Source organism: Prunus mume, linkage group LG6, assembly GCF_029339155.1.
Source record: "Prunus mume cultivar Tortuosa linkage group LG6, ASM2933915v1, whole genome shotgun sequence".
In the NCBI taxonomy this organism is placed as follows: Eukaryota; Viridiplantae; Streptophyta; class Magnoliopsida; order Rosales; family Rosaceae; genus Prunus; species Prunus mume.
The window spans coordinates 1,631,651-1,703,739 of NC_142703.1; the positions used below are offsets into that span (position 1 = coordinate 1,631,651).

General features: G+C 37.0%; 5 protein-coding genes and 1 pseudogene across 5 annotated transcripts; 5 read left to right on the forward strand and 1 right to left on the reverse strand.

Moving 5' to 3' along the window:
* The first annotated feature begins 2,231 nt into the window (after window positions 1-2,231).
* Window positions 2,232-7,050, forward strand: LOC103343288 (putative laccase-9). Its single transcript, XM_008246951.2, has 7 exons — window positions 2,232-2,391; window positions 2,500-2,651; window positions 3,488-3,732; window positions 4,233-4,358; window positions 5,611-6,199; window positions 6,323-6,678; window positions 6,765-7,050. Exons 1-7 carry the CDS (start codon window positions 2,290-2,292, stop codon window positions 6,902-6,904), a joined length of 1,710 nt encoding a protein of 569 aa, XP_008245173.2. The 5' UTR covers window positions 2,232-2,289; the 3' UTR covers window positions 6,905-7,050.
* Window positions 7,051-11,482: 4,432 nt separating this feature from the next.
* On the forward strand, window positions 11,483-14,618 carry LOC103343290 (laccase-14-like). Its single transcript, XM_016797003.2, has 7 exons — window positions 11,483-11,593; window positions 11,791-11,942; window positions 12,029-12,273; window positions 12,722-12,847; window positions 12,970-13,564; window positions 13,707-14,068; window positions 14,437-14,618. The coding sequence occupies exons 1-7, from the start codon at window positions 11,483-11,485 to the stop codon at window positions 14,616-14,618; spliced, it is 1,773 nt and encodes a 590-aa protein (XP_016652489.2).
* A 5,112-nt stretch (window positions 14,619-19,730) lies between these two features.
* LOC148915780 (protein FAR-RED IMPAIRED RESPONSE 1-like) lies at window positions 19,731-20,879 on the forward strand. Its single transcript, XM_089054200.1, has 3 exons — window positions 19,731-19,879; window positions 19,970-20,308; window positions 20,744-20,879. The coding sequence occupies exons 1-3, from the start codon at window positions 19,731-19,733 to the stop codon at window positions 20,877-20,879; spliced, it is 624 nt and encodes a 207-aa protein (XP_088910326.1).
* A 15,718-nt stretch (window positions 20,880-36,597) lies between these two features.
* On the forward strand, window positions 36,598-45,395 carry LOC103336157 (laccase-15-like; annotated as a pseudogene).
* A 1,091-nt stretch (window positions 45,396-46,486) lies between these two features.
* Window positions 46,487-49,078, forward strand: LOC103336156 (laccase-15-like). The gene is made up of 6 exons (XM_008239186.2): window positions 46,487-46,582; window positions 46,817-46,968; window positions 47,078-47,322; window positions 47,465-47,593; window positions 47,678-48,631; window positions 48,912-49,078. Exons 1-6 carry the CDS (start codon window positions 46,487-46,489, stop codon window positions 49,040-49,042), a joined length of 1,707 nt encoding a protein of 568 aa, XP_008237408.2. The 3' UTR covers window positions 49,043-49,078.
* Window positions 49,079-65,593: 16,515 nt separating this feature from the next.
* Window positions 65,594-66,702, reverse strand: LOC148915781 (uncharacterized). Its single transcript, XM_089054201.1, has 2 exons — window positions 66,353-66,702; window positions 65,594-66,311 (listed from the first exon to the last, which is right to left on the reverse strand). Exons 1-2 carry the CDS (start codon window positions 66,700-66,702, stop codon window positions 65,594-65,596), a joined length of 1,068 nt encoding a protein of 355 aa, XP_088910327.1.
* Window positions 66,703-72,089: the final 5,387 nt, after the last annotated feature.

A 72,089-nucleotide genomic window follows, 5' to 3' on the forward strand; every position in this document is an offset into this window, starting at 1 on the left:
GATCTATGAATGAAGACCTAAAAAATAAATGGTTTGGATCATTGGAAAAAAAATTATAGGGTACTCTAAAGGGCATCCCTCAAATAAAATTATTTGAGAGATCTCTCAATAGAAGGGGACTGTATATATATATAGGGGCAGATTTGTGGCACTATGTTTTTTACACAAGTTTTGGCACAAATTTCACACCTTTAGATTAATCCACTATCAATGGATGAGATTAAATTTAAACTTATTCTTTCTTCTTTAAATTATTATAAACTGAAATTAATTTTAATTAAATTAACCATTCTATTTTCTCTCTTTTCATTTATATTTTCACATTCTCCTATAAGAAAATTGCAATTGTGAGATGAAAAATCATTTATTTCCCACTGTGTCTTTACGGGGAAAGTTTTTCCTTTCCCCATTCTCCTTATCCTCCTCTTTCATCTGCAACCCAAACTTGAAACCATCCACCAAAAAATAATCAAACTTGAAACATAAAGAAAGTAGGACAAATTTTTGATAAGGAAGAGTGTTTGTGAAGGGTTTTATGGTTCATATAATTTTTCTTAGAGAAATTATTAAGAGAAGCCCACTTTTACAAAACTAAAATGCTATGTGAATCTTTTTAATCTGTTCATCTTATATTATAGGTTTCCCATTAGAGATCACTGCGATTGGGAATGAGATTTTGGCGAATAGATACAACATAAAGAGGAAATCATAACAAAAACAAAACAAATTAAGATGATATTATTTTTTTTAAACCAGTCCAAACTGAAAATAATTGAATAAAATATTAGAGCCCCAACCAAAGGAATTGAAGGAAAAAGCTGAAGAAAAAGGGAACCGCAGACACCCATTCATCGCCAATACAAAGCATATGTCTTTAGACTTTATATTGCTCGTTCTCAAGCAATTGAGAACATAAACATGACAAAGCTTATAAACCCACCATCAGTGCTCCAAGACTTTCCATGTGATAGATCTGAGTTTTCTTTTTTGTTCTTGTTTTTTTGGTTGAATTAAGTTGGATTGTTTCTGAGAATAATGAGATTAATTATCGTTTATTGCGAATTTTATTGAGGAGAGAGAGTGATTTTTATTGGCACATTAAAGTTACCTAGAAAAGTGGGGAGTTTGACCAAAATATATATAGAAAAGTGGGGAGTTTAATATTTTATTATTCATTAATTTGTAAATTAAATAGTGAAATCACATGTAATCTTAATCATTGAAAGTGCTTGCATCCAAAGGTTACAAAATTGTGTCAAAACTTGTGTTAAAAACATAGTGCCACGGATCCACCCTTATATATATATATATATATATATATATGTATAATATAGGGAGCTTCAATTGAGAGATCCCTCAAACAAACTTATTTGAGGGATACCCTTATATTGTAAGGGCCGACTTCGTATTGTAATTTTTTGTAGGTACTCATACAAAGATCATCTCTACAAAAAAATCACTTGAATCCGATATTATTTGACAACTCAATTGAAGGGATCTCTTAAATAAGCTTATTTGACGTTGACAGTAAGCTTCGATTGAGGGATCCCTTAAATAAGCTTATTTGAGGGACATCCTTGTAGAGCCCACCATACATTGTATTTCATTAATCCAAATAATCTATTTTGTAGATATTATTCGAAGATTATCTTTGCAAAAAATACCTTGAATCCGATATCATTTGACTACTCAATTAAATTATTAAAATTTTAGTACTTTCTTAAAGCACCGTGTTCATTGATTTTATAGGACACAATTAGATGTATATATATATATAATTCAACGGAAAATCCATAAATAAAGAGTAAAACAGCACTTGTGCACCATTAGCAAAACTTATTGTTTACAAGATTCAAACAATATTATATATATATATAATATTATATATATATATATATAAAGTACAAAGATAGGAAACAAATATTATGACATTAATTTGTTGGTGGAATATTAGAGTTGGGCATACCGATTTCTTAGCCTTTGTAAGTACGTCATATCAGTAAGGTTCATAAGAAATATAATACTAGTATCAAAAATTCTGACCAACAAAGCAAAGTGCAGAAAACTAATACCGCATGTTTACTTCGGTGCCTTAGCGATATGTACTTAGTTTTTAAACTTTTTTTAGTTAGGTACGATAATTTGAAATGTTCAATCAAGTGGGAACTGGGAAACGTATCTACTAATCAAACCAACTTGCTATGAAGTCGTCTTCTATATATACAGCTCTCGAGCAGAGAACAAAACCACACAAGCTCTCGAGGGCAACCTGAAGAAGACTCAAGGAAAATGGGGTATAACAAAATGAGTTGGGTCTTTGCTTTTCTAGGGTTTATGTTCTTGGGTGGGCTTTCCAACGCCAATGGTGCTATTCATCATTATGATTTTGTTGTAAGTGCTTGCTACATTACACTAATACCATATCGTTGCTTTTCTTTATGGGTGTTTCACTAGAGTTGTGTAATAAAATGTTGGGGTTTGTTTTGTGATATTTTGCAGCTGAAAGAAACAAATTTTACAAGGCTTTGCAGCACAAAGAGCATCTTAACTGTGAATGGCAGTTTGCCGGGGCCGACGATCACTGTTCGGAAAGGAGACACTGCTTTTGTCAATGTCCACAACCAGGGATTATATGGTCTCACAATTCATTGGTAAATCCCATTGGCCTATAGCTGATCTGCGTGTGCTTTTTTTTTTTTTTCACATTGACCAAGAGTCCAAGACTCGTTGTCATGGATAGATAAGTTACGTGCGGTTTCAACATAAGCTTCGTAGAAACTTACCCAAAAAAAAATTATAAGCTTGGTGGAAAAAGTATGGATGGTTGATAGCTAGGTCCTAGTAGGTCCGTTTGGGTGGATTGAAAAGATCTTTCCGCTTACAATATCCTTCATTTTCCTATCTCATGATGGGGCTCTCCGAATTCGATTAGCTTACTTCTAGCAAGAGACTCATTACCATTAGCCAGTGATTGTTTTTCTATTACATAGAGAGAGAGAGAGAGAGAGAGAGAGAGAGAGATCATGTTTTCATGGAGTATTTCTTCTCCAAGGGTTTAAAAGGATAAAATATTAAATTTAGAATGCATGATGATAACAAAGTGAAGATGTGAACGCATCTGACCAAAAAAAACAGGTGATGAGAAGGTGAAAGTGTGAATAATTTCTGTCGAAAAAAACAAAGAGATGGGGAGGCGGGAAGTTGTGGGCATCCTCAATGGAACACTTTCCACCGGCTTTAGTTTTTTTTTTTCAATAAACACAAAAATAGAACCTTCCATTTTATTTTGGCGGCTTGAAACAGTACAACATGAAAAGAGAAAAAAAAAAAAAAACATCTTTGTCAATGGGTTTATCCGATAAAAAAGTGTTCTGATTGGTTTTAAGTTTGAATACCCACGATAGTGTGTGTAAAAAAAGACCTCTTCCCCATCCCTAACTATGAGAAAAAATACACATACTGACCCTTTTGTTTAATATATTTACAGGCATGGAGTGAAGCAACCAAGAAATCCATGGTCAGATGGACCTGAGAGCGTAACTCAGTGCCCTATTGCACCACGAACAAACTTTACATACGAAGTTATCTTCTCCAGTGAAGAAGGAACTTTATGGTGGCATGCTCACAGTGATTGGACACGTGCCACCGTCTATGGTGCCATCGTTATTCTACCAGCGCTCAACACGACTTATCCATTTGCAACACCAGATGCACAAGAAACACTTATTCTAGGTACTTTTATTATTCACATATAATTTATATATATTTTTATTCAAATTAATTACTATTAATTTCATGTCCTCTCTATCATCGCCTCTTTTAATACTATTAATGAATATAAAAAGACTAGACCTAATTTATATTCTAACCTTCACGTTATTTATATATTATCGGATAGAATGATGGTGCCTCTCTCTTATTAAAAGAAGAAAAAATTAAGATGACATAATCAGGATTTGGAATATAATTATGGGTCTACTGTTTAGCATGTGAACGTAGAATACAAGAATTTGTTGTATTTTCCTATGATGTTGCGCTTAACGTATAGAACATTCTAAATATATACTCTCAATTTCTTAATATTATATATTCACCGTTCATACGTGAAATAATTTATAATTAAGAACATCCAAAAGTCATTATTATTTGTATTTATTTTCTTGCGTTGTCATTGCCGGCAATCCGAATTCGAAAACGAAATTATATATATTTCATATGTGGGTTGCTTGCAGCCTCCTGGTTCAAGGGAGATGTGATGGAAATAATTGAAGAGGCCCTCGCATCAGGTGGCGATCCAAACAGTTCAGATGCCTTCCTAATCAATGGCCAGCCCGGAGATTTGTATGATTGTTCTAATGGTAATTATAATCAAAGATCCAAACTTAATCTACTTTAATACCGTTGTTAATTATTTATAAGTATTTTTTTTAAAGACATTTCCTATTTAGAAGGACGATAGTATACTAAACTTATACACACTACACTAATGCTAGGACTCGAACTCAGAACCTTGTCTGAAGGAATAAATAATATACAAATTTATAAATAAACTCAATCCTAGACATGTATTTATAAAAAAACCCAAACACTATTTAAACATAGAAACACACCCAAAATCAACAATTGTATATTTTTTGGGTGTGTTTATAAATGGATTTTGAGTGTGTTTATAAAGTGTTTTGGGTGTTGAGTTTTTTTATAATTTAAGCTCCCATTTTGGGTGTTTTAGTGAAACTCCCTAAATATTATATACACTACACTAGTATAGTATGGGTCCTCTGCATTATTTATGCATAAGTTAGAAAAGAAGCAAAGGGGTGTTTTTATAATAACTGGATTTGACATAATAACACTACGCTTTGATGAAGAAGACTTTTAGGTGTCTGCGGAATATAATAACATGCAAACGGATGATTTATAGCTTTTCTAAGTTAGCAAAACGTACGTAGTAATCAAAAAATATATAAAATTGAAAGAAAGGGATTGAAAATCACTATTCAAATTTCACTTATATAAATGAAAATTACTATTCAAATCATGTTAGTTTGTTGTATATTGGTATCCATGACCAAGCCATGCTCGGTATATGGGTTGTTTACAGGGAATTATTAGTCCATGTACAACAACAATTGTTTTACCAATTAAAGGGACGTATTATTATTTCACCAGAAAAATAAATTATTTCACACTACTATTTGTATCACATTAATTGAACATATTGTTGACTATCTCGTTAACAAAAGTGAGTCGCAAAGTGATCAATAAATGTTGTATAAATAACATTATTGTAATTGTAAATGTCTGTAGACATGGGGTTGAACAAGTTGGCTAGAGCGAATGTGCTCCCCATTCTGCACCCGAGTTTGAATTCCCATCCCCGTAGTTTACATTAAATTAAAGTATAATATTATTGCTTGTATAAAAACATAATGCATTTACCATTTTAAATGAGAAAATAAACGGAGCTTATGAAGTTTTCCATGTGCTGGAGGCCGTTAAGGGGCTAAGGAGACTTCAAACCTAGCTTTTGCTTGGCCCCTGGTAATAACTATTTTATTTTTACATAAATATTTGATATGTTCTAAAAGTTATTTATTTTTAATGTTGCAGAAACAACATATCGTTTGTTGGTTGATTATGGAAAGACCTATCTTCTCCGAGTCATCAATGCCGTGATGAACGAAGAACAATTCTTTGCCCTCGCCAACCACACCCTCACAGTGGTAGCTCAAGATGCTGCCTACATAAAACCTATAACCACCTCCTACATCATGATAACTCCAGGCCAAACCATGGACATTTTGGTCACTGCAAACCAGCCTCCCAGCCACTATTACATTGCTTCTAAGGCTTATGTTGACGGTTCCGTTCCATTCAACAACAGCACCACCACTGCCATTGTTCAATACAACGGCAACTACAGCGCCCCGTCCACCACTCCCTTCCCGACTCTTCCCGATTACGATAACCAAACGGCTGCTGACAACTTCACTAGCCAAATAAGGGCATTGGCAAGCAAAGAACACCCTATTAGTGTCCCATTAGAAATCCATTCAAAGATCGTTATCTCTATTGCCATAAATGAAAGAATTTGTCCCAACTCTAATTGTAGTGGCCCGCATAACAATGCGCTTTCTGCAAGTTTAAACAACATCAGTTTCGAGCTCCCATCTATTGACATATTGCAAGCATACTATCGGTACGTATCATATTTCTCTATCATTGCTTACATTTAGATTTCGCTCGATGAAGAGTTTAATTTTTTGCAAGAATGATATACAAAGTAGACAAAGTTAATATGACCTAATTGCCTACTTTACAGGGGAAATAACAACGGAGTTTATAGTACTAATTTCCCTAATATGCCACCTTATTATTTCAACTTCACCGGAGACGTCGGTAACAACACAATATACCCGAGCTTTGGGACGAGAGTGAGGATGATCAAATATGGTGAAGGAGTTGAGATAGTCTTCCAAGGGACCAACATCATTGCACCTGAGAACCATCCAATGCATCTCCATGGTTATGGCTTCTATGTGGTTGGAACTGGTTATGGGAACTTCAACAGTACGACGTCGCCTAAGACCTACAATTTGGTTGATCCACCAGAAGTAAACACTATTGGGGTTCCAAAGAATGGATGGGCTGCCATCAGATTTGTAGCTGACAATCCTGGTAAGTCTTAATAAGATGCACATCATGTCACTTGCTTGATTTAAAGGCAAATTAATTAAAGAAATTATTTTGATAATGATTTTCAGGAGTATGGTTTCTGCACTGTCATTTGGAAAGGCATTCCAGCTGGGGAATGGACACTGTGCTCATTGTGAGGAATGGAAACACTACTGAAAGCAAGATTCGCCCACCACCTGCTTATATGCCTCCTTGTTCCAAGTCTTAGATTTAGAAATTTACTTTCTTTTTCTTCCATCGATCTCAATTTATTTTAAATGTTTATATGATTTGTGAGAATGATTGTAACATCCAAGTACTTCTTATGTTAGATTATCTTTCTTGAGTGAATAATAAATTATTTTCGTTATGACAGATTTTTGTCAAGTTTACTCCAGCCCAAAGTTCAAGTTAGAAAAATTATTGTTTCATTCGACTCAAATTTCAAGTCCAATTCGCTTATAAAAAAAGTAAGTCCAATTTAAGAAACAATTCTCTAAACTAAGTCCATCCCAAATGAAAACAAGCATCTCAATGTACAGTTCAAATGAGCCCAAGCCCAGCTTAAAAATCTTGAAACGGAAGTACATATTAACGAGTATACATTTCCCGCAATTCCAGCCTAATTTAATAAATTTTACTGTCTACTTCCATTCTCTGGCAGAGCTGGAAAATTTTCGGAGGATGTGCAATTTTTAAAAACTAAAAGTTCAATATATATATATATATATATATATATATTATAGACAACTAAGTATCCTTATGATTAGTTGAAGGAGGATTTGAACTACCTTAGATTATTTGAAGGAGAATTTGAACTACCTGGATTATTTGAAGGAGGATTTAAACTCTTTCTCTTAAAGTACAGTTTTATAATTGTATAATTAAAACAAAATAAGGGTTTTATATCTATAACTATGACTAATTGACTATAGTTTATCAATAAAATAAACAAATCAATATCAAATTATCAATTAAATAAACAAATAAAAATTAATTCAACCTCGAATCAATTAAATAAACAGATAAAAATTAATTGCATCCCACATGACTTAAGAATAAAGATTTGGATCATAGGACTTTATGCTAAAATATGAATATGGTTTGAATACTTTGGGTTTTTTTTATTCTTCTCCATAAGGAGGTATATATAGGAGTTTACATATGAGGGTTTTACAAGGAATTAGATATAGTAAAGAATTAGGAAAATATCTCCTAATTGTACAATAATTTATCACTTATATAAAAAATAGGAAAGTAAATCCCTTAATTAATCAAGGAAGTAAATCTCCTTGATTAATTAGGAGACTCACGTCAACACTCCTCCTCAAGTTGATGCATATATGTCACGAATGCCCAACTTGATAAGTGAGTTATGAAATACTCTTCCACACTCACAGCATGTGCAATATCTGATCTTGGAGGACGTATGAAGAGTAGAACCTTTGTCGGTGAGGATAGAAGAAGGAGTCTGGGTTGATTGCATGCTTCTGTGAGTCTGCAATAAGATGGAGAATCTTATGGGTTCTTAACATCGCAGCGGAAGTAAGATGTGATATGAGAATGTGAGGAAGGTGATGTGAGAAATTTGATGTATGAATTGGATTTAAGAGGTATGTGTATAAGATTTGAGGGTATGTATTTAGGGATTTGGATAAGAGGATTTGAGGACTTTAGATTTGAGGGATTTGGATTTGGGGAAAAATATGAGGAATTTGATTTAGGGTTTTGGATTCGATTATGAGAATTTGAAGAAATTTGAGATAAGGGTTTAGAGACAAAACAACTTCTCTTCTCTTCACTCCCCTTCTCCCCTTGAAGAGAATGGGTCGTTAGAATAAAGAGATATGTAGTATCTTCATGGGAATACATAAAGGTAATGGGGATACGTCAATAAACATATCATTTTCACTCACTCTCCACCCCTTGAAGAGAAGGGGAGGAGAGCACTTAAATTTCAAGAAGAACGCAAAGCACAGGTCCCAAGAGATACTGGCTCTGATACCATGCTAAAATATGAATATGGTTTGAATACTTTGGGTTTTTTTTATTCTTCTCCATATAAGAAGGTATATATAGGAGTTTACATATGAGAGTTTTACAAGGAATTAGATATAGTAAAGAATTAGGAAAGTATCTCTTAATTGTATAATGATTTATTACTTATATAAAAAATAGGAAAGTAAATCCCTTAATTAATCAAGGAAGTAAATCTCCTTGATTAATTAGGAGACTCACGTCAACACTTTAGACACATATAGCATATTAAAGAATAAATGTGAAGGACCAAGATGGCCCAAAATTAGGCCACCAAGAGTAAGGTGCGGCACATATATATGTGGAAGTAAGTCCACATGAGTCACATATACATGGGTTTATAAAATAAAAGCTATGGCACTATTTCATTTTAGGGTTTCAAGTTGGAAAATTGGAAGAGAGAAAACATAAAGCTCTCTCTCCCAATCACTTTGGCCGCCACTTGGAAGAGTGAGAGAGCTAACACGCTTTTCTCTCCCAAGTTCTTATTCTCTCATCTCATCCATCCTTGGTGAAGAGCTTTGGGGAGGTGCACACTATTGTACCTATTGTAGAAGCCATAGTGGAGAATCAAGAAGAGAGAGACCAAACACACTACTTAAATACCTTATTAGGATTCATGATTCGCTCCAAAATGTTCTCTTTAAAAGTTATGTAAAAGGTGCAATTTTTTGTAAAATTTGGGACTAATAGGATTTGTATGATTTTCTAGAATTTAATTTTTCTTCTGCTTCTTTGTATTTGAAAAATGCATATTAAATAACTCATTATCCTATTTTAAATATATTTGGGAAATACACACACTTAGTCTCTCAAAAAAATAGACTTCAAATTGATCAACTTGGTCTCAAGTTTCTCAACAATTCTCTTGCTTTCACTTCTTGATTTCCAGTCGGCAACTCTTGAGAAATCTTGTGTTTATTTTTCTGCCTTCTTCTTTGGGCTGGTATGATTTCCAGTTGATTTTCGAATCCCAACTGTGATTGCTTAAGTTTCGTTGCATTATTTTTAGTTCAATCAATCGGATTGGAGTTTCTTTTAGTTCAACCTCACTTGTTTTACTTGTATTTTTGTCTAATCGGACTTACTTCACTCCTTTTAACTTGTAACGTGTATTGAGATCCCTTTTCATACTCAATAATAGAAGTTCTTTCATTCCTATCACACTTTCAACATTTTGTTTCTTTGAGTTTTTTTAATCACATAAGTGGAATATGGAAGTCCTTAACAAGTCGGACATAGAAAAGAATCAATATAAGCCAGTTCTGCACTCAGTTTCTGTCTAATCACCCTCCTTTTATTGGGGTTTTTGTTTTCGGCCAAATTCTATTGGGCTTTTTAGTACCATATGTGTATATGTAAATTTTATTTTTGGGTTTGTGAAGATTTGTTCAAGTGCAAAAAGCAAAAGACAAATTGGGCTCAATTTCTTTTGTCAACGTACGGTCCTAGTATTTGATGGCAAGAAGATCCGCCGAAAGCAACCACTCCTCCGCCCACTCAAAATTTTATTTTATTTATTTTTTAATTTTTTATAGGTTGTTTTTGGGTTGCCTGCTTTTCAACTTTTATTTATATACTTTGTTGGCATTTTCTTTTTTATCAACTCAGTGCAAATCTCTCACAACCACCATTCTGGCGGTCAAAAGAGGCGGGTTAAAAGGAAGATACCAAAATTGCAATATAAGGAAAGTGAAAATGAAAAGAAAAAGATAAGGGTTATGATATGCAGAAATACCAAAAGCTATCTTCGTAAACATTCCCTAAAATAATAATAAAAATTCAGAATTTAATATATTGAGAAAAAAAAAATTTCCTAAATCAATACATGAATAAAAAAAAAATATAACAACGAATAACCCGTGTAGTCTGTGGCGGACCTAGAAATTTTTTAGCAGATGTGCAATATTGACTAAGTATGAAAAATGATTTTTTGGAATAATCATTTTCTCAAGATAATTTTTGACGGCTTTTATTCCTTACACATCAAATAAGAAAACTTAATTTTATGGGATTTTAATATAAAGTATATATTGACTTAATAAGCCATCATTTTTAGCCTAAATCGTATTTTGCACTAAAACCGAATTTTTATATTTTGATTTGGTGGGAATTTGATTTTCTAGTATTTTTATTTGAATCCAAATGGGGGGTACTTCCTTATTTACATTGTAAACTTAAGTAAATGGAGTAATATAAAAATAAATAAAAGTAAAAGGACAGAGACATTTACTTAAATGTTGAAAATGGAAATAAGGTAATTTGTACACCAGTTGAGCAAAGGGGCAATTTGAAGCACCCACAATAGTTTTTCCGGTAAGGAGGTGCAGCTACACCTCCTTGCGCCTTGCTACGTCCGCCAGTGCGTGTAGTTGTTCGGAGTAAATGTTTCTCTAGGAAATGTTCTAAGTTCGAGTCGTAGCATCCGTGTACTGTATATGAATTTAGTATGCTATCACCATCCTCAATAGGAAAGGTCCTAATAATAATAATAATAATGTAACAATATTGTTGGTTTACTACAATGCTCTTCTTATAATACTGAGTCAATATTATGAAGTATTCGGCATAGTCGGGACCACAAATTGTTATAAAAAAAAAAATTAACAAATTAAAAATCCACCTAAAGTTTCCATGTGAGTAAGTTGCCTTGTGTCCAAGGAAGTCACTGTAGCCATATTTTAGAGTATAAGAACCCCCACCCGACGATCCAAGGTATTAAGACGCAAGCACTGACACATTTTGGGAGAGCAGAGAGAGTACTCTCAAAATGAAGTGCTTCAAAACAATGAGCTTCTTAGCATTTATGTCTATTTTTCTCTTACAGACTGAAGTGCTTCTATGCTTGGTCCAAGGAAATGTGCATTACCATGAATTCATTGTAAGTAGCACTCATTGCTTGGGTTTCACCTTCTTTTGTGATTTTAATTTCGACTTGCTTTGTGTAACGCATAGAATCCTGGCTCAGCTCCGTTTATTGCAAAATGTCAGCATTTAAAATCTCATGCATGATATAGTTGTTGAGTGAAAAAAAAAAATGTTCATAGATTTACTTTTGTGGTTATATCTTGATTGCAGCTTAAAGACACCAATTTCACAAAGTTATGTAGCACGAAGAGTGCATTGACTGTGAATGAGAGTTTTCCGGGGCCGATCATCCGAGCTCAGAAGGGGGATACGGTGTACGTGAATGTTTATAATGAAGGAAGATATGGTGTCACTCTACATTGGTAAGAAGTACGGAATTATAATACTTTTATGACAGAGAGGGAAAAATGTAAATTTTGTTTTAAATTTATGCATGCTATTTTTATAGGCATGGAATAAAGCAACCAAGAAACCCGTGGTTCGATGGACCTGAGTATGTTACACAATGCCCTATTCAGCCAGGAACAAACTTCACCTACCAAATTTTGCTTTCTTCAGAAGAAGGTACATTGTTTTGGCATGCCCACAGCGATTGGAGTAGGGCCACAGTGCATGGAGCCTTTGTCATCTTGCCAGCAAATGGTACCAGTTATCCATTTCCAAAGCCAGATGGAGAACAAGTTATTTTATTTGGTATGCAAAATGTTTTATTAGCTGCAACTCTTCCATGCAATTTTAAGCTCATAATATTATCTTGTTTAATTTGAACCTTATTACAAAAAGATTTGGTTTAGCAAATTAATAGTAATAATTTATCAAAATATTTGGTGGGTCCCAATTTTCATACTAAATTTTGGACCCTCAACAGAAAGTCAATCTTCCATGGGCTACTAGAATAAGGACACTGGCTAAATGCAAAATACATGACTGGTTGGTCTTTCAAAGTTTTGCTTTCCATAAAAAATAACACACCCAATCAAGTCGAATTTACTTTTCTTTTAAGCTTTGTGTGCATCTAGTTTGTTCTTGTAGGATAGCAAAGTGGTTACTTTATGTGCATCTTCCCATAACATTTTTTTATTAAAAAAAAACACTTGTGCGTCTTGCATAGCTTTTTACCCCTCCTATTGTTCTCCTGCAGCATCATGGTATAAAGAGGATGTAATGACATTGTTGGATGAGACTCTCAAATCTGGTGGACTAACAACATCGTCAGATTCTTATACCATCAACGGCGAACCTGGAGACTTTTATTTATGCTCCAACGGTAAAAATTTATTAAACGATAAATAGACAATTTGTAATCATTATCATGCTCCTGTTTTTCCTTGTCTTGCCATGCAAATTGAGGATTTTATTATAAAACACATGACTTCATGTGCATTGCAGAAACAACATATCGAATGTTCGTTGATTATGGGAAGACCTATCTTCTCCGAATAGTGAATTCAGTACAAAATGTAGACATGTTCTTTGCCATTGCCGATCACAATCTCACAGTTGTAGGAGCGGATGGTGCCTATGTCAAACCTATTTTTACCTCCTACATAATGATCACCCCAGGACAAACAATGGATGTTTTACTCACAGCAAAGCAATCCCTTGGCCAGTACTATATGCTTGCAAGCCCTTACTATGATGGAGAGGCTGATGACTTTGACAAAAGCATGGCCAGTGCCATATTCCAATACAACGGCAACTACACTCCTCCATCATCACCCATCTATCCAACCTACATTCCTGGTTACTACGACATCGATTCTGCGAGAAAATTTGTCACACAATTCAGAAGTTTGGCATCTGCAGAGCATCCGGTTGACGTTCCTCTAAATGTCACCACCCGAATGTTTATAACCATTTCTATTGGCATGCTGCACTGTCCAAACAACTCATGTGCTGGGCCTGAAGGAAACAGGATTGCTTCTGGCTTGAACAACATCAGCTTTGCCAACCCTGCTGTTGATGTGTTGCAAGCATACTACAGGTATTACATTCGCCAATTAGTTTCATGTTGGATGCTCTAACTTTATCATGGTATCCGAGTAGGAGATTTGAAGTCTGAGGGAACTCTGCTATAATTTAAGACAATAGTTGCTTGATCCTGCATAATTTGTTTTTCTTGATAGGAACATAAGAGGATATTACGAAGCAAGTTTTCCAGACGAACCACCTAATCTATTCAACTTCACCGCAGAGGACTTGACAACAGACAATTACACCATAACCAGTCGGGCTACGAGGGTGAAGATGTTGGATTATAATGCCACAGTGGAGATAACATTCCAAGGGACTAATATCATGGATTCAGGAGAGAATCATCCAGTCCATTTGCATGGATTCAGATTTTATGTCATCGGATCTGGTTTAGGAAATTTCAACAACGTGACCGATCCATTAACTTACAACTTGGTTGATCCACCTGAAGTTAATACCTTCCCAGTCCCTAAGGACGGTTGGGCCACCATCAGATTCATAGCCAACAATCCAGGTTCGTATGCTCATTAATTTGATCTTATGTATATATGATTAACATTATAATGGAACTTTTTCTACATCCCAAAAATGCTAAACGTAACATATACAGAGAAATTATTGTATGGTACTGCAATGCGATCATCTACTTGTTCACCTCTTATAATATAGGTAGACTACGGGGTTAAAATTTCCATTTTTATGATATAGTATCAATAAATATCCGTATATACTATAACACATACACAAGTTATACTAGTCTCTGAAATTAATGCAGACAGGCACCATAATGCATTACCGATATATTATTAATATTAATTATAAGAATTAATGTTAATCTGACTAATATAATCTTACTTTAATTACTATGAACAATTTTGGCAGGGGTTTGGTTCATGCACTGTCATTTTGATCGACATATGAGTTGGGGAATGGATACTGTTTTCATAGTTAAGAATGGAGGGACCGATGAAACAAGTATTCGTCCTCCACCAGATTACTTGCCGGCGTGTAGCAAAAATTCACTGTTTGGTGCCGATCCGTCGATGTTACAGATGGGAGAGTGATATCAAAGTTTATACGAAGATTCAAAAGACATTTGTTATTTTTGTATGCATTACAATTCTGAGCTTTTACGTTAGTCTTAATTCAGGACGCCACAGCTATATAGTATTTGAATTTTTCCTTAATCTTAATAGCACTACAGTATATTCCTATTTCGGATGTTCTAAATTTTTCCTTATTTGTAACATGTTACAAATTAGTGCTATTCTTTCTATTTTGGCAAACATTAATGCATAATGGATCGGAACGTAGCTAACTGCTGTTTTCATTTCTCAAAGTAAGCGTTGGTTCAGCACGAGTTGCATTATCTATTTTCACAAACATTAATGCATCATGAGTTGTGTTTAGGCCTAAATTCTGCGAGCCCAGTCTATTTAAAAGAAACTGAAGAGCAGCCCAAAATAGAGAAAGCCCAGATTAATTTCTCGAATTTTGCAAGCCCAGCCCAGAATTTATTAAGCCCATGATAAATGAACAGTCTTGAGCTTTGAAGAAAAAGCAGCCCAATCAACATTAGACGCCCATGTCTTTTGCAGAAATGGAGGTTTAAAAAACACACAAAAAAAAAGTAAATAAATCAATAAAATTGCCAATTAAATGGTAATTCATCACTAAGCAGCCCGAAAACCTCTAAGAGATTGGATTAAAGCTCAGCTTCTGAAGAATTCTCGCCATTTGATCTCAAAAGCAAGTCAACAGATCTTTTCTTACTCAAAAATGTTTTCCCAGAAGAGCCCACGTGTCTACTTAACTTTGAAAAGTCAAAAATTTCAACTATCACAGAGGAGTTCATAGAGAGTTAATAAAGGCAAGTATAAAAGGAAGACTTCTCTAAATCTTTGCAGCCAAAAGATCAAAACCCGTTTTTATATATATAGAAAAACTCTGCACCAAAGCAGATGATCTTTCCGAGAGATAAGCAGACTACGATCTCAAGAGATAAGTAGGAAGCAAGATAGTTGTTGAAATAGGAAAAGCAAACTGACCATTATGGCAGATTGTGTCCTTTCTCTTTACAAGGAATAGACAGAAACAAAGAAAGTTGGTCTTTCTTTCAAAAAAAAGCAAAGAAAAGACCACCATGGGAATTGATCGTTGATGGTTTTTCTCTGCCAGAACAGATAGCTTCCCCTTTTTTTGACATTTAAAAAGAAAGATCTTTTTTGAAGGATTTGCCGCCCATTATTCAAAGATTAAAAAACCCCACTCCAGCATAAGAGAGGGGGTGAACAAATAGAGACAGCCAAAAAATCAATCAAGACAAAAAACTCTAAAAGTCACAATTGACAAACTCAAAAAGATCCAATGATCTCAAAAAGCCTTCAAGCATTGAAGCAACCAAAGCTTATTGAGCCACAAGAAACAAGTCAGCTAGAACTCAAATCTCTGTTTTCGGTTTAGGCATAGAGAAACAATTTTACAAAGCGAGATTTCTCTTGTTACAAATTTGATTCAGCATGAAGCCAAGTCAAGCAGAGTTCAAGTTTTTACAAATATGAAAACCTCAGCAAAATTTACAGAAAGTTTTGGTTAAGCAAAACAGGCACCATAGCGCAGCTCCATCTCAGTGATCATCAATCCAACCACTTTTGCCCTCTCCGGACTGAAGAGGCCTTAATTCTGCTCGTTTAGCAAGCCTTCCATGGTCTGAAATAAATTGAAGCTCTGCCAAACTCAAATTCCAGCTAAAATTCATCAATTGAAGGTGTTGATGATCCAATTCAGCACAGACACATCCAATCTAGCCCGATTCAGAGGCAATTATCCAGTCAAAAATTGAAGTCCAACATCATGTTGTCTTGTTTCGGAGTCGCCATTTCATTTTTGAGTCCTGTAATAGGCAATTCTGCCTAGAACAGTTTACTTTCTTTTTGTCTATTCTGGCAAGAACTACCAATTTTGTACTGTGAAAAATTATAAAGTCCTCACTAGTCTGACACAAAGAAAATAACTTACTTGGGAGATAATCCTCACCCAAATTCACAATTTCTTGTTTAAAAGTCAGAAACTTGGGGCGCAAGTTATCTATTTTTTTTAGCGATGCTAGGGTTTTGAACTGCTATCAGTGGCACGCTCACGCAGAAAAGAAAGTTGACTTGTTGACCACGCCAATGAGGAACTTTACCCTACCATCACAGGATTAAAATAAAAACGGGTGAACAAGTTGATATAAGCCACAAGGATAAGTTGATAGTGTTTTACAACGAGTGCTGTTATTTCTACTCCCTTATCCTATTTTCCTAGTAACTATATATTCAAAATTTTAAAGACGAATTTACCACTTTGTAAAAGGACTTATAGAGTGTTTTAGGAATAACGGTGTATGACTTAAAAAAAATCCATGTCAGCTGATCCCCAGCAACCACTTCCCTCACTTGTGGAGAAATTATACAAAAGTATAGTACTACCACGTGGCGTGCGGTGGTAGTACGCACCTAATTACATAGCGACATGTGGCATGGTTGTCTTTTAAGAGAGAGACTGTTAACATCCAGATTTAATGGTAACATCGTTAGTAACCAACTCTTTTTTTTTGTTTTTTATTTTTTTTTAAGAAATAAAAAAGAAACCCTAAGACATAATTACTTTTATCGAAATTTGCACCACTGTTCTAAAAAGAAGGAAGACTTTTGTAGCCTTTTTCTTTTTGGTCAAGGTTGCACCTATACGAAAATTATGTGGTGCCGGTACAGCCGACTATCCAAAGGCTGAATTTCCATGTTAAAAATGGATGGCTGAGATTCAATGACTTAACCTATTGAGCCCTTTGTTATTCAACACGTGAGTCGCATGTGACTCTGAGAAATCAAAAATCCTAAGAGCCTATCCAATCCTTAGCGCCTCCAGGAACTCTTTTCTCTGCTTGCCCAAATCCAATCCTTAGCGCCTCCAGTAACTCTTCTTTTCGCTTGTCCACTCGCTCTACTTGCCGGCGAACTCTTCTCCTGCCGCCAGAACGCTTCTCTCTCACTTGCCCAAATCCATCCTAAGCGCGTCCAACTCTTGTCTGTGCTTGGCTAAAACGCATATGCAAGAAGCTAATGCTCATCGAATTGAGGTCATCCACGAGAAAACCTAAGCCGACACTGGCAACTTTGCCTAAGAAAGTTTCTTAACTCTTCTCTTTGCTTGCCCAAAACTCATCTGCAGATACCAAATTGATGGTGGGTCCAACCTCCATGATGTAATGGTCACCAAATTGGAGGTATTTAATTTAGTTTGTTATGTTGGCATTGTCTGATACAGAATTTCAATTTCGCAAATTGAGGGTGTCATCGACTTGATATTTGATCGTCCATTTCTTTATGTGTTTAGGAGCTTTGAAGCCCATTCCAGCGGGTACTACATTCAATCGATATACGAGGTGGGTGGGCGAAGAGTTTGACCGTTGACGACATCAGCGGAATGGATTTGTAATAACAACATGGTTGTAAAGATTTCGAAGATCCCTGGCTGTTAACGGCGACATTTGAGTTGGTGGCAAAAGGAAGTATAAGGAGAAGGCGTGGAAAGTATGGAAAGATCAAGTAAGAGTTCAAAGAACCCTCTTTTCTGGTTTAGGAGTTGAATGTATTTTGGGTAATGAGTTGATGCAATTGCATGTTTTTGGTTGCGAAACAGTTATACGCGGGGCAATTATTGACCTGACTATGTGCAATTGCATGAGATTATTCATTTGTGTTTTTTGAAGAGAATGTATGGTAGCACATAGATTATAATGTAATTTCAGTTTGAATTTATGTTTCTCAGGCATGTAAGGGTCTGGTAAGATGGACAGGGGTGTAGAGACATCAAAGGGTGGTTGTAGTGATTCAGGGTATCTGGGTGGCTGTGAAAGGTTGAGTCACAGGGCACTGGCAATAGAGAGTGGGCATATGTCGGTTGAACATCTGGTTAGTCAAAGTAGTGATGATAATGTTGTTGACATTATTGCACCGAGGAAAGAAGATGTTATGGGGAAAGAGTTTAAAACTTTAGAATTAGAGGAAGAATATTATATGAGTTATGCAAAGGGCATTGGATTTAGCGTGAGAAAAGACAAATTGGTTCGTAATTCGGAAGGGAAAGTATGTAGGAGACGGTGGTGTTGTTTTAAAGAAGGTTTGGGAAATGAGAAGTTTAATGATCGACCGGATAGGATTTGAAACCGAAGCCAAGTACAAGAGAGAATTGCCCTGCCCATTTTTGGGTGGGTTATGAGAAGAAACGTGATACTTACATTGTTACGAATTTTGAACCACATCACAATCATCAACTAGTTACTCCACTTGAATCGCCATATCTCCGATGTAACCGTGTTGTTTGAAATTCCGATTTAGCACAAGCAGTGGAAATGCGAAGAGCATTGGTTAGAACATGTCATACATATGAGTATATGGTCGACCAATATGGCGGGTATTTAAATGTTGGTTTTCAAATAAATGATCTGTACAATAAGTTGGATGCATCACGCTGGGAAATTTTGCTCGACGCTGACACAGAAGCCGCACTCTCGTACTTAAAAGGAAAAGGAGCAATGGATCCATAATTCTTTTGTAAGTTTAGTGTTGATGAGGAAAATAGGCTCGGTAATTTGTTTTCGAGGGACCCACTTCACTTTTGGAGTACATTGCCTGTGGCGACGTCCTCATATTCGACAGCACGTACAAAGCAAATATGTATGACAAGCCCCTAGTGTTATTTGTTAGTTCAAACAACAACCGTTCTACTGTAATGTTTGGTTGCGCATTATTGCATGATGAGACATTTGAAACTTACAAGTGGTTATTGGAAACATTCATGGCATCCTTAAAGATAAGAAGCCAATATCAATATTGACGGATGGCTATGAGGCGATGCATGAATCCATTGATGATGTGTTTCCCATGTCTAACCATCAGTTGTGCTCATGGCATGTGTCAAGGAATGCACAGAATAACTTGAAGGATGATGAATTGCTAAGAAATTTTCAGGCATAAATTTGGGAACCATTTGCGTTGGACGAGTTTGAGAAGAAATGGGAGGTTTTGAGGGAAAGAGCGAGTACTCCGAAACAAAAAGAATGGTTGGAAATGATGTATGCAAAAAGAGACTCATGGGTTGAATCATGTCTTAGATGAAAGTTTTTCGATGGTATGTGCACCACTCAACGCATGGAGTCCATGAACAAGTATGTGAAGGATTACTTGAGGAAAGGCGTGAAGTTGTTTGAATGTATTCCTGCAATTGATAGGGCTATGTTACGTCTTAGGAATACCTCGGCGAAGAATGGTTTCAACGCAATGTACTTAGCACCAGTCCTTAAAACCGCATTGACAAAACTCGAGCAATAAGCTTCTTAGATTTACACGCATAGGTGCTTTGTATTGATAAGTCATGAGATCGAATCTTGCTCAGCACTCACCCATGATAATGTGATGCATAATTTTGGAGGTCGTGTATACGTATTGCCAAAATATGGTGAACCGCATAATAATTGGACTTGTGTTTACCACGGTGGGGAAAATATGTGGATAGAGTGTGGATGCTGGAAATTTGAAAGTGAAGGGATCCCGTGTTGCCACCTGTTTTATGTAATGAAGTACGAGCACTTTACGGAAATTCCTCCGGCACTCATAATGAAGAGATGGACAAAGAGTGCCCAAAGTGATACATGTAGGGAATGTTTCGGCAAAGGCGAAGACACTACCAACAAAGTTGTAGAAATGGTGAGGTATGGAAGTTTAAGTGCTATGTCAAACAAAGTATGTTTTTATGCATCGAAGACTGCAAATGGTTATGCCATGTTGACGAATGAGTTTAGTAGATGGGAGGGAATTTGTGAAGGCTTACGGTAAAAGGAAGAAGAGAGAAGTCTGAAATTGGATAGTGCTGGGCAATGTCCTCCAAATATTGTGAAAGATCCAAAAATTGTTAGGACAAAAGGCACTCAAGCAAGCCAAGGTGGAAAACGCAAGCGTCGACAATGTCATTTGTGTCGCGGATATGGATATACAAAGTGAAATTTCTCTCAAAGAAACTTGCATCCAAGCAGAAATGCAGGTGTGAATATCCCTTCAGGTAGTGAAAGCTATCAGTATAGTTTCAAGAAAGGGCCGTCCTCGGACATTAGCTACAGTTATGCTAGTAAAATGGTTCCTCAATGCAGAGGCAACTATGTGGTTGATTTGTCTGGTTATGATAGTTTTTCTATTGCAGACCCAACCAGTTATACCCCCAACAGTGACGATGATTTCTCATTCAACAATGGTGAACCTATTTCCCTATGTACTGGTTCAACTTGAAACAATTGTAGTTTTGGAACTTGGTTTACATGTAACAATTAACATTAAATGTAGATCTAGTGATAGACAAGATGCTTTCATATGATTGATATATTATTGTTTTATGTATGTATTGTTGAAAAACGGTTTTATGACTTGTATGGGGTGCTTGGATGGAAGTTTTATGTAGGCGGCGGTGATCCATAATACATTGCATCAGAAAGGGTAAGGGGCAATTATTTGAACATATTAGAATCGGTAAAGACCAATTATCTGAAAATACTTGGTATTAGAAAATTGTTGGCCCGAAAGTGCAAATTACATTCCAAAATATATCCAATTTTGTAAACCACGATTGGTTAATCCTATTTTTTAATCATATCCATAGGGTCATAATGAAATTGTTACTTGCTTTTGTTTGTCTTTGCTATATACATTCATTAACTTCGCGTTTAAGGTCTTAACAGTTTTGACCATAGCCGGTCGGCATTTGCGTTTACGGTCTCAAGAGTGACATGCGCAAACCCCTAATAAGGGAAAGTGGATCATATTTTATTGTACAGGCATAATTAGACCTATTTTTTTTTTTTTACTATAAATAGAAGGGCGAAATGAACCGAAATACAGAGCATGAGAAACGTTAAAGGGCAATAATCCGAACATATTATATTACAAAATGACCGATTATAAGAAATTACCTAGTAATAGAAATTGCCATGTAGTGCGAAACACATTCCAAAATATCCCGAATTGCAAACATGCAATTGCATGACGGTGATGCAATGCGAGAGTGAACATATTTTATTGTACAGGCATAATTAGACCTATTTTTTTACTATCAATGAATGAACACTTTTATCACTTTTATGTTTTCGGTATGTGGAGTGTTGTTCTAAATCCGGATTACCCTTAATTGTGGCCCCGATGTTGTTCTGCACCCGGATTACCCTTAGCTGTGGCCCCATCCTCATCCTCAACCTCTTTCTCTTCTATCCAGGCTTTGTCTTCATTCTCCTCTTCATCTTCCTCTTCTTCTTCCTCTTCCTATTCTTCTTCCTCTTCGTCTTCCTCTTCCTCATCTTCTTCATGCTCTTCTGCTACCACAATTTTGGTCTTTCCTTTTCTAACTATCTCATGTTTAAATTTTGTGCAAAACTCCTACATACAGGGAAACATTGACATATATAAATAATCAATTTTGTTGTGCACACGAGTGATGATGGTTTGCATTGTAGAATGTAACATATTATTTAAAATTGCAAAATTGAACATCTTATATATCGATTGGGGTAATGGAGGTAACAAACTTACATGTTCTGCATTATCAGCTAAGACGTCTTGACCAATACCAGAACTTGCAATGGTTGTCCCCGTGATGTTCTTCAATATCTCCTATTACAATAGAACATCGTTCATGTTCATTCTTGGTCTGTTATTTCCATATAACATCGGTGATGTTTGTTAATTTTATGAAATCACTATGAAATGAAGCCGAACTGACTCATAATCTCTTGCTGTAGGCGCCTAATCTCTATGCTTGCTTCCAATGAAGTTGAAAATAGTAAGGCATTCAACCCAGCATTCAGCTCTAAAATCTTGGTTGCAGCTTCAACAGTTGCCTACATTCAGGCACATGCAATTACAATAATCACCACAAGAAGCCATCAATTATGAATAAATTATGCAATGGAAACTACGTACATGCGTTACACCATCAGGTAATGGTAGATCAGGGCTATCTTGTCCATGGGGTATCTGCACAAGTTTACTTCCATTTTGGCGGCCCAGCATGGTATTCGCACTGACCATAGCTGAGGAGAGATGTTTCCTACCCTTATATTGGCCTCTTTGGGAGTTTTGTATTGTCCTTCCTGTGGAATTGAGGTATCATGTTACATTTGTGAAAAATTATATCAATTTAATGCAGGAAGTGTAAGTACATAATACGTGTTCAGTGTAGAACGTACCGCTTCACGTAAGTCCACATAGTGGCAGTACCTTATGTACTCATCTCTATACTGGGCAAAGTCAGATGAATTTGCAAGCCATTCGAAGCTGGGTATTCATTAAGTGCTTCCTCGACTACTGACTCATCAGTGAGCTTATAATCTGAAATCATTGTCCTCGATGAAAGTTTGGGTACTTGAGGTTCTGTGGTACCTAAACTTTACATTGCGATTTACTCTCCCAAAAACCAGGCTAAACCAGCTGGTCCCTCAAGTCTCACTTTGCTTTTGCACCTAACCACCTCAATGTTCGGGGCCACGTGTTCACGGTCTCACTGGGCCTTGATAAAGCAAACAGCTTTAGGTACTCGCAAACCTATACCTACACAAAACAAGTATACAAATTAGCAATTTAAGCAAAAAAATCTGTTGCACTTTGGGGACATTTAATTCGATTACACTAACCTTTCATACCCTCCAATACCCACCCATGCTTGAGGACCTGCCCCTGGAACAATAATCCATTGATTTATACAAGCAAGCCAAAGCCGCACTGCCCTAGTTGTAAATCTCCAAGTCGTACTTTAATCGCTTCCTACCAACACGCAATCCTGTGATTGCTGTGAAGTTCATAAGGGTCATCGACATCTCTCCAACTTTATCAAAGCGGAATGTGTGGGTAGTGTCCCACCATCTATCAGCTAAGGCCACAAGTAATGGCCTATCCCCTTTCTTTCCATAATATTGACAAAAAGCGCAAAAAGCCAACTTGTTTGACCTTTGCTTTCATAGTGTCGTGCATTGCTTTGTTATACCATGTAGCACACTTGTCATTGTTTCCACACCCTCTTATTTGTTTTAAAGTAAGCTGCATAAACACAAAGGGTTTAGTAATCTCAATTTGATTGTGACCCACTTAATTACAAATTATTTCAAAGTGAGAAATGCAAATTGTCAAATAAAATAAGAATACCTTGAAGGAGATATGTTCCTCCAAATCCACGTGAAGCAAGGGTGAACAAGGATTTTGATCCCTCGGTAAGAACACACATACACCGAACACCCAAGTACCCATAGGACCCGAAATTCGTTTTGCTGGCTTCCGTTTTTTCGAGCTTGAGGTAGCCACTGAAGCCTTACTTTTCATAGGCTTTGCAAGTGTGGTCTTCTGCAGCCAAGAACCTTCATGAGATGCTCCAACCTCAATGGACTTGTTCTACGTCCTCATTGTCGCTTGGAATATCTTTCAACCTTAATACAATAACAATAACTTTGATAAACATGTTCATACTAGAAAATAGATTATCATTGAAATGATTGGTACAATATATTTTTTTCGGCAAAAAAGCATACTTTGTTAATAAATGTATATTGGCATTATGCATGAATTAGCAATATTAGATAAGTATGTAACATGATATATCAAGTCATTATTCAAGATTTATCTTTTCCTTTCTATAGAGAAAGCTACACCTACCCCTGCATGCTTTGTTTCTTCAATAGCTAGTATCTAATTACCCATCCAAACAGTAAAATATTTTCATTGGAGATTATACGTGGAATAAATTGTCCAACACTAAGACAAAAGCAGAAGCATAACAAATGTGTCGGAGCACCACTAAAATCTAAATGGCCTACGTTATGGAAGGAATAAGACTAGGGTTTTGTCTAAACTGAGGAACAAATTTGCCCAGGACAAATGTGTGTCCAAGGTCAACGGCAAGACCCCAGAATCCAAGGTTTAGCATCATTCAATTCCATCTACCCAAACAAAATAATTTCAATATCAAGGAGGAACCCCAAACTTAGGAACCCTAAACCCTCATACAAATCAATTCGTTACAAACCCAAACACCCTTACGATTTTTTGTCATGTAAATCCTCATGTGCACATTTAGAAACATAACTGAATGAATAGGATCGAAGTTCTTACCTTTGACATGGACTTTGAGAGCCGACGAACAAGGATTTTTAGGTGACAATGGCAGTCGACAAAGACAGCCAGAGAGAGAGAGAGAGAGAGAGAGAGCAAGAAGTGTGATTGAAGATGGAAGAGTCAATTGAATTGGGCAACCGAAAGGACGAGAGAGTGTGAAATGCCAAGTTGAATTCAGCCAGAGACAATGACAGTGCGCGAGAGTGAGAAACTAAAGCTGTTCCAATTTCAAGTTTTGAAAATTTTATGTTTCTAAAATTGGTTCGAGGGCTTTAAGGAGGCGTAATACTTCAAACAAACGGCTCCCCACAGTATTGAGTTTGGGTTTGGGGTGAAAAATCAATTGGGTTTGGGCTTGGGCTATAGATTTAAAAGATGAATTGGGATTGGGCTTTAGGGGTACAAATCAAGTGGGTTTGAGTTTCCAAAACAAATTTGTCAGAGTACCACTAAAATCTAAATGGCCTACGTTCTGGAAGGAATAATGCTAGGGTTTTGTCCAAATTGACAATGGCAGTCGATAGAGACAGCCACAGAGAGGGGGAGAGAGAGAGAGAGAGAGAGAGAGAGAGAGAGAGAGAGAAGTGCAACTAAAGAAGGAGGAGCGAACTAAATTGGGCGACCGAGAGGACAGGAGAGAGCGAAACGCCAAGTGGAATTTAGCCAAAGACAACAATAGCGTGCGAGAGTGAGAAACTGAAGTTGTTCCAATTTCAAGTTTTGAAAATTTTCTGTTTTTGAAATTGGTTCGTGGGCTTTAAGGAGGCATAGTACTTCAAACAAACGGCACCGCACAGTATTGTGTTTGGGCTTGGGGTGAAAAATCAATTTGATTTGGGCTTGGGCTATAGATTTAAAAGATGAATTGGGATTGGGCTTTAGGGGTACAAATCAAGTGGGTTTGGGTTTTCAAAATAAATGTGTTGGAGCACCACTAAAATCTAAATGGCCTACGTTCTGGAAGGAATAAGGTTTTGTCCAAATTGAGGAACAAATTTGCCCAGGACAAATGTATGTCCAAGGTCAACGACACGACCCTAGAATCCAAGGTTTAGCATCATTCAATTCCATCTACCCATACAACATAATTTCAATATCAAGGAGGAACCCAAACTGAGGAACCCTAAACCCTCATACAAATCAATTCGTTACAAACCTAAACACCCTTACGATTTTTCATCATGTAAACATAATTGAATGAATAGGATTGAAGTTCTTACCTTTGACGTGGACTTAAAGAGCCGACGGACCAGGATTTAGGGGTGACAATGGCGGTCGACAGAGACAACCAGAGAGAGAGAGAGAGAGAGAGAGAAATGCGACTGAAGAAGGTGGAGCCAACTGAATTGAGCAACCGAGAGGACAGGAAAGAGCAAAACGCCAAGTAGAATTCAACCAGAGACAACGACAGTGCGCAAGAGTGAGAAACTGAAGCTGTTCCAATTTCATATTTTGAAAATTTTCTGTTTTTGAAATTGGTTCATGGGCTTTAAGGAAGAGTAATACTTCAAACAAACGGCGCTCCACAGTATTGTGTTTGGGCTTGGGTTGAAAAATCAATTGGGTTTGGGCTTAGGCTATAGATTTAAAAGATGAATTGGGATTGAGCTTTAGGGGTACAAATCAAGTGGTTTTGGGTTTTTAGTTTGAATTGGATTGGGCTTTACGGTGCGCAAAAAGGGATAAGTACATGCGATTGGACTACCTTAACCATCAACTCTATGTGCATGCAGTTACACTAAATGTAATTACATTTCAGTGTTTGGGCCTTTCTAGGGGTGAAATGTTTTGATGCCATGAAGAAAACCAAAAAATCATTTGTAAGCAAATAATGGAATTCAATTACATGACTTGCAACAGTCGTGTCATGCAATTGCACTTGCTATATTTCAAAAGAACCTCGACTGTGCGCAAATAGGGATATGTACATGCAATTACACCTAATTTCTAAACTATAATCCCTTATCACCTACTGTCAAAAGTTTCTACTTTGCCTGGGAGTGTGTCATTGACTTCCTTGCGATGGGATGATGAGGGATGAAGGGACCATGTTCGACAACTTGTTAAGTTCTTCGTCGACTAGCGGACTCGGTTACTTCCTTTAGACACATGTTTTTTGGGTTCTTCACCAACGATAGTGCAACACAAACCCGCTCACTTGCATGTTGAAACTGCAAATAAAAAACAACCCATTGAAGAAATGATTAACAAAAATATCTGACATGGAAGACAAAACTATGAAACAATATATATGCCGACTCACTTTATTTGAACCATGTGATGTGCATTGAATGTCTTCTAGCCAATTCATAACGAATATACCATAATCTCATCCATTCAGTTGTCTGCAGGCCTTGTCAGTTCGCACAATGTTGAATTTTGCAAACTGCCATCCATTTTCAAAATATTCGACCAATTCATCATTGTAAATGTTGTCCAAAACTTTCATCTACACCACAATCAATTCAAATCAATTCTTAGTCGGGATGTTAGGAGAATAAAAATACAAACCAAAATTAGGTAAATTAAACTTACAATTCATTCCGCTAGTTGATAACGAGCTGCGTTGTATTTAGGACCAGGGAGGGTATCCCATATTTCAACATTTTTATCACCAATAAACACCACTAGCAAATACCAATGACTGCCGATTTGATCCAAAATGGGGATGAAAATCTAGGAGCACAATGACTTGCTTAGAAAACATGCGTATACAAAAGGTAGCTAAAGATGTTGTAAAAAAGAACTTAAATTGATACGTTCTCGCACTTCTTAAGGCCCACGGTGAACCAGTTTGAGTTTTCCCTTCTAAGTTTGACACCCAATTCAAAAAGTTTACCATCACTTGTATCATTAACTTTATCCTATATTCACATATAGTGTAAGCTTTAATTCATTTACTAAATCACAACCTATAACACTTTGAAAAATATGAATGTGTACCGATATATATGTGGGGAAGTACCAATTCCTTGAGCCCTTTTCTTGTAGATAATACACTTGCGCGTTCATTACTCCATCATTAATCCACTTTTCGGGCCTCAAGCACATGAACTCACCTCTGGTGACACGATGTTCGTTTTCAATTTAAATTATAACTTCCTTACTACAATGGAAGAAGAAATCAATTGTTATAATTAAATTCACGTACGCGAAAACATATAAGGAATTTGGTCGATTTCATAATTCAACATTTGTAAGTAGTTACCTTGAAAGGTCGTTAGACCTAAAAATATAACTAAATAAATCCAAATTGGAGTCTTCAAAGTCCCCAGGTTTTAATTTGAAAGGCCCAATTTTAATCTTAAACGCCGTCTTCTGAACAGCCTTTCCTTTTGGATTTGACGGTCAACCCATGGCTTTTTACAATGAAGCCCTATACGCCTTTCGGCCGTACGACGTGTTTTAATTCCACTTTAATCATCACGGGCCGATTTTGTGAACTTCCCCTTTTTCACGCCAATTTTCAACTGCGAAAAAGGGAATTCAAATATTACATGTCAATAAATGCATACTTAATAAATGTAAAAGATAACTAGAAACTCGATCTTGAAACTCCTAATTGCTCATTATACCTCGAGTTCAATGAAACTTTGTCCATCCGGTAATGGCGTCCAAGGATTGTTCACATCAACTGCACCTTTCTCCTTTAATTTGCTACATTCTTCACCCTTCTTCATTACAACATTCTCACCACCTTCATCTGGTATTTTCAGTGCCCCGTCCTCCATAGTTTGATTTACATCTCCATGTCCTGGATGAAGATGTTGTCTTGCATCTTTTATGAAGGAGCTCACTTGACTCATTACCTTGTCAATGAGTTTCAACACTGAGTGTTGGACCTCGACCTATATTATTGGCCCCAAAGTGATAGCAAGTCCTTCAACTGAGCGCTTCACCACGACATGTATTACTGGCGCCTAACTGATAGCAACTTCTTGAACAATTCTTTCAAGGTTTACTCTGAACACCTCATTCATTGGATAGTGCTTTGAAACAACCCGAACGGTAGGACTATCAAACCCATCTTGCTTTCTAACCTATTTAATCAATTTCCACGCCGAGTTATTGTCCCAGGACACAATGTGATCCAAAGATTTATCAACATATACTCCACCATGGACAATTGAATCGAAATAGAATAGTTAGAGAAAAAGTAGTGACCCATTTACATATGCAACTTTCTTCGCTTTGAACAACCTCACACTTTCACGTAAGAAGTTGAATCCGTGGTCGGCCCAGTTCTTGCTCTCTATCTTCCCTGGGATTGTCAAGAAAGTTAGATAGTTCCCAGTCACTGATGGTGAAGATGTGGGGTAAAGTACAGTTCTAAGTGCAAACATCACAAATTGAACTTTAAAGTCCTCATCGGCATTTTCGCATTTTTCCAACTGTTCAGCTAAACTCCTTACTAATACTCTTTTACCATTTCCACTGAAACTCTTCACTAACTATTTCAACTTTTCATCTTCTACCGGATAGTCGAGTTCAACATCCTCACTGGTGTTCTTAAGACTCATAACACGCCTGAAGTCAACTACACTTATTCCAAACACATTGTCGTGCAGTTCTATAGAAGATGTATCAAGATTGAACATTTGAATAAAAAATTGGCATAGTTGGCGGTGTAAACGAGTACAGGACAAAGATGACATTTTACAGAACCCAATAGCATTAATTACTAATCGCTTCTCATTTGACAATTTTTCCACCGTACGATGGAATCAGTCCGGGCTGCATGTAGTGATAAAACCCATCTTATTCATTGAGTTATTTACTTGCCCACTTGAACCTTCGAAGGTAGAACCATATGTTGCCTTCTCTTTAGGGTTCAATTTCCTCCACTTATTAACAATCTCTTCTTGTACCTGAAAAAATAAATTCTCATTAAAAGAGCCTTTTTAATAAAATAATTAATAAACTGACCCAATCCATTACCATCTCTCACCTTACTATCCAACTTTGGATTGGCCACTTTCCCCACTTTCCCCATTTCATGTCGTTCTTTAATAAAAAAACTATCATAATATTAAGCAACCACATCTCCAATTTTTAGATGTACGTGTAACTTACCTGAAATTAAAAAATGCATCTCGGCCAACTCTTGATTGTTGCACATTACTCTCGGCCTTGCATTTTCCTTTTACTTCTCCCCTTTTTGAGCTTCCATAACCTGTACAAATCAAGTACACAACACTATTATGCAATTGTCTCTAGCGCTGAGAATTTGAATACTAATCCAAAGCCTAATACACCCTAAACCCCCTAAACACCACAACATCACATTGCTTAATTAAAAAAATACGGGGACCTGGATTTGCACACCGTTGCTATAATGATCGCGTGAAATCGTTTCACTTGTTTACCTTAGTAGCAGGTTTTCAATTTTTTTTTTTAAAAAGCACGTGCCTCCCATGTGATCGACTATACCGATACAGCCAATGCACCACATAATTACTCGTAGCTATAAAGCTATGGATAGTGATAGAGGTAAACAAATATCCTCGATCTAAGTTATGCAATAGTACTTGTTGTTTTCGATTACTGTAGTTTTTATTTGTCAATTGCTACAGATTTTTTTGTTGTTGATTGCTACAGTTTTTTTTTTTCAATCTATTGCTGCATTTTTTTTTTGTCGATTATTGCAAGTTATACAAGTTGTTTCTCTTTTATATATATTTATTATTATTTCGATGTTTGATAAGATGATGTTGTGGCATGTGCCAGTTTTCATTGATGTTGAAAGTGACGAAGAAAACGTAAGAGAAAAAGATCCAATGATTGTTAACCGTGTAGAAAATATTGATGAAGATTTGCTTGGAAGGGTTGTGTCAACTGAAGAGGAAGCTTATAATCTCTACAAAAATTATGCTACGAGAGTTGGATTTAGTATTCGGAGGGGACAAAAGAGATACAATACAAAAAAAGTTCTGCGTCAATTTAGTTATCTTTGTTCAAAAGAAGATTTTTGACTAGATAGTGACCCTTCATAATTGACCAAGGTTAGCAAATTAGAGACGAGAACAGGTTGCGAAGCTAGCATTCGATTTGCATTCCAGGATGAAGATGATACGTGGAAAGTTTCTCATTTTGTTCATGAGCATAACCATGAACTTGCTAAGCCAGAAGAAAGGCAATTTTTGAGATCATGTAGAAAAGTTTCATATTCAAATTTGGGTGTCATTAAAAAAATGGTGGGTGCAGGAATAAGGACCAAAAATACATATTCTTATTTAGCATAAGAAGTTGGCGGGTCTCAAAATGTTGGTTTTACAAAAAGAGATTGCTACAATGTTGTGAACAAGGAGAAAATGGCCATGATTGAAGCAGGAGATGCTCAAAGCTTGATGAACCTTTTCAAGTGCAAACAAGCTGAAGATCCTATGTTCTTTTACACAGTTCAAGTTGATCAAGAAAACCGAATGATAAACTTTTTTTTGGAGAGATGGAAGGTTATGAATTGACTATGACTGTTTTGGAGATGTGGTAGTATTTGATACTACTTATTGAACTAATAGGTATAACATGATATGTGCTCCTTTTGTCAGTGTCAACTACCATTGGAAAAATGTACTATTCGGTTGTGCTTTCTTATTGGATGAGAAAATTGATTCATTTATTTGGTTATTTGAGACATTTTTAGAATCAATGGGAGGTCAAAAACCAAAGACTATTTTTACTTATCAATGTCAGGCAATGGCAAATGACATTCAAAACGTTTTCCTGGGGTATGTCATTGTTTATGCAAGTGGCACATATCTCAGAATGCTACAAGAAATTTGGGAAGTCATTATGGTAATCAAGAGTTTAACCATATGTTCAATAAGTGTCTTCAAGGATATTGTGAGATAAAATTGGAATTTCAGTCTATTTGGGATGACTTATTGGCAAAATTCAACCTTACAGGATAATCTTCATGCAAAATGGTGTCCAGTATTTAGTCGGCATATTTTTACTGCTAGGATAAAATCTTCACAAAGAAGTGAGAGCACAAACAATGTTTTTCATCAAATGTCTACTAAGACAATGAGTCTTACTCAATTTGTGCATCACTATGATAAACAAGCGGAAAAAATGCGTTCAAGTGAATTAGAAGAGTCTTTTCATTGCAATCAAGGACTTCCTTCTAGAATTGCCAAAAGCAGTGGAATTTTGAATCATGCTGCTACTGTCTACACAAGGAAGATATTTAAATTATTTGAAAATGAGTTTGTAGATAGTTTGGTAGTGATGATGCATGAGGTTGGAAGTGATGGCACAATTCACTCATTTGAACTTAATGAAGAGGGTCACAACAAAGTTTACCTTGTCGAAACTAAATTCATTCAATTGCACTATTTCATGTAGTTGCAACATGTTTAAGTGTATGGGTTTATTGTGTTGTCATGCTCTAAGGGTACTAAATGTCAAATGTTGGAGTCATATACCAGAACAATATATATTGAAGCGATGGACAAAAGATGCCAAAAGAATAATTGGAGGCAAATGAGCACGGTGAATTATTACAGGCAAATGGTAAATCATCGGTCACATTGCGACGAAATGCTTTGATGCGAACAACTTATGATGTATTGAGTAAGGCACAGAGATAGAAGCTACTACTAGAATTGCTATGAAAAAATTGAGAGGATGGAAGAATTGATTGAAAAAGAAATGATTAAGTCAAAGGGAGAAGTTAATCAAAAAACTTCTGATAACGTTATTGATTGTAATGCAAGTGGTTGCACATTTGATGAGACACCAGTACTGAATCCCTCGTGTGTAAGGCCAAAAGGTATAAGCAATGCCAGATTAAAAAGCGCTGTGGAGAAACGAAGAAAAAGGACATCAAAAGATATTGTTTCATCAAGTATGAAAGTTCCATGTCTTGTTTTATTGTTTACGATATCTTATTATTAATTTCTTCTCATCAGTAATGCTTATTATTACAAACTGTTTTTGTAGGGAAAACCAAGCAATCAAGCAAGATAGGTCATCCATATAGCTTAGCTCATAAACCACTCAGTTCAAATTTTCTTATTCCATTCAGTGTACCAATGAGTACAAATATTAGTACTCATGTATGTACTCTCTTTTTTCTACTATAAATTAGTACTCTCTTTTTTCTACTATAAATTCAACTAATTGTATAATCTTACCACTATTATATACGTCTACCTAACTATGAGATTGTTACCTACCGAAGGTCATGCAAATTTGCCTCAATCTAACAAAGTAATGCAATTTGTTAGTTTAAAAATCAAGTTTGTGTTTTCATTTATGAACCTAGAAAATTTAATGGCGTAACACTTTTTTTTTCTTTCTCTATTTTAGGATTCCAATTCTACAAGGACATTATATAAACCTAATTTGTCCTTCGCAAGCATGCTACAAAGTACTAATTTCATGGCACATTTGAATAAGGTATTCATTGAATCAGGATGGTTTATCTATAGCTAATGCCTATTTTGAAATATTTGATTGACATGAAGCTATATATAATGCAGGATTTACATCCAAATTCTTATGAGTAGCAACATAATCCATAGAAGTAATGTCTCCTTAAGGTATTGTCTAAGAATAAAATAATTATAATTATTTTCAGTTACTTTTAACTCATCTACTTATTTAACTAAACTTGATGTATAATTTTGGGTGCAGATGCAAGAATCGTTTACACTTGGAAATTGTTACTTATTTTGATTCAAATTAGATGTACTTCATGGTCATTGTTTGTTACCGTCATTACTTTTTTTTATTCAAACTCGATGTATTTCATGGTCATCATTTGTTAATGGAGTATATGATCATGTTTTTCTTCTACCACCTTCTCTTTTTTCAGTTGGAAGCAACATTTAGATTACAATGCAATGATTATTCTCTTATTCTTACGGAATTTCTCGTAAAGAATTGTTGTAAGGCATATAAATTGAATAGTTGGCCACTTTCACCAATGAGAAGAAGTATAGCACAACACTAAGAAAGTACAAGGCCAAAAAATTATAAAATTATTGAAGAATTACCAATAACTTTTTTAAATGAATGAAATTTTCATTAAACATAAATTTTAGTCGGTACAAAGTATGAACAAATGACAAGAAGCACATGTCATTATACAGCATGTGAAATCTTGTATTTTTAATATATATATATATATATTATATTTCAGGAAATTAAATATTTTGTTACATATTTAGTTTATAACTTATATATATATATAATTGTTTTCGTATGTGTTATATTTTTAGATTTTCTTATTAGTTATTAAAAAATAGTAGTAATATTATAAATAGTATATGTATTGCTTTTAACAACTTTATCTCTTTGTTTCTTGCTGACCAAGTTGAATGGCCTAGATATTTTTTACAAACACACTTTAGACTCCAAGTGTCATTCTACTGAGGTGACTAAGCTTTATTTAGCATGAGGTGTTGGCAATTTGATGATAGCTATACTAATCTTGGAGAACAAGTTCCCACGTGGTCATCACCTCCCCACGAATTAGAACAAATTGAATCCTCCTAAGTATTACTATAAATAGGACACTTCCTTTATTTTTGAAAGCATTTAACCTTGCATGAAAGTTCATGCAAAGAGAGAAAAACGTAGAGTGAGAGAGTAGTGAGGAAATTCTTGGAAGAGGTATAAGACTTATCTTGTGTTTTCTTAACTTGGAGCTAGCTTTGGAAACGAGGTAGTGGTTTCTTGGGGGCCTTTATGGGGATTGATCTAATTAAATTTCGTGAGCAATATATTATGTATTATATTATTATTTGATTATTACTGATATTGGGTGTTTAAATGTTGTTAATTATCATTATATCATTATATCATTAATATTGACATGATCATATGTTATCAGTGGTGGCTGGAATTCTTGGATTGATAAAGAAATTATGGAAAAGAGGGTAATGAGAAGGATCTTTTGTGTAGTTGAGTCTGACCATTGTAAGGACCAAATCCAGGCAAACCCTTGTGCACAGTAGACTAGGAAATCTTGGGTGATTTGGGCTTGGAGATCAATGGTGTAGACAAGACGACTAACAAAAGGGGAATTATGAGATGATTGAAATGGGTGTTGTTTCATATAAATGGGCATTCGGGACTAAGTGGTATAAGCATGGTATGGGACGTGCAAGTATGCTTGTCCAATTATATGAATTAAAGGGAGTAGGCGAAGAGCATTCATGTATTATTATTATTATTAACGTGATATTTGGCTGTGTAATTGCATGTCACTTAATTTAGTTATATCAACCTACTATGGTAAGGTCTCATGTCCCTACTGAGCTGTAGTTGCTCACCCATCACCCTATTTAATTTTTCAGATGAATTATGGGTAAGACAAGGGCTAAATCAGTTGAGGCTGAATTAGATGAGAGTGATAGAGCTTTATTTATTGTAAAATTGTAAAATTTTGGATCTAGTTTTATAAGAAAATTTTATTTCATGATTCAACTTTCTTTTTATTTTATTTTACTTTCTCAAGCATCGGGCTAGGAGTTTTCGCCGACCTCCGGGTCCGGGGCGTGACACACCAAACCTAAACTAAACAAATAGCTATTTCAATCAAGGCACCAGAAAAAGAAACTAAAGAAATCCAATCCAAATTATAGTTGTCTTCCATTCTTGCAATACACTGCCACACAAACTTGAACCCGTAAAAACATTAGAGAAACAAGCTCAAAGAGATGTACCATCCATCTCCCACAACATTCCTTCTCCTTCCATGGAATCCAAATGACACGTTGCAGTTCCATAAAAGTTTGAAGAGCATATCAAATGAAAGGAAATAAAATGATTACTCAAAAGAAAGGAACTGCATCTAATCAAATGAAAGGAAATAAAGTGAAAACAAAGAAGCTATAAGACCCATCAGCTCAACAATTACCTTCAGGGGAGGACATATGCCAAAAAAATAAAATCCAAAGTTCTCACCCCCAACAATAATATACTCAAATTGTAAGGTAAAACAAATAGCAAAAGAACATAGCAATAAGTACTATCCATTAATAATATATCCAAATCGAATGAACTTCTACACCCCAGAAATTAAGAAATAAAATCAAAATGTATTAATTGCAACAAGAAAATATAACCCCAATAGTACCATATCATTTTATAACCTGCATGGAATGCTACAAAAAAAACAAACCTAAATCAAACCCCTTCCATCTCACAACTTAAAACACCAAAACCCCAAAAGTGAAGCAAATCATACCAAAAGAAGAACAAAAAAGAACAAAAAATTGCAGTAAGATTCAGATTTGACAAAGAAAAGCCAAAAAGTATCAAAAATTATTTAACAAGAAAAAAGAAACCTGCCGAAAATTGAAGCAATCGGCCAAAAATAAGAAATTTATAATAAAAAACTGCAGAAAATCGAAGCAATCGGCAAAAAATAAAAGAAGAGACAAACGGGCGAATAAAAATAACATTCTGAAATCAGAAAATAATTAACTTGCAGCAATCGAGCGGTATGGCTGCGCCAGTCTTCCTTCTTCTCAGAAATCGGAAAATAACAACATAGTTTTATGGCTGCACCATTCTTCCCTCTTCTCAGAACGGTGGTGCATAAATTTTATTTTTATTTTTATTCAGAACGGTGCTGCATATTTTGATAAAAGTAATTATGTCTTAGGGTTTCTTTTCTATTTTTTAAAACAAAAACAAAAACAAAAACAAAAAAGAGAGTTGGTTACTCACGGTGTTACCATTGAATCTGGATGTTAACATTCTCTCTCTTAAAAGACAGCAACGCCACATTTCACTATGCAATTGGTGCGTACTACCACCTAACATTGCCACGTGGTAGTACTGTACTATTGTATAATTTCTCTAGCTCGTGGACAAAGCCCTCGCCTCCCCACTTTCTGCCATGGCTGCCCGCCTTTCTTTTTGTCAATCTCTCTCCCTCTCCATTCCTCCTCCCTATTTGGGTTTAGGTTTCAAGGAAATTCCTCTCTATTATGAGTTTGTGGTTCAAGGAATTTAGATTCATGATTTGTTGGGTTTATGGTCTTTAAGGAATCATTTAATTTCATAGGAAAGTCAAGAAGTCTAATGATTTGAGGAATCTTATAAGTTTCCAAAGTCCTACAAGGTATATGGCCACTGAGATCTTCGACCGAAAGCGCAAATTTTATGGTAGGTGAATAGGAATCCAATCTTGGTACATGTATCAATAGTCGAATTAATCAAAACCTTTTTCTTTTTCTTTTTCCTATTGATTGTGAAAGTGGAATGATTGTGCAAGAGTGTGTTTTGGTCGATGAACCAGGTGGTTTCTGGGGTTTTCTTGTTTTCTTTTTCTAATTTTTTTTTTAATCTCTTTAATTTTATTTTAAAAAATATAAATAAGTGATGAATTTAGTTGTCAAAAAATTATATTGCTTGATAAATAATTAAAGGGTATTTTAGGAATAATGGTGGGTGAAAAGTTAGGATTATGTTTTTTCAAATTTAAAATGGTGGGTAGGGAAATAGGATAAGGGAGTGGAAATAGCTGCACTCTTTACAACAACAGTAAGACCCTGTTATTAATGGACTATGATGAGCATGCACTACCAACCAACCAGTAAAAAATAATAAAACAACCACACCATGTAAAGTAAACAAACAAATAACAAGAACACAACAATTTGAAGAGGATAGGCGATTAGTTTGAGAACTTGTTACGATAATTATGTAATTAGTAATTAATTGATTCCCTGTAATGACGGGTTAGGGTTGGAGCCCTCAAGAATAAAGGAAAGAAAACTGGAAGCACGGGCACCTCAAATCCTAATGACGAGCAAATAGGGCTTTGGACAATGTCATTCAAGCTCTGTCGATGACGGTGAATGAACTGCAGAAATTTTTTGAGCTATTGAAGCAATTAAATTCAAGCTTGGAGAGATGAAAAACAAGCTCAATGTTACAATCAAGGTCGTGGGTAATCAACCTCCCACGCAAGCTAAGGACTATAGGAAGGTGAAAGTTCCTTAGCCACAAGCTTATGGAAGGGCACATGATGCCAAAGAACTCGAGAATTTCCTGCTCGATATATGGAACAATACTTTTGAGCAATGAAGGCGGACTCAGAGGAGATGAAGGTGACGATGAGGACAATGTATCTCTTGGGGGATGCAAAGTTTTGGTGGAGAACAAAATATGATGATATTTAATGTTTGAGGTGCGTAATCAATACATGGGAAGATCTCAGCAAGAAACTTAATGCTCAATTCTTCCTTCAAATTGTGGAGTATACGTTGCATGAGACAATTGAGAGAACTAAAACAAACAAGCACTATTCGAGATTACGTGAAGAAGTTCTCAAGAATCTGGCTAGACATATGGGACATGTTCGAGAAGGACAAACTCTTCTATTTCCTTGAAGGGTTGAAGCATTTCTCCCACAATTGTTTTTTTGAATTTTTTTTATTTTTATAAAATTGGACTAGTAATTTGAAGTCTCGCATGGTTTGAGTGTAATTTTATCGGAGAAAACCATGACACTAGCCGCTCTTTCTCTCTGAGTCCCAAAGAAAAACTCCAAAAATGGGGGAGGAGGGTGAAGCATCACTGCCTTTCCTCCTCCTCATCTCTTCTTTCCTTTTTCTTTTGAGTTTCTGTATAAGTCCACTAATGCGTTTTGAATAAGAAGCCCCTTATATGTTTTCTTCTGAGCCATGCTCAAATCGAAGTTCTCCATTACTTCTTCGGGGCTATGTCTTCAAGCAAAGCTTTCTCCCGAAACCTGCTCTCTAGCACTACTTGATAAGGATTTTTAGTTGCGTAAACATGGTTAAAATCACTGAAAATACTTGCAAGAATACAAGGTAATTGTAGTATAAATGCTCATGCAAGGTCGTTGTCCCCAAAGATTGTTTGACATATTTAGGGCCCGTCTGTAATTAAACTAACTCGGAGAGTTAATTAATAACTGAGAATAGATTTTATCAAAGAGAATGAATTTGAACAAGAAAACAAATTTGCATTTTCAGGAAATCTGAAAATGCGTCTGGAAATAGATAATAGCAAAGATTAGAAAACGATAAAGACTAAGAATTTAGAGAAAACAAGGGTTCAGCCAACACCATGCAAATGCAATTCTATCAATTATTCCACATATTGCAAGGTAGGTTTTTTGCAATTTATGTTCTAAGCGAAAATATTTTTTTTAATGTAACATATCCGTCTGTGATTTCAGACAAATAAAAAATTAAGTTTTTTTTAAAAACCAAACCCTTAAGAGCGTTTTCGCCTTAATCTTTTTTATCTAATCACCTCCTTTCTTCTTTTTTCCTTTTCAATTTCAGGGTGATGTTCCAACTTGCATCAAATTACTTGTCTACATATCCTTCCCATGCCGTCCTCTTGATCATTAAAATAGATAGATAGTTTTAAACACTGATTCTAATTCAAAGCAAACATGCATCTTCATTCATAAGCAAATTAATAAAACTTTTCATGCTAAGGCTTACGGCCTCGCCCTAGCAAAAGGAATTAGTTACACATAATCATAATTTCCAATAAAACATCATTCGAATGATTAAGAATGAAAACACCTGAAAGTTCCAAAACCCTAGCAATTGCTCCCAAAGCCTTCTAAAAGGAGATCTCTAAATTGCAGTGAAAAGAAGCTTAAATACCTCTCTAAAACTCTCTACTCTCAATCTCTCTCACTTAAGTTAAAATAAAATCAGACTAGTGAAATGTCCAAATTGGGTATGGGTGGTAGGAGAATCTGCCCGATTTCTGCCCAGCCACGTTTACTAGGTGGCAAATCTCCTATCTGGCCCAAGATAGCTGGGTGTTTGGTTTTAAAGATAAAATAATTCCATTGGCACTTCGGTTGGGTTTCCAGATAGGCCACGATGTGGGGACCCATCCGAGGTCTTGGTGCTCCAAAAACGCAATATAAGCCCAAAACGTCACTATTCCAGCACTGCACATCGCGGTTGTGATGATGATTCACCAGGAAATCATCGCTTAGTGAGTCTGATATTTTGATACGATCGTTTCTTTGACTCACGTACGACTGGAATTACTCCAAAATTCGTATTTGATTAGGCGTTTGTTTTCTGTCGAGAATGAAAATATAATTTTTTCTTCCAAAATTTAACCAAAATACACTGAATAGGGTTAAATATATAATATAAAATCGACATTCTCATCTTCTCTAAGTTTTAGTTCCACATGGATATCTTGAAGTTTGTTGCCATGGTTGTTTTTTGACATATTTATTCTCTCTTATGCACAGTTAAATCGATGGAAGCCATATTTTCCCAAGATCTCACATGTATTATCACTTAAAGATTATGATGGTGGGTGTGATCGTGCTGGCGCTTCTTCAGGTGGTGGTAGTAGTGTTCATTTCGACTCCTAGGTTACTTTAGGGTTTAGGTTATTTTGGCTTTTGTGGGCTTTGTCTGAGAATTATGCTTAATGTGGTGATGTAGGCTATGGAAGTTGTTGATGCGGCTTTTGTTCGCTTTGGTTTTGTTTCTCTCAACATGTCTGTTTTGTCCGTTTTGTGCTTAATTTGTATTTTTGAACCTTCATCTAATGAAAGTATTCTTTGATAAAAATAAATAATAAAAATAAAAAAAATTTTTTAAAAAAAAAAAATAAAAAAAGAAGGAAAATCTCGCATGGTTTGGTGCAAAGTGGTCTCAATACTTCCGTCAATGAAATAATCAGATGAGTTCTCAAAAACAGCAAGAAATTGATGAAAAAGGATGCTTTATCCATTACGGTGAATTGTGGATCAATTTTACCAGATCGATGGAGATAGATATAAATGGGAAGACTTAACGATTACAAAATCATTAACTACAAGTCTTTCTCATCTGGGAATGTTTTGCCAGCTCTTCAAACTCCATTGTCAAAGTATGCGTTCAACATTAGTGCTTTAAATGAAGGATCTTATATATGTTTGTCTTATTCAACAAGCTGTCAAAAACAACTTGAATTAATCGGTTCCTTAATTATTCATTTTCATTGATTAAAACATTAAAGGCTTGAAGGCAATCCATTTAATCACCCCTCATTAGCTGAAATAGTCACCATCTAATCAAACTATTAATTCGTTTCCGATTTTAGAAGGAAAATTCATTAGTTGAGAGTTAAAAAAAATAGACGATTCATATCATAGGTCACACAAAGCGTCCTTCACCTTAAGCTAATTGTTGAGAGATCTAGTTTAATAGGAAGCAAAATGGATATCATTTTGTTTCAGTGTCACTGCAACTATAAAGTTAATACCTTATATACTTGTATATTTACTTACTAGTATGCTTTGAGCGCTATTTGATACGTATGTACCAACCGAAAATGTTTACTAATTGGTTAGCGCTTTGAACGTACGCTATTGTATGCATATATACTAAACCAAAGAGAAAGTGATGGGGGAGGAGATAAAAGTTCGTGAATTATATTTCTTACCAGCCATGAGCATGAGATAAGATCACGAAAGATCAGGCGATGACGAAAGTAGGGGTACTGCCAATAGTCTTCGGAAACTTGCTCAGCTCCTCAACTTCCCTTTCAGGTTTACTTACAATATCTAAATGGAAGTGTTCTGTAGTATATAATTTACCCACAGGTAAGCATAAAGTGGGATTTTGCTCATTTCATAGGGTTTTACGTACTCAAATAGGTAAGCATAGTTTTGAAAATTTTAGGTGATCGATAAAAGTTGAAAACTACAAGGGCCAAAAAGTTGTTGATCGCTAAAACATTAATGTCAATTTCCATAATTTGCAGCGGTTCTCACTTTGACTTCAACACGTATTTGTTTCCCCAAATTAAGATTTCTATTTGGTCGAATAATTCCAAATAGACAATAGCTCCTACTAACCAACCTAATTCATCTTAGAATATAATGTACATAGGTGTGGACAATCAAAGAACAATCAAAGGCAGCATTAACATGCAGTCAGAAATTTTAAGCATCCTTCCTAATTGTAATTAATTTGCAATTAAGATGTGGATCCAAAGCAAGTAATTTGTGTTTCTATTTTTATTTTTTTTTATCAATGGGAATGAGAGATTTGAATTTGGATCCGACATTGGGAAGAGAAATATATGTGATCAAACCTAAGAAATATTTTAACATTTTATACTAGTTTTGCCACTCATTAAGGAAAATGTCACACTCTCCACCTAGCTATTTGTCTAAGGGCTCGTTTGGTAACTAGGATTGAATTGGATTGGAAAACTCATTAAATCTATAAGGGATGTTGAAGGAGGAAATGAAGGATAGAGGTGAATGACTTTGCATTTTGGGGGATTAGATGAGATAAGTTTTATTCATGAGTAATCCATCTTCTACCTTCAACTTGGCAAAAAAAATTTCATTTCTTCTGTTAACATGCTTTAAATATACGGAGTGATCATATCCAATCCAATTCTAGACGAAAAAGGAGCCCTAGGAATATAACTAATTAAGAAATTTGAAGCTGCATGGCCATTCATCTGAGTCCAAAAAATTATCAGATTGGAAAAGGACACTACAAGGAAAACAGGTTTTTACGGCCGTCATTGAGCGCTGTAAATTGAACTTAAGGGCCCTCATTAATTAAGATTAACTTCAATAAATTAGATAACGGTAAAACATTTCATTCAAATGCGTGTCATTGTCCTTATACATCTTTTCGTTTATTGATAACTTCATCTGTCATTTACAAACTCATTTCTCATTTAACTTCTTTCGATTATAACTTCTATAAATTCAACAAGCTAGAGTATGTTTTCAGATGTACCTAAGCAAGAGCAGAAGAAAAACATGATCGAGGTTGGAAAGACGAACTCTACCCTGCAGATTTTGTCATTGCTACTTGTCTTCCTAATTCACTGCCAAGCATCAACCCATTATAATTGGGTAGTATGTGCATGCTTTCTTCAAGAACCTTTTTTTTCTTTTGTTATTGTTTTTTTTTTTTTTTTTTTGGTTAAAATGCTTTCTTTAGGATTGCTTAATTACCCAAACTGACTTAACCTTTTTTTTTTTTTTTTTTTTTTAAGAAGGTGAAAGAAGCTACATACACAAGGCTTTGCAGCACCAAGAAAATCTTGACAGTAAATGGAAAATTTCCTGGCCCAGTTTTACAGGCTCATAAAGGTGATACGATCTACGTCAATGTCCATAACAAAGGCAGCCACAACATCACCATTCACTGGTAATATGTAATTTTGATAATATAATCCAATTTGACTTGATTTGATACTATGAATGGGTTGAGTCCATTAATTTGGAGGGGGGATTAGTTTTTGTAATTTTGTTGCCAGGCATGGAGTGAAGCAACCCAGGAATCCATGGTCAGATGGTCCTGAATACATCACGCAATGTCCAATTCAACCTGGGGACCAATTCAAGCAAACGATTATATTTTCTAATGAGGAAGGAACGATCTGGTGGCACGCACACAATGACTGGGCTCGAGCCACAGTTCATGGCGCAATCTTTGTGTATCCAACACGTGGAGCTAGCTATCCTTTTCCCAAGCCTCATGAACAAGTGCAAATAATATTAGGTAACATGCATGAATTTATACTAATATAACCATGTTTTATACTCAACATGTGTAATTAATCTTGGATTCTCTGTGAAGGGATCCATTCGTTTGTCCAAGTGATCGATTTAATCTTTAATACGGTACCAGATTAACTTTAACACTGTGATCAGAGGCCTCAATATTTTAAGGTCACTTTTAAGATCATTCCACAAATGATCGATTCACTCAAGAGGAAGAATGTTGAGCACTAGTCAAGAATTTTTTGAGTAGCTAAGTTCAAATAAGCTTGTTGAAAACGCAGGTCAGTGGTGGAGGAGAGATATAAGGGAGGTATTGGAGGAATTCATTAGAACTGGAGGAGCTCCGAATGTTTCCGATGCTCACACTATCAATGGTCACCCGGGAGACCTCTATCCTTGCTCAAAATCTGGTATACACACTTTTATTATAAATCTCTCCTTAAAATTATCCTCATTTGCAATTAAGTCTTTAGGACATTGCATCAAATCTGCAAGTCTCTATCTCGAATCCAAGTCAGTTTCATTTATTGTTTATATACTGTATTTTGTATTACAGTTTATTATAAATTCTGTTTATATAATTGTTTTAATTACTCACTGATTGTTGTTTTTCCAACAGTCTTGTACTTTTTCAAATTTCTTCATCCAATCCACTTCCTTTTGCAGAGACATTCAAGCTCCTTGTGGATCAAAACAAGACCTATCTACTCTGTATAGTAAACGCCACAATGAACACCATTTTCTTCTACTCAATTGCAAACCATAACCACACAGTGGTGGGAGTAGACGGAAGCTACACAAAGCCGGTGACAACAGATTACATGACAATTTCACCCGGACAAACCCTAGATGCCTTGTTAATCACCAACCAGCAAGTTGGTCAATATTACATGGCTGCTAGGGCTTACTCAAGCACTCTTCTTATTCCCTTTGACAACACCACAACCACAACAATAGTATAATATAAAAATATTGGGAATAATTTTACTCCATTTTCTTCAACACCTCCATTGCTCTACCTTCCTTATTATAATGACACAAATGCAGCTGTCACTTTCTTTGATAGCCTTAAAAGCCTAGCTAATGAACACCACCCAATTGATGTCCCAATAAAGATTACCAATAGATTAGTCTCCGCAGTTTCAATCAACACATTCCCATGCCCAAAAAATTCATGTGCAGGACCAAACGGGACCCGCCTAGCTGCTATCATGAACAATATAAGCTTCGTAAGCCCTACAACCATAGACATTCTAGAAGCCTATTATTACCATATCCATGGGATTTATAAAAAGGGTTTCCCAGATTTTCCACCTCTGGTATTTAATTTTACAGGGGAAAATCTACCCCTCCTTTTACAAGTTCCAAAGAGGGACAAAGGTGAGGGTTTTCAAATATGGGTCAATTGTGGAAATTGTTTTTCAAGGGACAAACTGGGTGCACCAATAGATCATCCAATACATTTGCATGGGTTTAGCTTCTACATTGTTGGATGGGGGTTTGGGAATTTTGACAAAGATAAGGACCCATTAAACTATAATCTCATTGATCCTCCTCTTAGGAACACTGTCGCTGTGCCCATAAGTGGCTGGGCCGCCATCAGATTCCATGCCGACAATCCGGGTAAGTATATAGCATATGCCCTAACATTAATTATTAATGGCTATGTAATATATGTGTGTTGTTTTTATTTTTCCTAAGAACATTAGATTAGTCAGGAAATTGATTCCCAAAAACAAAAATCGCAAAACTATATTGATTACCAAATATATTGTTGGTTTTTTTTTTTTTCCGAACTTGGAATCTTTTTCGCTTAAGATGGAAAGAAATAGAAACAACTAAACGAAAGAGGCTAATCATGAACGATGTCTTCTAACTGCTAGTTAGTCCAAGTTGTTATTTATTTTATTTTCAATGATTGTTATTTATTTATTTACTTGTAATCATTTTTCTCATTTACCTGATAAAACAGGAGTATGGTTTTTGCACTGCCATTTGGAGCGTCACCTAACTTGGGGAATGAACACAGTTTTCATTGTAAAGAACGGAAAAAACAAGAAGGAAAGGTTGCTGCCTCCGCCACCAAGAATGCCACCCTGTTAATTAAGACTTTGTCCAAAATTAGTTACGAAACAAATTGTTTAATGATTCTGAATGACCGAACTACAATAAAATTGTGTAACATAAGCGAACGAATTGTGTAAGAAGAATGCTAGATACACGAATTTGTAAACTTTAAAAAATTAAGAAAATTGCGACTATTTAGTAATCCTTAAAGAATCAACAACGTTTAGTAAAAATATTGCTAAAGAATCAACAATCTTCTCATGTGATAAAATTTCTAAACCATAATGTTGTAGCTTCATAGCATGTCACGTACTTTTCTAGGATACATCACCCTCCAGAAAGAAGAAAGATGTATCCTGAAGTAAACTTCCTTGTGTCTACACATCAACAAAGTCCGAAACTGATATATCCAACCACTTCAGAATAATTTCCGAATGTCCGAATGTCAGAATGTCAGAATGTATGTACATGAGCCTATATAATCTTGATCCCTTGCACGTATCTCAAGACCTGATTAGTACATTTCGTTGCTCAATTTCAATGTCCCTTTTAGATTTATCAACAATATCTAAGTGGAAACAGTAGCTATAGCTAACAATTTTGTAGTCGTAGTCAAGCATATACATCCTACTTATCCAAAAGCATAGGTTTAACTGCTTAAAGTGGATTATTCCTATTTTTGGTGTCAATGTCAAACATAGCTGAGTCTGCATTACTATCATTGAAAATGAAAGAGGCCAAGGTTGATGGTCTAAACATCAAAACAATTTCCCAAAGTTTTTGCGCAAGATGGTCCCAAAGTTTTGCCCGATTAAGATTTCTAGTTCGTCCGATATAGTTCTACCTCCTACCATCATCTCAACCAAACCAATCCCTTCCCAATTGGTTCAACAATTCGAACCAAATTTGTGAAACTCAAAAAGTCATGTTAGTGATACTAAAAACAGTAAACATTTAATTCAATTGCGTGTTATTTTCCATAATCTTTTACTTGTTAGTCAAGTGACCCACTGAGTTAAGGAATCATTCCTATCACATCCATCAAACGATCGGTGCCTTTAACTTCATTCTGTCACTATCTTTTTCTATAAATTCAACTAGCTACAAAGCTTTCAAAATTAACTAAGTGGAGTAGCAAGAGCAGAAGGAATTGATACTTGTGTTCATACGTCCGAAAAAGATGTTGTCTGGAAAGAGGAACACTGCCCTGCAGATTTTATCTCTTCTACTTCTGTTTCTCCATTGCCAAGCGTCATCCCATAATTATCATTTTGTGGTAATTGGATTCTATCAATGTTCATGTTTTCGTTAATTTGATACGTGCATACGTAATGTTTTTGTTAATTTGTTACGTGCATACGTAATGTTTTTATGACCCTAATTTTCCATCAATGGTTGCATACAAGATCATATTGCTTATCCCTCCTTGTCATTTTCATTGTCAATTTCTTGAAATTCTCACACTTAAGTACATGTCTATTTTGCGTGTGCATATGCTTTGTTATTATAGGTGAAAGAAGCTACATATACAAGGTTGTGCAGCACCAAGGAAATATTGACAGTAAATGGAAAATTTCCTGGACCAGTTTTACAAGCTCATAAAGGTGATACAATCTATGTCAATGTCCAAAACAACGGCAGATACAACATCACTGTCCACTGGTATATATGAATTTAATTTAACTTGAATAATTTTTTTTTCTCTAAATGGTTTGATGGGTTGATTAATTTGCTTTGAGTAGTAGTTAAATTTTGTTATTTTTTGACATAGGCATGGAGTCAAGCAACCGAGGTATCCGTGGTCAGATGGTCCTGAATACATCACACAATGTCCAATTCAGCCTGGGCATAAATTCAAGCAAAAGATTATATTTTCTGAAGAAGAAGGAACCATCTGGTGGCATGCACATAGTGACTGGTCTCGAGCAACAGTTTACGGAGCAATTATCGTCTATCCAAAACGTGGAGCTAGCTATCCATTTCCCCAGCCTCATGAGGAAGTGCCAATTATATTAGGTAATTCTAGTTCTTAAGTTTTATACTCGACATTTCCTAATTCCAAGCAATAATTGAGCATCTTCTTTTCTTTTTCTTTCTTTTTCGGACTACAATAACTGAGCCTCTTCACCAACAGCTTAAGCTCTTGTTGAAAACGCAGGTCAGTGGTGGAAAAGGGACATAATGGAGGTATTTGAAGACTTCGTTCGAACCGGAGGAGAACCTAATGTTTCTGATGCTCACACCATCAATGGTCAGCCTGGTGACCTCTATCCATGCTCAAAATCAGGTCTACAATTTAATCAAGCCTTTCACTTTTCAAAATAGTTTCATCCATCCACTACTTCATTAATTCAAAATTATCTTTTTGCAGAAACATTCAAATTCTTCGTGGATGAAAACAAGGCCTATCTGCTCCGGATAATAAACGCCGCAATGAACAGCATTCTCTTCTTCTCAATCGCGAACCATAGCCTCACAGTGGTGGGAGCAGATGGGAGCTACACAAAGCCAGTGAAAAGAGATTACATCACAATATCACCGGGACAAACGCTAGATGCCTTGCTGCTCACAAACCAACAAGTTGGCCAATATTACATGGCCGCTAGGGCTTACTCAAGCAGTCCTGCTGTTGCTTTTGACAACACCACAACCACAGCAATAGTACAATACAACAATAGAAATTCCACTCCATTTTCAAGCCCTCCAATTTTACCTTATCTTCCTTACTATAATGACACAAATGCAGCCTTCAATTTCTTTGATAGCCTTAGAAGCCTAGCCAATGAAGACCACCCAATTGACGTCCCAAAAAACATCACCACTAGATTAATCTCAACAGTTTCAGTCAACGCATTTCCCTGCCCAAATAATTCTTGTGAAGGACCAAATGGGACCCGCCTAGCTGCTAGCATGAACAACATAAGTTTTGTGGACCCCACAACAACTGACATCCTAGAAGCATATTATTATCATATTAATGGGGTGTTTAGAGAAGGTTTCCCAGATTTTCCACCACTGGTGTATAATTTTACAGGTGAGGATCTGCCATTGATTTTACAAACACCAAAGAGAGGGACAATGGTGAAGGTTTTTGATTATGGGTCAATTGTGGAATGTGTTTTTCAAGGCACGAACTTGGTTGCTGGGATTGATCATCCAATGCATTTGCATGGGTTTAGCTTTTACATTGTTGGAAGAGGGTTTGGGAATTTTGACCAAGACAAGGACCCATTAAACTACAATCTCCTTGACCCTCCTCATAGGAACACTGTGACTGTGCCTATAAGTGGCTGGACCGCCATCAGATTCAAAGCCAACAATCCAGGTAAATACTCTTAATCAGCTGAGTTACATCCCCCTTTCAAATAGTAATTGACTATTAATATTAATATTATTATTTGTTACATAAATTATATAAGATTGATCCAGCCCCTTGCTCCATAATTTTAATATTAGATAAGTACAGCATATATTTAGATCAAAAGATTAGAAGGATAAGAGCTAGTTAACTAATCTAACAGTTGGTGTATACAAGTTATCGTTGTTATTTTGTTTTTATTAATTGGTACGTACTGTGATATATATATTTTTCCAATATTGTACAGGAGTATGGTTCTTGCACTGCCATTTGGAGCGTCACGTAACATGGGGAATGAACACCGTTTTCATTGTAAAGAACGGAAAACACAAGAAGGAAAAGTTGCTGCCCGCACCACAAGAAATGCCACCGTGCTAAGAATTTGACCCATAATTATATTGTGTTAATATACAATACGATAGTGAAAAAAAAAAAAACTTTGTTTTTGTAATTTATTATAGATTAAGAAAAGCAAATACAATTGGCTTAGCTGATGTTAAATAATGCACGTTGTTTGCTATATTAGGAGATACTACACTTGATTGAATGACATTATAATTACCCAGACACTACTACAAAAATCGAAATAGACGACGGGAAACCACCGTCGTGTAAAAGGATTTCGCCCGGTCGTGAAATCGACTGCCGTCTATTTCAGTTTCAAACTACGATGGCTTTTCACCGTCGTTGTTTATTAGTAAAGATGACGGTTTTTAAAGAAAATCGTCGTTGTTTAGAGGTAAAGATCGTTAATTATAGGAGGAAAGACGACTGTTTTTAATAGAACCGTCGTGTATTGTATGTAAAGATGACGATTTTTTTATGAAAACCGTCGTGGATTGTTTATAAAGACGTCATCTTTACATACAATAGACGACCTTTTTATAAAAAGCGTCATCTTTACATACAATAGACGGCGGTTTTTATAAAAGCGTCATCTTTACATATAATAGACGGTTTTTATAAAAAGCGTCATCTTTACATACAATAATTTACGGTTTTTTATAAAAAGTGTCATCTTTACGCATACAATAGACGATGGTTTTTATAAAAAGCGTCATCTTTACATAAAATAGACGGCAGTTTTTATAAAAAGCGTCCTCTTTACAACAATAGACGCGGTTTTTATAAAAAGCGTCATCTTTACGCATACAATAGACGGCGGTTTTTTTATAAAAGCGTCATCTTTACGCATACAATAGGCGGACGATTTTTTATAAAAAGAGTCATCTTTACGATACAATAGACGACGGTTTTTATAAAAAGCGTCATCTTTACGCATACAATAGACGGCGTTTTATAAAAAGCGTCATCTTTACATACAATAGACGACGATTTTTATAAAAAGCGTCATCTTTACATACAATAGACGACGGTTTTTATAAAAAGCGTCATCTTTACGCATACAATAATGCTTTTTGATTTCCTATGATGCTATACAACGATTTTAACTAGAAAACCAACCATAATGCTTTATCAAAAATAGTTTCTTTCATAAAACTTGAAGATTCAATAGTTATTACATAGTTAACCAATCTTTATTCTACAACAAACATAATTCCTAACAAGACCTACGTACTCCTAATCCAAGCATTCCTCATCCAAACATACAAATGATGCACAACTGAAGTCTCCTCCATCATCCCTGTAAATAAATCAAAATGACAAAGAGAGGAAAAAAAAATCTATGATTATAAACATAAAAAATTAGGTGGAAGAGAAATTTTACCATTTGTCCATATTTCCATAGAAAACTTGTAAAATGAGCATAAAAAAGACCATCGAGAACCTGCAAATTTTCAACAACAAAAAAACATACGACTCACATAGAAAACCTGCAAAAGAAAAAGTTATAAATCTACAAGCTTCCTCCTCATCTCCTGATAACCAAATCAGAAAATCTAAAAAGAAACCAGAAATTTAAAAAAATATATGTAAACAAATCAGACAGATCAAGAGAGACAAAATCTGAAATTAGGGATACAAAGAACATACCAAAAACGCAAAGAGACTAATCCAGAATTCACTAGCAAGATATAGAAGGGTATTAAGAGATTAGGTGACTTTCAAATCGAACCTTTCAACAAGCTTTGATTCTCAAATACAGAACATCCCTCTACATCTTATTGATTTGCTAAGACCTCAATCTCTCAACTCCTTCATTGATATCGATCTTTTGATGATTTTGTAGAGAGTTTCATGAGGGTGTTTTAGAGAGTATAGGAGGGTTTCAAGGAGGGAGAGATAAGGTTTTTAGAGACGGGGGAAAATCTGAAAATTTGACAAGCGCGAATGCACTTAAGTAGATTTTTTTAGCGTGTTTTAAAAGACGACGCTTGTTAATGAGAGATAAGATTTTCAAAGACGGGTGAAAATTTGAAAATTTATCGAGCGCGAATTCACTTAAGCGGCCATTTTTTAGCGTGTTTTAAAAGACGACGTTTTTTAAAAAAATTTGTCATCTTTACATATAATATATACGGTTTTTATAAAAAGCGTCATCTTTACATATGATAGACAGCGGTTTTTATAAAAGCGTCATCTTTACATACAATAGACGGACGGTTTTTTATAAAAAGCATCATCTTTACGTACAATAGACGACGGTTTTTATAAAAAGCGTCATCTTTACGTACAATAGACGAGCGGTTTTTATAAAAACCGTCATATTTACATACAATAGACGTTTTTTTCCACTACACTCCTTGACCCTATATGAATACAATGATTGAATTTGATCTTCAATTTAAAATATTTACACTAGTGGATACCACAAAATCTTATGTTATATTTAACGAAAGTACAAATAAACTCTTAATTGTTAGTGAATATATTATTTTGATGGCATACGCATTCTAAGAAACTAGTTTCAATGATCCAACCGTCAAACGTGTTTGTTTATACTTCGAGATTATATACGCCAAAAATTGGAAAAAATAAACATTCAGAGATCAAGTGACAAGACAAAAAATTTCGACGGTTATAAATGAAAAATCATGATTTAACGGTTATTTTAAGTTCGATTTTGATGATTTTTTACCGCTACAATCCTTGACCCAATATGAATACAATGATTGAATTTGATCTTCAATTTAAAATATTTACACTAGTGGATACCACAAAATCTTATGTCATATTTAATGAAAGTATAAATAAACTCTTCATTGTTAGTGAATATATTGTTTTGATGGCATACGCATTCTAAGAAACTAGTTTCAATAATCCAACCATCAAACGTGTTTGTTTATACTTGAGATCATATACGCCAAAAATCAGAAAAAATAAACATTCAGAGATCAAGTAACGGGACAAAAAATTTCGACGGTTATAAATGAAAAATCATGATTTAACGGTTATTTTAACTCCGATTTTGATGATTTTTTACCGCTACACTCCTTGACCCTATATGAATATAATGACTGAATTTGATCTTCAATTTAAAATATTTACACTAGTGGATACCACAAAATCTTATGTTATATTTAACGAAAGTATAAATAAACTCTTAATTGTTAGTGAATATATTGTTTTGATGGCATACGCATTCTAAGAAACTAGTTTCAACGATCCAACCGTCAAACTTGTTTGTTTATACTTCGAGATCATCTACACCAAAAATCGAAAAAAATAAACATTCAGAGATAAAGTAACGGGACAAAAAATTTCGACGGTTATAAATGAACAATCATGATTTAATGGTTATTATAACAAACCATCATCTTTACATATAATAGACGACCATTTTTTATAAAAAGCGTCATCTTTATATATAATAGACGACCCTTTTAAAAAAAAAAATCATCATCTTTACATATAATAGACGACGGTTTTTATAAAAAGCGTCATCTTTACATATAATAGACGGTTTTTAATAAAAAGCGTCATCTTTACATATAATAGACGATGGTTTTTCGGTTTTTATAAAAACGTCATCTTTATATATAATAGACGACCGTTTTTTCGGTTTTTATAAAAAGCGTCATCTTTACATATAATAGACGACGGTTTTATAAAATCGTCATCTTTACACATAATAGACGACGGTTTTTATAAAAATCGTCATCTTTATATATAATAGACGACGGTTTTTAATAAAAATCGTCGTCTTTACATATAATAGACGACGGTTTTTTCGGTTTTTATAAAAAGCGTCATCTTTACATATAATAGACGACGATTTTATAAAATTGTCATCTTTACACATAATAGACGACGGTTTTTTAAAAAATCGTCATCTTTACATAATAGACAGCGGTTTTTATAAAAATCGTCATCTTTACATATAATAGACGACGGTTTTTAATAAAAATCGTCATCTTTACATATAATAGACGACGGTTTTATAAAATCGTCATCTTTACATATAATAGACGACGGTTTTTATAAAAATCATCATCTTTACACATAATAGACGACGGTTTTTATAAAAATCGTCATCTTTACATATAATAGATGACGTTTTTTATTTTATAAAAAGCTTCATCTTTACATATAGTATGACGTATGATAACAAAATCAAAGAAATAAATTGATAAAAAAAATTCGTATTAAGACGACGGTTTAAATATAAGGTATGACGTATAAAGGGAATAAATACGACGTTAAATTTTATAATACGTCGTTAAATGAAAAACAAACGTGGTGAGATTTAAAGATACCGTCGTAGAACTATACAAGAAAGACGTCAATATATTTTTATTTTCCGTCGTTGTACATTAATTTAATACGGCGATATTTTGTATTTTACCGCCGTGAATTTATTGGTAATTATATGGCGCCTTATACGAAAACTTGGTCGTGTTATTTTCTGCGTAAAAATGGCGGCTTTTTTTGAAATCGTCTTCTTTACTTTCTACGTCGGTCGATTCATAACTTCTGCCGTCTTTATTTGCTTTGATTTTACATGCGGAAATCCTGTTTCAAATAGACGTCGGTTTTTTAATTAGGTACGTCGTTGTTTATGAACAACCATTTGAATCTCCATTCTTTAGGTGTCTAAGGTGTTATTACACGGCGGTTTTATAGAACCGTTTTCTTTTAAAAAACGCGACGGATTTCACTTAGACCGTCGTTTTTTTCTAGTCGTCTTTGTCACTTTTTGTAGTAGTGAGATTTTATTATATCTTCTGGTCATATGAAATTGAACGACCTGAACAATAATTACCTGATGTTCCTTCCCACATATGATTTCATCAGTCCTGATCTCTTGGATCACAAGAGTTCAAGATATTATGGTCACTCACCGTTTGATATTAATCCAGTTGTTCAAAAAAGTTTTTTAAAAGGAGTGTAAGAGTGAGTGAACTGTTGAATTTACATCAAACAGTGAGTGACCACAAATTTCTTAGACCCCTATAGTCCAAGAGATAGGGACTGATGATTTCATTTTAAGCAAACATAGCTACACAGACACCGATAAAAAACATGTTATTCACTTGTTTCCATCAACAAAATGGAAAAGTGGAAATGTACTTCTGGGTTTTTTTTTTAGTACTGCTATTTCCACTCATATGTCATATTTTCCCACCTACCTTATATTCACACCCACCATGTAAATTTGAAAAAACATAATTTTATCTTTTGTAACACCCTGACTCCAATTATTTCCTATTTTAATTTAATTAAGAGAAATTATTAATTTACTCTTGGGTTAAGGGTAATTTTGGTCAATTTCTTATCCGGGAAGATTTTGGGACCACGAGTGGTTTGGTTGCGTACATGTTTATTAACCACCGCACCTATTTTGGCTCTTCCCAATCTTTGCAAGGATTGGGATGTGTTTGATGCAACATGACCGGGTGATTGCTTATGCCTCGAGGCAACTTAAAAAGCATGAGTGAAATTATCCAGTCCATGACTTGGAACTTGCTGCAGTAGTGTTTGCTTTGAAGATTTGGCAGCATTACTTGTATGGTGAGACATGTCAGATTTTTACGGATCACAAAAGCCTCAAATATTTCTTTACCCAGAAGGAGCTGAATATGAGACAACGGCGTTGGCTGGAATTGATCAAGGATTATGATTGTACAATTGAGTATCACCCAGGCCGAGCTAATGTGGTTGCAGATGCATTGGGTAGGAAGACTACTGCGAACGTAGCCCATATTAGGGCGGCCTATCTTCCGTTGTTGGTGGAACTGCGGAAGGATGGAGTAGAAATGGAGATGACTTAACAAGGTGGAATCCTTGCTAGCTTGCATGTGAGACCCATTATGGTGGAGCGGGTAATTGCAGGCCAGTTGGAAGATCCTACACTCTGTAGGATAAGGGGAGAAGTAGGAAATGGAACGCGGAAGGATTATGCCATAAGAGGAGACGGAGCCTTGGTAAAAGGAGCTTGCCTATGTGTACCTAGTAAGAATGTTGAGTTGAAAAGAGAAATCATGGAGGAAGCTCACTGTTCCCCTTACACTATGCATCCGGGTAGCACGAAGATGTATCGGACGCTACGGACATATTATTCATGGCCGCATATGAAGGGAGACATTGCCAAGTATGTGAGCAGATGCTTGATATGTCAACAAGTGAAGGCGGAGCGACAGAAGCCATCGGGACTTATGCAACCATTTCAGATTCTTGAATGGAAGTGGGAGCGTATTGCCATGGATTTTGTTTTCAAGCTTCCACGTACTTCAAAGGGTCATGATGGAATTTGGGTGATAGTGGATAGACTCACCAAGTCTGCTCATTTCTTACCCATCAAGGAGACCTATCCTTTGACAAGGTTGGCAAAACTTTTTGTGGATGAGATTGTCATATTGCATGGAGCACCTGTGTCCATTGTATCGAACAGGGATCCTAGGTTCACTTCTCGATTCTGGAGGTGTTTACAAGAAGCTATGGGTACTAGATTGCGTTCAGTACCGCTTTTCACCCACAAACTGATGGACAATCGGAAAGGACTATCCAGACTCTATAGGACATGTTGAGGTCCTGTGTGTTACTGAGTTTAAGGATGCATAGGATGTTCACCTCGCCCTGGTGGAGTTTGCTTATAATAACAGCTATCATTCGAGTATTGGGATGGCTCCTTATGAGGCATTGTATGGGAGGCAGTGCAGGACTCCTATTTGTTGGAACGAAGTGGGTGACAAGAAACTAGAAAAAGTGGATAGTATCCGGGTAACAAATGAGAAGGTGAAGATGATAAAAGAGAAGTTGAAAACTGCACAAGACCGACAGAAGAATTATGCAGATAACAGGTCCAAGGATCTTGAGTTTGCAGAAGGGATTGGGTGTTCCTGGTTATCTCCTTGGAAGGGTGTGATGAGATTTGGGAAACGTGGGAGGTTAAGCCCTCGTTACATTGGACCCTATGAGATTACGGAGAAAATTGGACCTGTTGCTTATAGACTTGCCTTACCCCCAGAACTATCTCGAGTTCACGATGTATTCCACGTATCCATGCTCCGAAAATACATGTCAGATCCTTCTCATGTATTAGAATATCAACCTGTGGAGTTAGAAGAAGATTTGTCGTATGAGGAACAACCGATCAGATCTTGGATAGGAAAAAACAAGTTGCGTTCAGATCCATCCCTGTAGTGAAAGTTTTGTGGAGAAGCCAAACTGTTGAAGAAGCTACTTGGGAACCCGAAGAGCAGATGCGGGCCAAGTACCCTTATCTCTTCCATTGACAGTACGTGAATTTCGGGGACGAAATTTCTATAAGGGGGTAGAATGTAACACCCCGACTCCAATTATTTCCTATTTTAATTTAATTAAGAGAAATTATTAATTTACTCTTGGGTTAAGGGTAATTTTGGTCAATTTCTTATTCGGGAAGATTTTGGGACCACAAGTGGTTTGGTTGCGTAGGTGGTACTGAGACGAAACCGTAGACAGACGGTAGGCTTGAATCGGAGATTTAACGAAGTTTTGGCGATCAAAATACGTTGGTGGCGGAACCGTAAATATTTTGAAGGGTTTAGTAAAAATCAGATTTTTCATTTTTACCTCACTCTCTCTCTCTCCCGCGTACACTCTCTCTCTTCCGTCTCTCTCTCCCGACTCTCTCTTTCTCTCTCTTGATTCTCTCGCCGCAACGGGAAGGGCCGGCACCGATCCCACCGGATTCGTCGAAGCCCGATCACAACCCACCCCATTTCCCCGGAAAACCCGATTCACCGGACGGTTCGGTTTTTCTCCGATTTTCACCGCGACGGCGCAGCGATTCTCGCCAGTTTTTCCGTCGAGTGTGGTATGTTTCAAACCCTCTCAGTATGCTCTAGCTGATTTTGGTGTAGGTTTGGATCAATTTTGAAGTTTGGAAGTAATTTTGAAACCTAGGTTTTGGCCGGTTTTCAATGTGAAATTCCGGCCACTTGCCGTCCGAATTGGACGTTGCCGTAGTTGAAAAAGATGCTCCATTCTTCGAGTAGTATCTAGGATTGGAAGGGTGGTTCGTAATTTGGAGATTTTCCGTCGCCGGAAATTTCTCTACACACCCAAGCGCAGCCGGCGCGTGTGGCGGCGCGTGGGCAAGGCTGGTAAAGTTGCTTTTCATCTTGATGAGATCCTTAGGTTGTCACGAGTGCGTAGGATTTTGCGGATCTCAATTTGGATGTCGTTTGACTATCGAACGGATTTCGCATATTGTGCGTTATCCGGGTTCGATAAGTTCTAACCGTTGGATCGTTTCCAAACTGAAGTATGTTGATCTAGGTACTCTTAGAAACCTATAGGAATTCGCGGATCGTGAATCGGAGCCCCGGATGTTCCGATTCAATAATTTGAAGTTTAGGAAAATCGCGATAACCGTACGATCGAAAGCGATTCCCAAACCTGTAACCGGACCTTAGGATATTCCTTTGGACTTAAGCGCACCGGGAACTTGGGGATTTAAGTATTTCCTTTTGTGAATTTCCGTTTTGAAGTATGTTATATTAATCAAGGGTTCGTATCTCGAAATAGGTACTTCGGTTGACTATTCGTGAGCGGGACCCTCTCGGGGCCGGGCAGCTTGGGATTATTTGTGAGTGGACTTTGTTTTAAGCATATGCATGGTTTTATTGATGAAAGATTTGTGCATATATTTTAAATGGTGGTTTTGATTTAATAATTATTTGGTTGATGGATTTGTATATTCTTATGCGTATTGGCAATATATTTTGAGTATGGATATGTATTTGAGTATGATGAATATGTTGATATGGATTTTGGGATTGACTATCTATATTGTCTATGTATATAGTATGAGAGGTTGTGGTGGTAAGATTGTGGAAAGATATGAGTTTGAGGGATGGTTGTGAGATGTATGAGTATGTTAGGTGAGTACCATTCCCTAGTTACTAGGCTTCCCACACACGTCGTTGGCAGTGCCGGTGGGGTGGGAAGGCCATGAGATTGCGGGTCTCACACATGTCGTTGGCAGTGCCGGTGTGTGAGACACTTTCCATACGTGTCGTTGGCAGTGCCGGCGTATGGGAAGAGTATGTATATTGCTTAGTATCATCACACACGTCGTTGGCGGTGCCGGTGGGGTGATGATACTGTCTGCGCGCGTAGGACTTGTTATGAAATTTGTGAGCTACACGTGTCGTTGGCAGTGCCGGCGTGTGAGTTATGGAGTTCCGTCCTCGGTTGGACTACTCATCACAGGCCGGAGTTAGTGTTCGAAATCCTGCGTACAGTTAACAATCCCTCGGTTGGATTGTTTCCCCGGTACATTAGTATGGAGAGAAGTATATATTATATTATAGTCCTAGTTATATATATATTTATATATTTATATATGAGTGTTTACGGGTTGATGAGAGTTGCATATCATTGGGAAATGAGTTGTGGATTTGAGATTTGGAGATTTGTTGGATTTTGGGATGATGTGTTGGAGTTTTTGATTTATGAATTGTGAAACTGCATGCTAGAGCATTATTTTTACATGGTGGGGTTATTATGTTGATTTAAAGTGCAAACTTTATTTTTGTCCACTCACATATTTCTGTTTTGCGCCCAGAGAGTTGCTTTTGGAAGCGTTGAGCGAGTTGCGAGCTCCAAACTTTCATCATTGTTAAGGTCATGTAAATTCTTTCTACTCCACTGTTTGTTGTAAACAAATTCTGTAGATGCTCTGTTATCGCCCATGTTAGGTTGTTACTTGAGGCCGGAGGCCACTTTATGTTGGATTGTTGTATGTTAAAAGCATCTGGCAGTTGGAATATCTCTATTATGTAAATTATGCAGGTTGAATATTGTTGGGTTTGAGCATTTTACAGGGGAGACTCTGCCAAAATTTTGGTAGGATGTCTTGGATTTTTAGTAAGTGGGCCCGGCATCGGTGCGATGTCGGCACCAAAGACGGGTCCGCCCGGTTTGGGAAATTAGGTCCTGTCATCTTTCCACCCACCATTATTCCTAAAATACCCTTTAATTAATTAATAATGCAATTAAATTCAAACCCTCTCTCTCCAATTCTCAAACAACAATGCAGAAGAAGAGGGAAGGAGGAGGAAGAAGAAGATGGACTGTGAAAGAGCCAAACCATCACTAACAACGTCGTCTCCATTCTCAGCTCCTTTGACCACTGCCTCTCCGCACTTCAAACCTCCATGCGTCCTACCCATGTGGGTCTTCTCCTAACTTTCTGTTTGGGTCGCCATAAAATCTTCTTCAACAAGAATATGGAACCAATAGTTTTGGTTCGCTTTGAGTTTGACTTGGCCTTTACTTTTCTTAATAGAACCAAATATGGGTCTTAGAGCTTCTTGATTTTTTTTTCTTTTAATTTTGTAGTGACCAAACAACAGATCTCTCAGGAAATGTTGGGATTTTGAATTTCTTTCACAATTTTGAGCATTTGTTCATGTTTTCTTGTTGGGTTTGTTTGAATATTGGATAGTACACACTTTTCCCCGAAAGCACGTGAGAACGTTGATAAAACGTTGTAGGTTGCGGAGCTTATAGGTGTGTTGAGAGTTTTTTCTTAAGTCCTTAGAAGTCATTTTATAAAGGGGTAAATTTGTCTTTAAAATTTTGAAGATAGGGTGGGTGGGAAAATAGGACAGGTAGGTGGAAATAGCAGCACTCTTTTTTTTGGGTCAAGTGTACTTCTGGGTTTAGTATTGAAAATACGGACAGATTCATAAACAATAAAGTTTATTTTGTTACCCTTGTTTAGATAGTCAGTAACTTTACTTTAGGGCATGTATATCTGTAATTTGTGAATTAATTTTCTTGCCTTACATAGCAGATTTTTTTTCCTTATAAATGTACCATTCTGTATTGTAAAGAAACATATATGAAATACCCTTTTTACATGGTATCAGAGCTGTTATATTGATCCATTAAAACTCTTTCATTCTCCCTATGTTTTCCAATCATGCATGACACAATATCCACCGGTTCTTCCAAATTTGATGGAATCTCCTCTCCCCTCCCCTTCAATTTCATCATTCTGATAACCCAGGGGTAAAAGTGCCGCCAGAACTAGAATAGATATTTTTTGTTTCCTACTCACACGAGCCCATATCCTGGCTTTTCTATCAATCTCTAATTCCAATCAACGGATGACCATCGCATTACAAATGCGATGCTCTAACCTCTGAGCTAAGCGGGCTCGCATAACATAAATTGTACACATACCTCTAGAAAGATCAGAAGTAATCCGAGCTGTAATTGTACGTACTTGTAAAGAACTCAAACGCGACAACAGTATGATAATACGATATGATGACAATGCTGCAGTTGTTATTGATCAAGAAGGAAATCCTAAAGGAACCCGAATTTTACCCGGTCCTAAAAAAATTGGTAAATATTATTTTATTCAGATACAAGACCATTTCGCCCTTAGAATATTTTATTAGGTTTAAAGTTGATTTTTTGACCAGAAAGGAATTTGGGAATTTCGATTATACCGTTGCGTAGAGCACGGCGAGATGAGTCCGTAGACACGTAATAGACTTGAATCGGAGCTGTGACAAAGAAGTTACGAGCAAAACATCATCAGTAGCATAATCGTAATTTCGGCGAAAAGGGTTTTGATAAAAATCTGATTTCTCTCTCTCTCTCTCTCTATCTATCTCTCTCCCCATAATCGTAATGCGGAGAAATCTAAGACGAGGCATATTAGAGAAGGCCTCTTCGTTCCATTGTGCCTCTTTGAGTTCAGGAAAGTGCATGTCAATGCCTTCAACTGCATCTGTGCCCTACTAATTAACCAAGAGTATTCCGATAAGTTAATCAGAGTATAGAAAATGAAATGCTACTACATATGCTTAATCTTTCTGCACAACCAGTTACCTTATTGTTCCCCAACACATCAAGGATGTCGTCAGTAAGCCACAATCTGCTTTGCTTACCACGCTCCCCAAGAGACTCGGCACTAACAATTTCTTGCCCAGTTTCTTCTATGAACCTATCCATCATCACTCAATTGTCTAGAATAGTTACGAGGGAATTCTCAATGAGGACTTCTATTGCACTGCACGGGCAACAACCATAACAATCTAGGATTTCCTTTATTCGCTTTTTCTCCATTCCTTTAAAGAAACAAACAATATCTAGAAAAATTCTCTTCTCATTGTCATTTAGGCTTTGAATAATCATCTTGACTGCATCACTTTTCTTTTTCTCAAGCAATTTACTATTCCACTCATGTAGAGAAATAGGTAGTGCCCATAAAACTTTAACGATTAGTCCAATATTTTGTGCTTTGTACCTACACACAAGAAATTAAACACTAATCTCACGACTCTGTAAGAATCACAACAAAGAAGTATTTTTTTTGTAGTTTTCTTCGTTGAACTGCTAGTGCAGATAGTGAAAACAGTTAAAAGTATTTGCCTTTTCAAGTCCAGTGCTACAAACAAAATTGTGAATGTCTGTCCTACAGCAACAAGTGACCATACTAAAGATAGCAGAAAATCTGTACTTTTCGCAAAGAATAGAATTACTCACCGATCTCGTACATGCCATCCAGGGAGACTGGGTACTACAAGAAGAGCAGCACTCCAATTTGACACTTTCTTTATATGGTCTACGGAAACGTGCTCCAAATTCCCGCCCTGTTTTTGCACCTCAGCTGGATCCACGTCGAAGTAAACCGCCAGAACTGCCTGTCCCATCTCTGTCCTGCATTTAACGATCTTCTCAAGCTCATTCAAGCACCGTATGGAATGGGCCTATTTTCTTGAAAGAACAAGGATTGAAAATCTTGAATTTTCAATTGCCTTTAAGAAGATTACTGGGGGATTAGATGCTTCACCATTCCTAAATCTAAATGTGCGAATTCCTTGCCCAGTCAAAGCAACATCTAAGGGATCTGTGAAACTCCTCGGCATGTCGTCGCCACTGCAACTGAGGTAAACATCATATTTCCATCTACGGTCTCTACAAGAAGAAGAAGAAGGAGTTGAGTTTGCTTCAGCAGCCATGGAAGTCAACTGAAATTCCTGGGGTCTTCGTTACGGGATCAAAGGCAGGTAAATAGACAAGAGAGGAAAAGGCAGAGCCGGCGAGTGATCTTCAAAGTTTACCATAGATGGTTTTTTTTTTTTTCCATAATCTGAGAACATAGATGGGTTATGGTCAATGGATCATTGCCATGAAATTCTCCAATGTGCAGGAGTGAATGAAAAAGAACCTCTTCATCACAGATATATATTATCTGTATATTGTTAGAGTTTTAGGATCTTAGAATATGATTTGGAGAGAAGAGAGAGAGAGTCTGATGAAATCCAAGGCTGCTCTGCTATACGTGTAGCAGAGAGAACATTCTCATTACTCAGTGTTCAGTACAATATATCACACTCTTGGTGTGAGAAGAATATAGTCGTTAGCACAGTACCAGCTGGATGCAATTCATCTAAGCAATCTCAGCCATTCACTATCTAACCAATCAAGCTATGACACCTGGACTAAGTATAAAGAAATACAACTAAGCTGAAAACAAAACTCCTAATCCTGAAATCAACTTAAGCACTTATAATTCAACACTCCCCTTTAAGTCTTGAGGTGATTTCACTCCAAGCATGCCTCTGAGATAATTGAATCTGTCTTTGGCCAGAGGTTTGGTAAAAATGTCAGCCAATTGTTCATTTGTAGGACAGTATTCCAAATTGATTACTCCTTCTTGCAATGCATCCTTGATGAAGTGATACCTCCTGTCAATATGCTTTGTCTTCTGGTGGAATACAGGGTTTTTAGTGATTGCAATTGCTGATATATTATCACAATGCAATGGAGTAGCTTCAGTTTGAAGCTCTCCAAAGTCTTCTAGCACAAAACGGAGCCAAATAGCTTGAGTAGTAGCCTCAGCTGCACTGATATACTCAGCTTCAGAAGTGCAACACAGTTCTGCTTTTACTCAGGCCCAAGAAAATACTCCACTTCCAAAACTAAAAGCATACCCTGATGTGCTCTTGCAATCACCAACTGATCCTCCCCAATCACTGTCACAGTAACCAACTAGAATTGATCTTTTGCCTTTCACATATTCAAGACCATAGTCCAGAGTTCCTTTGATGTATCTCAAAACTCTTTTAGCTGTTCCATAGTGTCTATTTGTAGGACAGTGCATGAATCTAGCTAGCAAGCTTGAGGCATACATAATGTCTGGTCTTGTAGCAGTTAAGTACAATAAGCTACCAACAATGCTTCTGTATTGTTCTTCATTTGCAGCTCCACTCCCATCATCCTTAGCTAGTTTCTCAGTGGCAACAAGAGGTGTTGTCACAGATTTGCACTCAGTCAAACCAAACTTGCTCAACAAGGTGCTAGCATATTTCTTTTGATGTAGAAATATACTAGACACAGTCTGCACAACTCCCATGCCGAGGAAATGGTGAAGTAAACCCAAATCAGTCATCTCATACTTAGCCATCATGTCTTCTTTGAATTCAGCCAACAATGCTTGACTGCTCCCTGTGTACACTATGTCATCTACATAGATAGACACAATTAGAATCTCCTTATCTCCCCTCACTTTGGTATACAAAGTTGCTTCACTTAAGCTTTTCACAAAACCACAGTGAGTGAAGTAGCTGTCTATCTCTCCATACCAAGCTCTTGGGGCTTGCTTCAGACCATAAAGAGCTTTATGCAGACGATAAACCTTGTCTTCTTTGCCTTTAATTACAAAACCTTCAGGCTGACTGACATAAACTTCCTCTTGCAGCACACCATTAAGGAAAGCAGACTTCACATCAAGCTGGAACAATTTCCAATCCTTTTGAGCAGCTAGAGCAACAAGAGTTCTAATGGTGTCCAATCTGGCTACAGGTGCATAAGTCTCATTATAATCCAGTCCGGGCTTCTGAGCATACCCCTTAGCCACTAATCTTGCTTTATTCTTTTGCACAGAGCCATCCAAATTCAGCTTTGTCTTGTACACCCACTTAACTCCAATCACTGGTTTTTCAGTTGGTCTATTTACCAATTCCCATGTTTCATTTTTTTCAATCATCTGCAGTTCATCTTCCATAGCCTTAAGCCAAGATTCATCCTGAGCAGCATCAGCATATTTTTCTGGTTCCATGATACACAAGTTACACTGAGCTAGAACATCATCTAGCCTTCTCCATTTTAGAGGGGTGTGATCATAAGCTTGGGTTCTCCTTTCTTCACTGCTTATATCACCTGGAGTTGATGAAGTGCTCTCTTGCATATCCAAAGTTTGAGGTGTACCAGTAGAGTTCTCATTAGAACTGTCAGTTTTCAAATCCAAGTCTACTTGGTCTTCAATTGAGTATGATATCATAACTGAACCATCTTTGTCTGTCCAATGCCAAGCTTTTTCTTCATCAAATGTCACATCCCTTGACAGTAAAAGCTTGTTAGAAATAGGATCAAAAACTCTATATCCTTTTTCACAAGTTGCATATCCCACAAACACTCCCTTTGTACTCTTAGGTTCCAGCTTGTGTCTCAATTCAGTTGGCACATGAACATAACACAGAGAACCAAACACTTTCAAGTGTGCAATTCCAGGCTTCCTTCCACTATATGCTTCGAATGGAGTAATGTTGTTGAGAGCTTTGGTAGGACATCTGTTCAGCAAATAGACAGCTGTATGGACAGCTTCTGTCCATAGGAAATAGGGCATTCCCTTCTCATGTAACATTGATTTTGCCATCTCAATGACAGTTCTATTCTTCCTCTCAACTACTCCATTCTGCTGAGGAGTATAGGCCATTGTAAGCTGCCTTTAAATGCCATTAGCTTCACAGAACTCCAAAAAATCAGTAGACAGAAACTCTCCACCCCTGTCACTTCTTATGCATTTCACCTTGTGTCCAGTTTGTAATTCAGTCATGGACTTGAACTTCTTGAAACAATAGAAGGCTTCTGACTTGTTTCTCAAGAAATATACCCAAGTCATTCTTGTGAAATCATCTATAATCAGCATGAAATATCTGTTCCTTGCAACAGACTCATTTCTCATGGGACCACAGAGATCCACATGTACTAGCTCTAGTACTTTGCTTGCTCTTTGTGCTTGATCTTTTGGAAAAACATTTCTGTGCTGTTTTCCAAATTGGCACCCTTCACACACACCACTTTGTTCTTCCAATTGTGGTAAACCATGTACCATTTCTTTATCCCTTAGCTGCTTCAATCCTCCAAAATTCAGATGACCAAGTCTCTTGTGCCAAATCCATGGGGATTGAAGAAAACTAGTCTTCATTAGTAACTGTTTTTCAGCTAGAAAAGAGACAGGATAGCATCTGTTACTCTTCATTTCCACCTTTGTGATGAGGTAATCCATGGATGGACTATCAAATATCCTGCACATTCCTTCTCCAAACACCAGACAATACCCATGTTCATCCATCTGCCCAACACTTATCAGATTTTCTTTCAATCCTGGCAGGTACATAACTTCTCCGATGTATTTCTGCCCTTTGCTTATCAATACTCGGTGAACCAATACCAGCTACACTCACTAGTGCACCAGTTGGCATTTGTACTTTCCCAGCTACATTAGTTCTCACATCAGCCAAGTAATTCTAAATTTCCTGTCATATGATTGCTGCAGCCACTGTCAATATACCATTCATTGGCTTTGATCTCAGTGGTTGAGCAATTTGCATAAAACAGATTTCCTGTTACCTCCATTTGATTTACACAATTAGCCTTCTGCACATTTTTGCTCACTGTACAGTCCCTAGCAAGATGTCCAAATCTGTCACAGTTATAGCATTTTGGTTTTCCCTTATACCTGCACTCACCAAAGTGATGCTTTGAACACACCTTGCATTGAGGCTTTGTGTTTTCCTGATTTGAGAACTGAGTTGAAGTGTGGTTCTGTGCAGAATAATTATTCTGCTGTGACTTGTCTTTTGCCTCCCATGACTTCCCTTTAGAATTCCAGCTTTTCTGTGACTTAGATGAACCAAACTGAGAAGTGTTTTTGTTCTGACCCTTTGCACTCACAGTGAATGAGGCAAATGCCTTCTCAGTATCAACACTATGCATTTCAAGCCGTTGCTCCTGACTCTTCAAAATTGCAATTACTTCCTGCAAATCCACAGTTTCTAGTGTCTTTGTGTTTTCAATCACAGTGCATATAGGATCATACTTCTTACTTAGACTAATTAACACCTTCTGAACCTGCCTCTCATTTGGCAGAACTTCACCAAATGTTTTCATTTGGTTAATCAAATCAGTTAGTCTAGTAAGATATTCAGATAAGGTTTCACTATCACGCATCCTAGTGTATTCAAATTCACGTCTAAGATTTTGAAGCTTTACCGATCTAACATGCTCTCCACCATGATATTCTGAATATAGCAGATTCCAAGCCATCTTTGCAGAGTCAGCATTGGCAATTCTGGGAAAAATCTGATCGAAACAGCATTTTGAATGATACCCAAAGCCTTCGCATCCTTCATGAGAATCGCAGCTGTTTTCTCATCAACTTCTTCTTCTGAACCATCCCAGATGACCAACTTCGTCTTTGAATCTGGGATTAAGAACCCCTTCTCTACCAAACCCCATAAACCATATGATCTGAAAATGGTTACCATTTTAATCCTCCAAAATTCATAGTTCTCACCTGAGAAAATGGGGATTCTAGCCTCTGAACTTCCAGATCCAGCCATTACGTATTTGAATCACCTGAAAACAAGATGTTTTCAGATTCGACCCTTGATCAAACTCACTCACCGTGAGCTTAGAATGAGCACACCTTGATCGATTTTCTTCACAGAACAACGCCACTTTTGGATGATGCAACCTGGCTCTGAGGCCATGTTAGAGTTTTAGGATCTTAGAATATGATTTGGAGAGAAGAGAGAGAGAGTCGATGAAATCCAAGGCTGCTCTGCTATACGTGTAGTAGAGAGAACATTCTCATTACTCAGTGTTCAAGATACAATATATCACACTCTTGGTGTGAGAAGAATATAGTCGTTAGCACAGTACCAGCTGGATGCAATTCATCTAAGCAATCTCAGCCATTCACTATCTAACCAATCAAGCTATGACACCTGGACTAAGTATAAAGAAATACAACTAAGCTGAAAACAAAACTCCTAATCCTGAAATCAACTTAAGCACTTATAATTCAACATATATTTCACAGATGATGAGAGTCGGGAGAGAAAAAAAAAAAAGAAAAAGGGTATTTGTTTGTGCTTGGGATCGTCCGTTTACGCAAAGACCGCCTTTTTGGACCTTCTTCACAACGCGTACCAAAATGATAATTCTGCTGCTGCTGATGATGATGATGATACATTGCACCGCCTTTGTGATTTTTCTACATGTATTTTTCTTTTCGCAGGCGCTTTCGCACCTGCGAAAGGTTTTATTTATTTATTTTAAATTTTAAATTTATTTTAGAATTAATAAAGATAATGGATAGTTGTGTTCTATAAAAATAAAATTTATTATCTGATTTTTCTTTTAACTTTAATTTTTTAATATAAAAAAGTGTGAATTTATCATATTATCTTCATTTAATTAATAATTTCAATTCTTAATATTTGCATTAACCAAAGACATTTTTTGGTATTTTGAATGTTTTACCATTTTCTGCTTTTTATTTTATATATACAAATACAGGTGATAATTTCGCAAATCCCATTCACTATTATAAAACTTTATATAAAAATAATAATAAAATCGTCAGTTTATTATATGACCCGCCTCGTTTCCTCTGTCCTGTCAGTGGGATGGGAAAGTATTGTCCTTTAACATGATCAACTTTTGTTTTGTCCTTTTAATGGATCAAATCTGTGAAATTATCGCCTTTTGTCATTGTTCTTGATTCCTTTTTTGTTTGATATATTAATAACCCTTATGTAGCCATTAACCATGTACACATTAAAATCGTCCATGTCGTTGTTATTCAGGACGTGGAAGACAAGTGACATTCCACATCTCCGATGACATTGCGACATGTGAATAAGATAAAAAAACATTTCATCGTAGCAAAATTAGACACGTGGCTTCCTCAACCATAGTTTTGTTTTGTCCGCTAGATCGAAGGATGTTTCTATTTGTCATATGACCCCGCCTCGCTTCCTCACCCATTGACTTGAGCATCTGCATACCAGAATCCCAGCAAGGTGGTTGTGTTTCTCTGGTCGCTTGAGTTGAGTTTTTCTCTATTCTTTAATTTTGCTCACAGCTATTTATACCATTTGTTTTTAATCTGCCCTTTCTGAGTCTAAGGGTTGGCTGAAGTCTAAATTTAATGTAATTTTAGAATTTTAGGAGTCGGAGAGATTGTTATTTGATTTTACTAACAAAAATGATTGAAGCGACTCAGAAAAATTGCTTCTTATAGTTGCACTTTCTCCAGCAGATTGCTTGGACACCATCTCCGGTTTGTTGGCAGTATCGAGAAGCTAGTCCCAAATGGAATTTACAACGAAGAGAGCCTGTTCATCACCTCTTCCTTCAGCTCGTCCATGGAAATATGATGTCTTTTTGAGTTTTAGGGGTGTAGACACCTGCAAGGGTTTTACAGCCCATTTATATGAATCATTGCTGTGTCAAGGAATTAAGACTTTCACTTGTGACTCAGAACTTCAAAGAGGAGAAGAGATTTCTGCACAACTTTTATTAGAAATTAAAGAATCAAGAATTTCCGTCCTTGTGATCTCTAAGAATTACGCTTGTTCAACATGGTGCCTGGATGAACTTTCGAACGTGTCGATGAGAGTGGCCCGTTTGGCCTACGTCCGGAGGCGTGTCGATGAGTGCCGTTTGGCCTGAGTCCGGAGATGTGTCGATGAAAGTGGCTTATTTGGCCTAAGTCCGGAGACGTGTCGATGAGTGTGATCGGTTTGGCCTACGTCCGAAGACGTGTCGATTGCATTTGTGAACACCCCATTGGAAGTGTCGATGAGAGTGGCGGTTTGGCCCGTCGGAGGCGTGTCGGGAGAGTGGCCTATTTGGCCTACGTCCAAGACGTGTCGATGAGTGTGGCCCGTTTGGCCTACGTGCGAGACGTGTCGATGAGGGTGGCTCGTTTGGCCTATGTCCGGAGACATGTGGATGATGGTGGCCCGTTTGGCCTACGTCCGAAGACGTGCCGATGAGTGTGGCCCGTTTGGCCTACGTCCGGAGACGTGTCGATGAGAGTGGCCCGTTTGGCCTACGTCCGGAGACGTGCCGATGAGTGTGGCCCGTTTGGCCTACGTCCGGAGACATGTCGATTGCATTTGTGAACACCCCATTGGAAAGAAAAGCTTGAACATATATTGATGTCTGTGTGACTACATTGCTTTATTAAACTAAAGAGATGAGTTGTAGGGGTAACATCAAAAGTAACTTGTCTTCAACGGAGGTGCCAAAGGCTTGCTCACCTGCTTGGAGCCAAGCTGGTAGACTATGAGCTTCGTGGATAGTACATTCGGAGGTGATGGGCATTCCATTGTCTTGGAACTTCCTTCCCTTAAAAGATGATGCCAGGATCGTCTTCCATGATTAGGTAGCTGCTGACGGCTTGGGAGATTTGCTCTTGTTGCTTGCATGATCTTTCTCTTCTGTTCCTCGATGGTCAGCTTGGGCTCTTAGAGTCGACTAGGATAGTGCTGATCCGTATGACTTTTTTCGTGGAGGTTTGTTGGTAGCTGCGTCGTGATCTTTGATTTGATGGATAGCCCTCTTGCGATGAATTTCTTGCAATGGTCGCCTCCGACTAGTTCTTCAAGGTTCTTTTTCTAGGCGAAACAGTCATTTGTGTAATGACTGTGCCCTTCATGGAATTCGCAATATCTACTAGTATCCTTCTTGGCGGGTTTCCCTTCAAAGGCGATGGTTTCGCAACCAAGGCATGTTCTTTACTTGGGCCAGGATCTGCTGTATCGGGATAATGAACTTGGTGTAGCTCTCAATGTTGGAACACCTCCCGAGGCTGTAATCCGTGCTTGCCTCCATCCTTGTCTGTTATCATGCCGTTTCTTTGGCTTGCCTGCTCAATGGTTGATCGGCTTGCTTGGCGACTTTCTTTGCGCGGTCCGGTCATCATCCCAAAGTGCATAGCGCTCTATTATGTCGAAGAATTCTACTAGTGTTTGGCAGGGAGAGATAGCTCGTAATGTCAGCTTACACTCAATTAGCAAGCCCTTTTGAAAGCCGATGACGCGATTCGATCGTCACATCCAATGATGTTTGCCCTTTCTGCTTTGAACCTCTTGATGTAATCTCGGATGGATTCATCGTACTTCTTGCACATGTTGCACAGGTGGTCGGGTTCTTCTTGATCGTCTGGTAAGAAGTGTATTCTTTGGTGAAGACGTAATCTAGCTCATTGAAGCTGCTGATCGACCTGGATGGCAAGGTGTAGAACCAATCTTGGGCTGCTCCTAGCAAGGTCATTGTAAACACCTTGCACATCAGCGTGTCGCTTGCCTTGTAAAAGATCATGGCACTTTTGAACTGCTTTAGATGGCTCTTGGGATCGGTATCCCCCTTGAAATGAACGAATGAAGGCATTGAGAATCTATTTGGGGAGCAGCCGCTCGATTTCGGCAAAGTGAAAGGCGTAGAGTTTGCTTGGTCCACCTCTCTGGGTAGAGCATCTTCGAAATTTCCGCAATCTTTAAGTTACAAAGTAGGTCTTTACGAGCTTCTCGACTTCCTCCGCGCACATGGCTTGCCGATCATGTTGGCAACCCTCGTGATTCAGGCGGGGATGGTTGACTTCTTTGTCGACTTAAAGATGTTGACCTCCTTGGCTGCCCTACCCGTGAGGCAGATTGGTGGATTGAGCTTGCAAAGATTCCTCCACGAGTTGTCGCCGCGAGTTGGTTCTTGAGAGGGTTGGTGAGCGTCGGTCGTTGCATTTGTCACGCAATCGTGCCCCCTTTGAGCCCAATCTTGAATGGATTGTCGATCGACTCAGTACGGCTTACGGATATGCGCGTCTCGCCTGCCGATCTCGTTCTCTCCCCCTGCATCGATCTGGTGACTAGTTTGGGATCCTCAAAATGCTCGCCAAGTATGCTCACGGATCCTTCTCTCCTCGCTATGGGCTCCAAAGTTAGGGTCTTGATTCAAGTTGATCTGCTTGAGTAGTTAGCCAATTAGGTTGTTTTGGTCGCCGACCCTCTGCGCGAGTTGATCAACCCATGAATTAAGGCCCACTTGATTGCATAGGTCGGGTAAAGAGGTGTGCATTAGGCCCAATGACGTATGGGCTAGGGCTCCATTAGATGTGTACACGGGTGCATACATCAAGTGTGGTTGCAAAGGAGGGAGTGAATGGATTTGCTCCAAGACTGAGGAATGGTCCGAGATGGCATTGAGGTGGTTATGAATGGTGGCACTGTCATGGGTGGCGGCACCGGCACCTAGGCCTTGCAGTTGCACGACGAAGGAGGCCACAGGGCTGTGTGGCGGCGCTGCAATTTCAGCAGCCACATGGCACGGCTGCTGCTGCGTTCCGATTGCCATAGCAGTTGTTTGGAGAGGTTGCATAGCTGCCGGAGGTGGCTGGACAGCATGGGCAGCCACGAGGGGCTGCCGGAATGCGCTGGCAGCCATGGGACGCTGCTGGAAATCATTGGGAAGCTGTTGGAAAGCGCTGGCACCCATGGAAGGCTGCTGGAACTTGCTGGGAAGCTGCTGGAATGCGCTGGCAGCCATGGGAAGCTGCTGAAACTGGCTGGGGAGCTGCTGGAACGCACTGGCAGCCATGGGATGTTGCTGGATCTCGCCTGGAAGCTCCTGGAACATGCTGGCAGCGATGGGAGGTTGCTGCAAATCGCTGGCAGCAGCTGTACCTCGTGGTGGCAGCGAGGCTTCGGGCATTTTGGAGTGCGCCGACACGGTGGTTTTGCTCCTAAGGCGTTTGCTTCCAACCATGGTTATTTGGAAGGCTTCGGTGGATTGAAAAAGTATGTTTGGAGCACGCTTTGAGTATATCTTGTGCTCTCAATGAAAGCACCAATTTGTGGGAGCAAATTTTTCCACGAGAATATTCGATTGGAAAAATTCTCCTCTCTTCTTCGCCGCCTCTTTCTCCCTGCAAAATAGA

Excerpts from the sequence above, each read along its gene's own strand:
- LOC103343290 (XM_016797003.2), top strand. The coding sequence starts at position 11,483 with ATGAAGTGCTTCAAAACAATGAGCTTCTTAGCATTTATGTCTATTTTT. Across the intron at positions 12,274-12,721 it reads AGAACAAGTTATTTTATTTG|CATCATGGTATAAAGAGGAT; the intron begins GTATGCAAAATG and ends GTTCTCCTGCAG. Across the intron at positions 14,069-14,436 it reads ATTCATAGCCAACAATCCAG|GGGTTTGGTTCATGCACTGT; the intron begins GTTCGTATGCTC and ends CAATTTTGGCAG.
- LOC103336156 (XM_008239186.2), top strand. The coding sequence starts at position 46,487 with ATGTTGTCTGGAAAGAGGAACACTGCCCTGCAGATTTTATCTCTTCTA. Across the intron at positions 47,323-47,464 it reads GGAAGTGCCAATTATATTAG|GTCAGTGGTGGAAAAGGGAC; the intron begins GTAATTCTAGTT and ends TTGAAAACGCAG. Across the intron at positions 48,632-48,911 it reads ATTCAAAGCCAACAATCCAG|GAGTATGGTTCTTGCACTGC; the intron begins GTAAATACTCTT and ends AATATTGTACAG.
- LOC148915781 (XM_089054201.1), bottom strand. The coding sequence starts at position 66,702 with ATGGCTGGATCTGGAAGTTCAGAGGCTAGAATCCCCATTTTCTCAGGT. Across the intron at positions 66,312-66,352 it reads GTGGAGAGCATGTTAGATCG|GATGCGTGATAGTGAAACCT; the intron begins GTAAAGCTTCAA and ends TGAATACACTAG.
- LOC148915780 (XM_089054200.1), top strand. The coding sequence starts at position 19,731 with ATGTGCACCACTCAACGCATGGAGTCCATGAACAAGTATGTGAAGGAT. Across the intron at positions 19,880-19,969 it reads AAGAATGGTTTCAACGCAAT|TCATGAGATCGAATCTTGCT; the intron begins GTACTTAGCACC and ends TGTATTGATAAG. Across the intron at positions 20,309-20,743 it reads AAAGTTGTAGAAATGGTGAG|AGGCAACTATGTGGTTGATT; the intron begins GTATGGAAGTTT and ends TCCTCAATGCAG.
- LOC103343288 (XM_008246951.2), top strand. The coding sequence starts at position 2,290 with ATGGGGTATAACAAAATGAGTTGGGTCTTTGCTTTTCTAGGGTTTATG. Across the intron at positions 2,392-2,499 it reads TTCATCATTATGATTTTGTT|CTGAAAGAAACAAATTTTAC; the intron begins GTAAGTGCTTGC and ends GATATTTTGCAG. Across the intron at positions 4,359-5,610 it reads TTTGTATGATTGTTCTAATG|AAACAACATATCGTTTGTTG; the intron begins GTAATTATAATC and ends TTAATGTTGCAG.